The 72089-nt window shown below is 34.5% G+C and overlaps 6 protein-coding genes and 1 long non-coding RNA gene across 7 annotated transcripts in view; 2 read left to right on the top strand and 5 right to left on the bottom strand.

The window, feature by feature from the left end:
* Nucleotides 1-2904: 2904 nt before the first annotated feature.
* LOC130990879 (uncharacterized) lies at nucleotides 2905-3684 on the bottom strand. The gene has a single exon (XM_057915105.1). It carries the CDS (start codon nucleotides 3682-3684, stop codon nucleotides 2905-2907), a length of 780 nt encoding a protein of 259 aa, XP_057771088.1.
* A 14170-nt stretch (nucleotides 3685-17854) lies between these two features.
* Nucleotides 17855-20179, bottom strand: LOC130989435 (peptidyl-prolyl cis-trans isomerase FKBP18, chloroplastic-like). Its single transcript, XM_057913440.1, has 6 exons — nucleotides 19829-20179; nucleotides 18897-18967; nucleotides 18699-18785; nucleotides 18429-18578; nucleotides 18292-18351; nucleotides 17855-18165 (listed from the first exon to the last, which is right to left on the bottom strand). Exons 1-6 carry the CDS (start codon nucleotides 20058-20060, stop codon nucleotides 18103-18105), a joined length of 663 nt encoding a protein of 220 aa, XP_057769423.1. The 5' UTR covers nucleotides 20061-20179; the 3' UTR covers nucleotides 17855-18102.
* Nucleotides 20180-30040: 9861 nt separating this feature from the next.
* Nucleotides 30041-33372, bottom strand: LOC130989465 (uncharacterized). Its single transcript, XR_009090614.1, has 3 exons — nucleotides 32765-33372; nucleotides 30837-30917; nucleotides 30041-30329 (listed from the first exon to the last, which is right to left on the bottom strand). It is a non-coding gene; the product is annotated as an uncharacterized LOC130989465 (long non-coding RNA).
* Nucleotides 33373-44597: 11225 nt separating this feature from the next.
* LOC130989418 (uncharacterized) lies at nucleotides 44598-45971 on the top strand. Its single transcript, XM_057913419.1, has one exon. The coding sequence runs from the start codon at nucleotides 44772-44774 to the stop codon at nucleotides 45813-45815; it is 1044 nt and encodes a 347-aa protein (XP_057769402.1). The 5' UTR covers nucleotides 44598-44771; the 3' UTR covers nucleotides 45816-45971.
* A 3747-nt stretch (nucleotides 45972-49718) lies between these two features.
* Nucleotides 49719-53744, bottom strand: LOC130989437 (uncharacterized). The gene is made up of 2 exons (XM_057913442.1): nucleotides 53460-53744; nucleotides 49719-50317 (listed from the first exon to the last, which is right to left on the bottom strand). The coding sequence occupies exons 1-2, from the start codon at nucleotides 53580-53582 to the stop codon at nucleotides 49835-49837; spliced, it is 606 nt and encodes a 201-aa protein (XP_057769425.1). The 5' UTR covers nucleotides 53583-53744; the 3' UTR covers nucleotides 49719-49834.
* Nucleotides 53745-63462: 9718 nt separating this feature from the next.
* LOC130990877 (uncharacterized) lies at nucleotides 63463-67439 on the top strand. Its single transcript, XM_057915104.1, has 3 exons — nucleotides 63463-64954; nucleotides 65368-65661; nucleotides 65806-67439. The coding sequence occupies exons 1-3, from the start codon at nucleotides 63463-63465 to the stop codon at nucleotides 67437-67439; spliced, it is 3420 nt and encodes a 1139-aa protein (XP_057771087.1).
* Nucleotides 67440-69698: 2259 nt separating this feature from the next.
* LOC130989373 (probable phospholipid-transporting ATPase 8) overlaps nucleotides 69699-72089 on the bottom strand; it is a 6656-nt gene continuing 4265 nt past the window's right edge. Inside the window, exons 7-11 of the mRNA XM_057913334.1 lie at nucleotides 71863-72063; nucleotides 71613-71738; nucleotides 71174-71272; nucleotides 70851-71042; nucleotides 69699-70475 (exon numbers count right to left, since the gene is read on the bottom strand). Coding sequence (XP_057769317.1) covers nucleotides 69918-70475; nucleotides 70851-71042; nucleotides 71174-71272; nucleotides 71613-71738; nucleotides 71863-72063 — 1176 coding nt within the window. The 3' untranslated portion in view covers nucleotides 69699-69917. The remainder of the gene's footprint in view (nucleotides 70476-70850; nucleotides 71043-71173; nucleotides 71273-71612; nucleotides 71739-71862; nucleotides 72064-72089) is intronic.

Below are 72089 nucleotides of genomic sequence, written 5' to 3'. Positions count from 1 at the left end.
GTTTCACACGTCCCGCCTCCGGCGCCGGCGTAGATGTGAGCAAGCAATTATTTCTGCAACTCTATCTCCTCCATGATCGCGTGAGCTACACCGTCGGATGAATCAGACGAAGAACCGTGGTCGGATTCCGCCATTGTCAAAAGAAAAAAGAAGAAAAGGCTTGAAAGGTGTAGATTGAAAGAGGAGATTTGTGGAGTGAAAGTGAGGAAGAAGAAGGAGGAAAAGAGAATATAAAGAGAAGAAAAAAAAATCGAATGGTCAAAATTTGCACGCAAACCGAGGCAGTCAAAACTGCCTTCAAAATTCAAAATTCAATTTTTTTTAAAGGATCATCAACGGTCGATCGGGCTACACGATAGAACGTGTAGCCCTCGTGTAAGTGAGGGCCTTACACGAGTAGGCCGCTATCGTGTAAGCGATGCGGATGCTCCGAATACATTACAACATCAACTTACATAATAATTAATCGATAATTGTTAGATTAAAAAAAAGGATACATGTATTTTTCTTATATATGATTATCATTTTCTAATTTTCACATCCAAATGTTTTATTTTAACCGTTAAAATAAAACTATAGAAAATGAAAGGAAGAATATAATTTTCAAAAATTAAATCAAATACATTGTACAAAACATCTAAAAACAAAAATCTTATTTTTACTAATTTTAAAAAGTTTAGTAATGAAGTTTGAAAATGAAATAGAAAAAATAAAAAATAAAAAATCAATTGATCGTGTCAAACTGTCAATTCACCTATTTATTTTCAAGTCGACTTATTCACCAATTGGGAGCAGGCTATTTTTAGGTTAACATTATCAAATTATAAGGCTATTTAAATTATAATTTTCTAAGCAAAAAAATTCCAATCCTAGCCTTATTAAATTGTCGATTTATTCGAATCAATTCGTGAATTTCATATTAAATTGACATTCCTACTCTTCACATAAAATTGGATATAAACAATGTTTGAAAAAAATAATGCATTATTAGATTTGAATTATGAACTAAACATTCATATTCGTGGGCTCATTTATTATGTTTATACCAAAATTCACCATCCTATTATTCGATCTATTTACCGCGACTACTATGCATGTTAGTGGGGACTATTACACCAAATTTTCGATGTTGCTACCTATTAACTTTTAAATACTCCCTCCGTCCACGAAATGAGTACTCATATTTCCTTTTTGGTCCGTCCACCAAATGAGTACCCATTTCCTTTTTTGGTAAGTGTACCCCACACATCCCACTCACAATAAAAGTGGGTCCCTTATTCCACTCACACACACTTAATCAATTTCTTAAAACCCGTGCCACCCCCAAATGGGTACTCATTTCGTGGACGGAGGGAGTAGCATTAAATAAGGTGTACTATCAGCATTTCCACAAGTCATTAACACTCCCCACCTACGTCAATTTCAATGGCCCCAAAAATTTGTTGAGTAGCTTTAAAAGCTTAATTTATATTTCAGAGCTAATCAATTCTTTATATAGATTTGTGGTAATATTTGGCATCATTTTCCGCTGATGTTATCTCAATATTGCTATTCTGATTATTTCGATATTATTATATACATATTACATAAATTCATCTTATATAGGTAATAGAGGGGCAGAGACGGAACTAAGTCCAGAGCTCGACTCAACGATCATCCGAAAAAAATAAAAATACACCTCCATCCCAACGAAATTAAGTCGTATTTTTTTTGGACTGTCATAACGAAATTAATCGTTTCCCTTTTTGGAATAAATTAAATTTGCTTTTTCATTAATTCTCTTTTTCATTTTATTTTTTCATTCACTTTTTCATTTCACTTTTTCACTAATTACTAGCTCTTTAAATCATGTGCTCCATCTCACCTGCGTTGGAACTGAGGGAGTAGTTATTACTTTGTATTCTTTTTCATCTTTTATATATAAAATCATAATTTTACACATTTAAATATATTTTGAAATATAAAATTATTATTTCGTCCGCCATTTTTAAAATCCTAGCTCCATTTTTATAGATGAAAAAGTTGAAACTAGATGGAAACATTAATTACTTGATTCTATAACGTATTTTTAGCTATTTCTTAGTATTTATTTGTATGATACAATACAAAATATTAAGTTTGTACTTCCTTCGTTTCATCTATCTTGAGACATTTTTTTTAGCGTCCCACCTATCTTGAGATATTTCTTCTTTGATAGGAGTAAAATTTTACCCTTTATTCATCTATTTACTTTTTCATCTACACACATAACACTACTTTTTTAATTTCGTAGCAAAAAATAATTCTCAAGATTGTCGGAATGGAGGCCGTATATTCCACTGTTCATTGCTAATATTACAAAAACTAGTAGCTTATTAAAATACTAAATTAATGTCGAGACCAAAATTAAAAATTAAAATATCGATAATGGAAAACCGGTTCTCTATAAAAACCAACTCAAACGGTAAAGCCCTGCCGGAAAAAGCGGACAGCTGTAGTCGTATGCGTCCCAAATTATTAAATTTATAATTAATATCCTAAATAACATTAATTATAATTAATTAACTTTCACTACCTTGTTTATCCATAATTTACGTAATTTTGTAACTCCAATTGCGAAATTTGGAGATATAATGATATGAAGTTGAATTTTGTAAACAGAATTAACAAGACAAAAATTTAGAATCCACATAATTAGTTAAAACTTCAAACTGTTACAAATCCAAAACAGATGTCTAAATACTACTTCAAAGCTAAAATAATATACAGTTGATAGTATAAAATTAAAAATATACACATTAAAATAGAATAAAAATCTCTGGATCATGTCGCGGCAGTGTATCACAGCTAATCCGTCGTTTTAGATCAAAGTATGATCGATTATCTTAATCGTTGTATTTCGTAAACAAAAACAAAATATATCTTCTAGAAGTGTGGCAAACCTTTACCCAGAGCGTTGACGTTTATGAAGAATCCTACCAGATCTTGCCGGTAAGGTAGATACGATTTCTTCCTATCGACTTCGTTCATCGCCCTGTTCCGTACATACAGCGCTTCGTGCGCCGAACGCGCCGCCGCACCGGAGCTGGAGCCTCCTTTTCCTTTCAATTTTTTAGGAATTTCCGCCGGCAATTTCTCCTCTCTGTTCTTCGGCGTCAGAAAGACCAAACTGTCCTTTCCGTCGCTATTGCTCCGCCGCATCAAATCGCGAAACTTCCACCGCTTCGACGCGGATCCAGTGGACTTGCTCTTCTTACACCGGCTCGGCGACCGAAGATCCGACGCCTTCGGCCGCCAGACGCAGTACGTGCCGGCCGGAACGCTCTCGAGCTCGTCGGCTTCCGACGACGAGCACGACGGCGGATTATCATTGCCGCTGCCGCGATCTTCGAGGAGGAGCTGACTCAGCGGAACCTGAATGCTCGATTCGCTCTGATCGTCTCCGCCGCCGTCGCGCAGCAGGAGATCGCGGTTGAACACCGGAAAGATCGGGCCGAGCTTGCCGTCGTAGACGAAATCCTCGGCTGAAAACTCCTTGAAATCCTCGCGCACCAGAGAGAATTCGAAATCTTCGTCTTCTTCGTTGTCGTCTCCGCTCTTCTCCGCGGAGATTTGAACGGCGAGTTCGGCTAATCTATCGGATGAATAGCTGTTGAAGCTAGGGCTCGTATATGCATCTTCTCTGCTGTTTAGCCTGTTATCCATTGCAGAACTATGTGATTTCTGTGTGTAGTATGTATATGTATGACTGTATCAGATCCTTGTATTGTATTTGTATATGTATGTGAGAGAAGATGACGGAGTCTGGTTGAGCGGTTTCTTTATATATATACGCGGGGTAGGAGTTGCAGAAGGAATCCTCTAATTAATAAATAACGATCGTACTTACCAATTACCAAGCCTACTTTCCTGCGGAAATTTCCTACATTAAAATAGTAATATTTTGGAAAGGAAAAACCAATTACCTTTCTCTAAAATAAAATCAATTAATTCGTCGTGCATGTAAAAAAATTGAGGGTCAATTCAAGTATAGCTAGTGGCAATGTGGCATAGTGCTCTGTATTTAAATTTCTGTTTGGTTTTATTGTTAAAATCGAATTTATATTTAATTTTAAAAAAATCCATATCAAATCAAATAAGCTGAATAAACCAAATCGAGTTAATCAAAAAAATATTTGAATTATAATCGAACTAGATCGAAAATCGAAATAACAAAAAAAAATTGAAAAATTGAAAATAAAAAATGAAATGTGATTAGGGTTAGAAAAGTAATATTGAAATTATATATATATATATATATATATATATATATATATTAACCTTTTGGTTTTGTTTGATTTTAAAGAAATCAAACTAAAAAACCAATTTTTTAAAATATAAAATCGAAGCAAACTTAAAAATTGAAAAAATCGAACCGTATTTTAATATTTTGGTTTGGATTGATTTGATTATAAGTTTTGAATATTTTGCTTACTCCTAAGTTTGGCAATTCTTTAATAATAATTTGATCTTGTGTTAGAGCATCCACAACAGATCTCTCAAAATTTTACTCCTAAAAATACTTCTAAAGTCTTCGCTAAATTATTTTTAACAATTGCATACAACATCTCTCCTATTTTTCATTATCTATTTTATAAACTTAGGATTAGGAGCACTTCCAGCAGATCACCTAAATGCATCACTAACTCTAAATTTAGGCTAAAACAATAGAAAATGAGATAAAAAATGCATTCAGCAGATCCCCTAAATTAGATGGGGCCCACAAAAAATTTTACACCTACCTAAATTCAATCTTAAATTTACATCCACCCTAAATTTATTTTAAGCTTATAATTAGTAGGGCCCACACATAATTATTATTTTTATGTAGAAATAGGAGATCTGGTGTATGCATTTATAAAATAGGGATCCTAAAATTAAATAGGGAAGCTTTAGGGAGGAATATAAGAGCATAATTTTGGGATTTCTGCTGGGAGTGCTCTAAGAGCACTCCCAGCAGATCACCTAAATGCATCACTAACTCTAAATTTAGGCTAAAACAATTGAAAATGAGATAAAAAATGCATCCAGCAGATCCCCTAAATTGGATGGGGCCCACAAAAAAATTTACACCTACCTAAATTCAATCTTAAATTTACACTCACCCTAAATTTATTTTAAGCTTATAATTAGTAGGGCCCACATATAATTATTATTTTTATGTAGAAAATAGGAGATCTGGTGTATGCATTTATAAAATCGAGATCCTAAAATTAGATAGGGAAGCTTTAGGGAGGAATATAGGAGCATAATTTTGGGATTTCTGTTGGGAGTGCTCTAAGGGGGTGTAAATTTAGGATTAAATTTGAGGGGTGTAAATTTTTTTGTGGGCCCAATTTGATAAAGGTGTTCTGTTGGATGATCATTTTATCTCACTTTTTATTATTTTAGCTCAAATTTAAAGTTAGAATTACTTTTGAGAGATATGTTGTGGATGCTCTTAGATTTTTAAAAGCTTTGATTTTTACAATGATTTTTAATTTTGACCGAAAATTTAGTGAAAAAAGAATGAATTAACTCGTTGAATTCTCACGTCGAATATATAATGGTAGGAATGGAAATAATTAAATGTACTTGTCACAAAAAAAAAAGAATGTAAATACACTTATTTTTGGTCGTGGATCAAAATCAATACTTAGGTTGGGGTTTTTAAAATATAAACGAAAATTCAAATATTTTTTTATAAAGACTCGAATTGAGGCCATAGTAAACTATACTCTAGTCAATTTCAAATAGGGTTATTTTAGAATTTTTTATGATGTTATATATTTTTTTAGTTTCTAATTATTTTCCGAGTTGTTATATTGAAAAAACGAAAGAATCTAGAATAATAAGAGAAAAGAAAGGGTAAATAGGAGACGGGTTTGACGGAGACGTTTCCTTGAACAGGCATATAGCGTGTGATTTTATTCTCTTTTTTTTTCCTTTTTTTTTCCTGTTATTTAACGACGTGTTTATATTTGATAGAATCTTCAATATACTACTAAGATTTTTCGTTATATAAGGTCGAGTCATGCCGAGTTGAGGCAGTGAGTTTAGATTTGCACGTGGCCTTCTAGAAGAGTGATTAAATAGTAATTAGGCCACCAAGTCTAAACTTTGGATAATTCCAATCTTAATGAACTCAGATTTACCTCACCAACCAAACTAGTTAACTAACGACGTTTTATATAAGAGTAGTGATATTTGAACACCAGGTGTACGTTACACCTGGTAAAAAACCGGTTTTTTACCTGCTTAGTGTGGGCCGGTTTTATGAATTTAGTATATTTACTGATTTATCCTTGATTTATTCCATTCCTTTTCTTTCTTTTTTTTCTGCCATATTATTTCATTTTTTTCTGCCAGTATCATTAGTTTTTTTCGGCCATTTTTTTCCTTTATTTTCGGTTAGTTTGTTTCCTTTATTTTTGAAGACTTTGTTTCCTTATTTTTATGTTTTTATTTTGGAAAATTTTATTATTTATATAATTCGATTTTTTTTAAATTTTTGTTCGGTTTTGTTTTTGATTTATTTGTTTTTAAATTTAATTATTGATTTGTTACCAATAATTTAGTGTTTCTTGTTATAATATTTATAGGTTTGTTTCTAGCTATTTTTTTTTTCTAAATTAATATTATTATTTTTTTCAAAAATTATTTCTCCTAAATTTTGTGTTTATTTGTTTTTTATTAATTTTTTTCAACTAATTTTGTGTTTCTCCTTAAAATAATAATACTAGATTTGTTTTTGGATATTATTTTTAAATTTTTTCGAAAATTAGAGTTTTTTATAAGATAAAAATAATATTATTTATTTTTATCTAATATAAAATTATGTTATAATTTCGGATATTTATATTGCTAAAATTTTGTTATTTTCTGAAATTAATTTTTGTTATTCGAAATTTATGTTATATTTTATGTCGGAATTTTTTTTATTTGTTTCTAAAATTTTGTTATTATTTTTTATTTCACTAATTTTGAGATTCTAATTCTCCTAAAAATAATCCTAGATTTGTTTCCACTAATTTAGAGATTCTAAATCTCCTAAAAATAATCATAGATTTGTTTTCATTATTTTAAAGATTCTAATTCTCCTAAAAATAATCTTAGATTTGTTCCACTAATTTAGAGATTATAATTCTCCTAAAAATAATCCTTGATTTGTTTCTACATATATTTTATTTTTTGATATTGTTTTTTTTCACCCAAAATAATATTTAGAAGTCGTTTTTGTAAAAAAATTCGAAATGAGGGTAAAGTTATTTTAATTTCGATAATTATTTATTTTTTCTGACTTTCATGTGCAAAAAACATTTTGAAGATTTAAAAAAAAATCAAAATAAGAAAAAAGATGTTTGAGGGATTTGAAATTGAGACCTCTAAAAAATGTGAATGATACTTTGTCACTTTGTCTAGTAGTGGCAACAACATAAGTCTTTAGTTAGAATTGATAATCAAATGATTCATGCGATTGGACATCGAGTGAATAATTTAAATAACATATTCATTATATTATTTCAACTCTTATAATAAAGTATTAATTAATTGAAGTAAATTAGTGAATATGAGAAAAAAAGTGATTGATACGAATGTATTTCGCTCGCAAGACTATTTAACATAGACTTGAATGAAAAACTATGTATTATTGTAAATAATACAATGAGGTGAAATGATTCATATGGTTCATATGAATATATTTCGCTCGCAAGACTATGTAACGAAGTCGATTCAATTCAGTTATTCGTTATAAAATAAAAATTTATTCCCAAAACTATGTTTAACAAGTCGATTCAATTATTCATTATAAAATAAATATTTATTAATTATTTTAAATTAAATTAGTGATTTTGAGGAAAAATATAATAAAAGGAGGTGAAATGGTTGATATGAATGTATTTCGTTTGCAAGACTATGTATAACAAGTCGATTCAACTATTCGTTATAAAATAAACATTTATTAATTATTTTAAGTTAAATTAGTGATTTTGAGGAAAAATATAATAAAATGAGGTGAAATGGTTGATATGAATGTATTTCACTCGCAAGACTATGTATTACAAGTCGATTCAACTATTCGTTATAAAATAAATATTTATTAATTATTTTAAATTAAATTAGTGATTTTGACGAAAAATATAATAAAATGAGGTGAAATGGTTGATATGAATGTATTTCACTTGCAAGACTATGTATAGCAAGTCGATTAAACTATTCGTTATAAAACTATATAACATATACTTGTAGACAATGTATTATAATATAGTATTGAAGTCGATTTGATAATAAAAAAAAATAAACTACTATAGTGTAAATAATGAAGTCGAAATAATTATACTCAATGAAATGAAGTTGAATTAATTAATTGAATTAAATTAGTGAAGTTTTAATAAAAAAACGAATCATAGGATGGGGTTTTTCTCGGAAATCTATATAACGTATACTTTATTAAAAGCGATGTAATAGTAAGAAAATGAACTACTATAGTGTGAGTAATGAAAAAAAAAATTAATTCAAGTGAATCATACAATGGGATTTTGCTCGAAAAACTATATAACATATACTTTATTTGAATATATTATAATGAAGTATTGTAATCGATATGATGATAACAAAATGAACCACTATTGTGTGAGTAACGAAGTCGAAATAGTTATACTTGATGAAATGAAGTTTAATTAATTAGTGAAGTTGTAATAAAAATAAATTTTATAAGATATATATAATGAAGGAAATTTTATTAAAGTATAATCAATCCTACGTAGAGATTTTGCTCAGAATCTATATAACATATACTTGAATACAATGAATTATAATATAGTATTAAACGCGATATAATAATAAGAAATAATTATACTCAATGAAATAGAGATGAATTAATTAATTGAAATAAATTAGTGAATTTGAAAAAAAAAATGAATCATACGATGACATTTTGCTCGGAGAACCATATAACATGTAATATAATACAATACTTTATTATAATATATTACAATAAAGTATATGTAATATTGTTTTTCGAGCAAAATCTCATCGCGTGATTCAGTTGAAAATTTTCTGTTTCGTTACTCACACTATAGTAGTTCATTTTCCTATTATCATATCGCTTTTAATAAAGTATATGTTATATAGTTTTCCGAGTAAAATCTCTACGTAGGATTGATTATATTGTATTTTTGCTTTCAACTTCACTAATTTATTTCTGTTATGTAATTAAACTTGATGAATGTTGAGTTTAATTATTTCGACTTCAATAAAATATTATAATACATTCTCTTAAAGTATATGTTATATAGTTTTCCAACCAAAATTACATTGTATTCACAAATTTTTTTTGAACTTCACTAATTTATTTTAATTAATTAATTAAAATTTATTTCCTATTGTTATATAGCATTTACTGGATTATTATAATACATTTAATCCAAGTATATGTTATTTATTTTTTCAATCGATGCCCCATCATATGATTAATGGCAAAGTATAACTCACATATTATTGGTGTCTCAGGTTCAAATCCACCAAGCACCTTTTTTCTTGTATTTCGCTTTTTTTTTAAATCATCTTCGAATTTTTTTATTAAATATTTGAAAAAAATATAAAAATGAAAACAAATCTAGGAATACTTTGAAAGGAATCTCTAAATTAGTAGAAATAAATAAAATTAACATATAATTCGCAAAATAAAAAATAAAAATCGAAAAATAAAATAAATGTCGAAATAAATCTAGGATTATTTTATAAGAATCTCTAAATTAGTGGAATCAAATCAAAGATTATTTATTGGAGAATAAAAATCTCTAAATTAGTGGAAAAAAATCAAGGATTATTTTAGGATAATATCTAAATTAGTGGAAATAAATCGAAGATTATTTTAGGATAATATCCAAATGAGTGGAAACAAATAAAAAATATATTTAATTTTCGAAAAATACAAAAAATTCATAAAAAAATATTTTCGAAACAATTAAAAAATAATATGTGGAAACAAAAAAAAGAATATATAATTTTTGAAAAATACAAAAAATTCAGAAAAAAATATTTTCGAAACAATAAAAAAATAATATGTGGAAACAAAAAAAAGAATTTTTTTTAAAGAGAATCATAAAATTAGTGGAAACAAAATAAAACACAATTTTAGAATATAAATAAATAATTTAATCATCAATAAAAATAAATAATATTAATTTTTTTTTTAAGTTGGAAAATATAAGGAAACAAAAAAACCGAAAAATTAGGAAACAAAAAAACCATAAATTTCAAAAATCATAACACAGAAAAAAAAAATAATAATAATAAAACAATATATCTAATAAAGGATAAATTAGTAAATCAATAAATCACTAAAAACCGGCCCATTTGGACTAGTAGGAAAACCGGCGGTTTTTTGGAGGTGTATTGCACACCTAGTGTCCAAACATCATTATTGTTTATATAATGCGCTCGTTTTACTTGCTACCGGTTAATGCGGCGGGGTTTCAAGATTTTTACATTAAAAAATTACTATTTATATATTGCGCTCATTTTATACCAACTTTGAGAGTAGTTTAATTTTGCATGTGAACTTTGAGAGGAATAAAAAAATATATGAAGTTTAATATTGTAGCAATTTTACCATAAATTCAATTTATAGACATTCAAACTCAACAGAAACCTTACGATTTCGAGGTTTAATGTTTTGTAAATCATTTTAAAACGACGTCGTTTAGAGATGTTGTATGCGACATTATTTTTTAAGACATTTGATAAGTACATGTTAACATTCCGACTTGTCATGTCAACAAATTGAATTTGTGGTAAAATTGCTATAACATTAAAGTTCATGTATTTTTTTTTACTCATTTCAAAGTTTATGTGCAAAATTAAACTACCCCCAAAATTGGTGTATTTAAACACTAATAACCCTAATTTAATTGATGTTAAAATCAATCTGGTTAAGAGTTGGGTGCGGGTAGGTTGGTGAATAAATTAACTCGATCGTAAATTATTTGGAACTTGGCTCAGAATAAGCTCGTTCAAACTTGTTAGTGAGGCTTGATAAATAAATAAATTAAGCTTAAGTTTGATAGTATTTGATTCATTAGCTCGTGAACAAGCTTATTAAGTGATTTAGCTTGAAAATATTATTATTAAAATCGAGTTTTTATTAAAAGAAAAAAGGAAAAAACCTAGAAACCCTTGAGAGCACAGAGAAGCTCATTAAGGACCGAGCCTCGTTAAAACCCCTTTAAAGAAAACCCAAAGGGAAAAACCTTAAAGGGGAAAAAGAGTACCCGTCTAAAGACAAACAAACGCGAAACCAGAGAACAAAAAAAGTCAAAAAGGAGGGAGAGACTTCGGAAACTCCGGCCTAACCATCGTCCCCAAGCCTCCCCGGACACCTTCCTGACCCTGAAGAGCAAAGCCAACAGCAAACAAACAAAGAATAAAACCAGACGCCAGCAAGAGACCCGCTTCCAAGGGCGAATCCAGCAAGAAAGCACATCACCGACCAAAGCTGCTTTCCGCGAAAGCGATAGCCGACCATATCCCATCAACAAGGGACATGACGTATCCAAAGGGATCCGACCTCCCTGACCCCAGCCTCTAGCGCACCAGAAAACTGAAAAAAGAGTCAGAGAGACACCCCTGCCCATCCACCACAGCACACCAAAACCACCGCACCCAGCAGAACACGAAAAGAAAACTCTAACGAGCAAGTCTAACATGGCTATGAGTAGACATATCACGAGAAACCGCAAGCTTGATTTCATCAATAGCAAACGGCCACCAGCCCTCCTGCCTATTTCCATTAGCCATAATATCCGCAGGCTGATTGCCCTCTCTATAAATATGGGTAACCATCAGCTGGAAGTCCCGTAAAATCCGAAGAATGTGTTTCCAAGAATTCATGAAGCGCCACGGAACATTAGTTGTTCTGGATTCCAAGAGATGAATAACATACATTGAGTCCGACTCAACCCAAAGATAGTGCCAACCACGATCATGGGCAATGTTGATGGCAGTAATGACTGCGAGCAGTTCAGCCTCAAAGGCGAACCCAGTTCCACCCTTAATATGATAGCAGCCTCGCACCCTAGACCACTGATCCCTAAAAACACCACCAGCAGCAATCAAACCTGGTGCCCCATCAGCAGAGCCATCCGTGTTGACCTTGATCCAATGCAAAACCGGAGGCCACCAATGTACCTCTATCATGCGAGGAGGAGGCATAGCGCGACACTTGACACCCAAATTGCGGGTGATTAGATAATCACCCCAAGTATTGCTGACCGTGCCAAGCTTCGGGAAATTGACCTCGAGTTCTATGAAGAAGGATTTGACAAACGTGAGAATAGTTTGAGCTCTAAACTCACGATCCTCAAAAATCACAGCATTCCGACTCTCCCAAATTTTCCACAAAAGAGTGATAATACCAGCTTTCCAGAAGGCCAGAATCTGCGAGCTAAAGTGATTATTCCAAGCCAAGACCAAAAAAGAGAGAATATCAAAAGATTCGATAAAAACCTCTTTGCCAAACCAAGAAAGAAAAGTCACCCACAACGGCTTAGTCATAGAGCAGCTCCACAGAATATGTGAAATGGATTCCGAATCCCTAAGGCACAAAGGGCAACCATTAGGGATCATCAGCCCCTGAAAACGAAGCTTGTCCAGGGTCGGGAGGCGATCATGAAGAACACGCCAACAGAGAATAGAACGTCTAACCGGAATGTAGGGCTCCCAAATCCATTTACCCCATTTGACCCTAGGAAAACGGCTACACTTGCTGGAGAAAGCCAAGGCCGCCGAAACATCCCCGCTGACAGAATGCTTCCAATATCTCGAGTCCAGCTCGCCGCTCATGTGAACAAGTAAGATATCAGCCACAATCTCAGGAAACTTATTAACAAAGGAAGCAGAGAAGTGCCAAAGACCATCGTAATAATAGTCTTGAACCGAAAAACTGAGATACTCATGCATATAATGTGGAATTTTCAGCTTGTCTACAAGTTTGTAGCCAAGCCAATCATCCCGCCAAAAATAAGTTATGATTTAGCTTGAAAATATAAATTATGACTAGATACAATTTATACTTATATACTATATAATTAATAATAATTATATTAAATCTCTAATTAATTTTATTTGTTAAGAGGAAATAATATAATATATTATATTATATTATATTTATGTGAATTAAATAATTAATATTTTAAATATAAATATAAAATTAGAAAGTTTGACTCGATTAAGCTCGTAAACTTTGAAGTATTCAGTAAATAAAGTTTAGAATTTGATTTAATAATAAACAAATCAAACTTAAATATAAGATATTTGATTCGATTTGATTCGGTTCGAGTACATGTGTATTGTGTGACAATATAGTGAATAATTATACATTTGACCTTCACTCATTGGGACGTATTTTCATTTATCTTGTCGACTAAACTCTACGTAAAGATAGTGGGTGTCGATAATTACTTTACTACTCATAATATAATTTGACTTATGTGATGACATAGTGAATAATTAGATTTTCAACTTTTGCTTTTCGAGATATATTCTATAGGGGATTTATCTCGTAGGCTAATTAAGCTCCAACATTAAGGGTCTTAATAGTAAACTAGTACGTCCGTCCGTGCGATGCACGGTGAACATAATTTTGCATCAAAATTAAATGATGTAGCGTATGTATCGGTTAAGCGATTAGGGGTTAATGTCTAAAACCGAAGGTCTTGGGTTCGAGCCCCTGTGGCGCGACCTTTAAATTTCTTTATTTAATCATGTTAATTTATCAAAAATAAATAAATTAAATGATGTATCAAATAAATAAAAAATAAATATTAAATATAGTTAGAATATAAGTAAATGTAAATTATTTTTTCTTAAAAAATAAAATAATCTACATCAATTACTCAATAAAGATCCTTAATTTTATTTTATAATTTTGAAAAGTATCATTTTTAATTTTCCATCTATTTGATGGAAAACTTTATTTTCTTCCTTAAAATTATAGAATAAACACATCATTCAACTTAAAAGAAACGAAGAAACAATAAAAAAAGAGTTTTCACATCACAATATATAGTTTTAAAACATAAGCTAATCATGCATAAAATTAATTTTTTCTAAGTTAGCTCATTACCTATGTCATCTTATTAGAAAAGCTTCAATTGATAAGTAGGAAAATAAATTATATTATTAGAATTTATTAGAATACTAATAAAAGAGTTGAATAATTATTTGATACCAAATCAAAGATCTTGCATTCATCTTTAACTTAAGATATATATAGAATATTTTTTATAAATAAAATTTGATTTTTTTAAAAAATCATCAAAATATAAAAAAGAGAATATGAGAGAGAGAGAGAATAGAAAATTGAAGAAGGCGTATGATGAAAGAGAGGAGAGAGAGGAGAGAAGAGAAAGAAAATATATGGGATATGAGATTTGTTGAGTTTTATAATTTTTTTTTTTGATCGGGCAAAGTCATGTTAGATGTTAGTAATTAGTTCCCCATCCACTCCAAGAACCACCTTATCTCTCCATTCACCAAAATCTACCTTATATCTCCAATCTCCAATTCGCTCCCAAGAGGGATCGAACCCGGGTCACTTCACTTAAGTGAGGACCTGGTGGCCAGTGGGCTAAGCCCCCTGGTAGCCCCCTGTTGAGTTTTATAAATACCCTTTAATTAATTCTTTAATTACAATTTTACCACAAACTTTGTTTTCATATAATAAATAGATTTATCATATATATGCAAAAGAGAAATCATATACTATTAATAGATCAGTTTAACAAAGGCGTCGTTTGTATTATAATTAAAAATAAAACAATTGTTCTTGTAAGAAGTGGAAAATAGAACTTCTTGGAAGCGGAGGCTCTTGACTTTGAAAATAATTATAGTATATAAACACAAAAAAGCATAAAAGTTCTATTTTTTTAAAGTTAATAAACTTGTAAACTTGTAGTTGTAGATATAATTATCCTTTATTTTCCGAAGTCAATGTCACCTATTCAATTCCCATTGACTATTACAAATCCAGCCGCCTTCGAGAATAAAGTTTGGCAAATTGCATGGAGAATTAATCATGATAAAATCCACTGAAATTTTTAGTTTAAGCCGTAATCAAGTAAATACGTAGAATTTAAGATAGAGAAAATAGCACACTTTCTAGAAATATATTTCAATAAATTAAATACACAAATTTATAACAACAGCAACAAGCCATAGCTTTCTTGCACTTACTTCTAGAACTTCTCCACACGTGTTCCCACAAAAAAAAATATTATGCGTTTTAATATTTCAAATTACATTTACGTTTTCACTGTCAATGCACGACAATATGCATTAGATGTTATATAATTGTAATATATATATATATAGGGGAAGGCTAAAATAAGAACGCTTCTTAAAATATAAATTAGGAACTATTTTCAGCCCTTAGATCATCAAGATCTACGGTTGATTCATCACCTTGTTGGATAAATTCATGGTCCTGAGTTCGAATCCCAAAGGTAGCAAAAAATTATTTTTCGCAATTCATGCCTTTATACAATTTATTCATGCGTATTATACATAAAATTCATGCATTTTTGTTGGTTCGTAATTCTTAAAATAAGGGTGGTTTATTGAATAACTGCCCCCTATATATATATATATATATATATATATATATATATATATATATATATATATAGGGTTAGCTTATATTGAGATTTTAAATTTTTTGAGATTTTGAGATAAATGAACATATCAATAAATTCTTTGAACATAACCAATATAACTGATGAACATATGAATCTATTTAATTTATTTAAAAAACACGCCACTTGTAGGGATTGAACCCCAGACCAACGCGCGTTCATAAAAATTAATTGACAAGTTCATCAAAATGTACTTATATGTTCATTTATCTCAAAATCTCAAAATATATATAAATCTCAATTGAACCAATTCCTATATATATATATATATATATATATATATATATATATGGAGAGGTTCAAGGATCGTTAATTTGATTATAGCGAAAATGATTATTAATAAAGAACTAGAACGCATGGAAGACCACTCAATAATTTTTTTTTAATGATGTTTTTTTAATTATTCGATGGGAAGACCACAAACAAAGAAATAAAACGTTAAAGAAAAAGAAAATAAACTTTTTTATAGATTATATAATTGTAAATAAATTAACCTTTGATGAGTTAGTGAGCTTAAATACTTTAATTATTTAATTCCTAACCTTCATATTAAAAATATTTTCAAAATTATTATTGAAATCAATTTGAAATTAAGAACTCCCTTTTTAATATAGTATAAATAATAAATAAGGGTCGTCATTAATGCGTCACTAATAAAGCATAATATTTTAATATTATTTACATATTAACATGTTATGTTGATCAAGAGTTGTTAAATATTAATTTTATTTTTAATTTTCATATTCAATAAAATATCCGTCATTATTGCATCGTGATAAAAAAATATAAGTATATATATTTTTATATAAATTTATTAATTTAATGTGTCATCGTAACTGTGATAATAAATTTATATATATATATATATATTTCTAATTTATTTTTTTTATTAGTTGTAAATGTGTTGTTGAATAAAATTTATTTTTTATTAAATTTATTGAATTGATTTCCGTAGTTGGAGTGCATGTGAATCGTGATGAAAGAAACTTCAGTTCTTATTAAACTAGTACGTCCATTCGTGCGATGCACGATGAATAGCGAAATTAAACGATATATTTAAATAAATACCTATAAATATAAATAAATAAAAAATATATTTTAAAAATAAAATAAAATAAAATAATTCACATCAATTACTAAATAAAATTTCGAATTGAAAAACGTAAATCTTCAATTCTGTACAAAGTGTAATGATAATTATAGTTATTAAATAATTTTAAATCATTTGATAATGAAAGTTAACATTACACATTCCTATTATAGAGTATTTATTACACGTGATAATTTCATACACAAACATAAATAAAAAGTTGTAAAATTTTAACGAAGAGAAAGAAAATAAAGTATTTAAAATTTTCATAACTTATTTGTTTTAAATTTATTTTTGATGATTTTTATGCTATATTAAATATTTTGTCACAAACTTAAATTTAAGATGCATATGAAATACTAGTACTTCATAAATCAAATTTGACGTTGTTTAGAAAAAAATTAAATTATATAAAAAAATAGAGATAAAAATACTAAAATAATTTATGAAAGAAGATGGAGAAAAAAATGAGGGAAAAAACTCCTCTTTGTATTATACTATAAGATTAGATTGTACAGCTGATTTTCATCACGCCTATGCTATACTTGCAGTAGTGGAATGAGTGAAAAACAAACAGTTACGATGTTTAGAAGTTGCAAAAGAGTAGAACTAAATGTGTACAATCACATTCTATAAAGGGGAAATCTAGGAATGGAACAGAACTTGCAGCCTCCATATGAATTAATCAAAATGGAATATAAAAGCTTAATACACCAACTAATATATAAAGTTGAGAGAACATACCTCTTGCATATCACTAACATAAATCCGATCACGGTATGTCTGGATAGATGTAATTGAATTGGGGAACAACTTATTCATTCTCACACTTCCTAAGAGCATCCACAATGGAATACTCGAGTACCCCACTGCAGCTGCTGCTTATTCGAGGGAGTCTCGATTTTTCCCTGATGCCCTTAATATCAGGCGCGTGTGTGACACGCGCTTATTAAAAAAAATCGAAATCAAATTGGCAACGGCTCTTTTGTCGACTTTGAATAAAAACATGTTCAAACATGACTGTTAAATTATCAAATTAAGCGCAAGTGAGCTTTTAACGAACGATCTCAAATTCAACACGAATCGTTTTGGTTTCATTAATTCAGTCGTATATTTCTCTATTCCTACAAGGGATAAAATGATTCACCCAAAAACACATTCATAAGCCGACTATTCTAGTTTCTCAATTGTCGACTAAATGAATACACAAGCTCACCTCAAACGCATTTTGTTCAGCTAATAGCATAAATGAATCAAGTTACTCGTGAAGTTATGGGAACATGAGATTATACACGAAACATTCGATCCAGCCGTGTCTTGTCACTTGCCTTCGGGTGGTACTACTTCCAAAAGCTCGATATTTAGCTCAAATTCAGCCCCCGGCTACAAGGTAAATCACGAGATGAACCGCATCAAATCACACTTGATGATCTATTGACTAATGAATCAATCTAGTTAACTCAAGCCTAAACCAAGTTCATCAAGCAACATAAGGGGTGGAACTGTTACCGGGATTTCATTCATTCCTTTCGGCCCATAACCAGCATCCGGGGGTACAATCACAGTTCTCTACGTTCCACAAAACAACAACACGATGAAATGAAAGAAAAACAAACAAAAAAAGCACAAAAACGAACAAAAATTACCTTCCCTCCAACTCTCATGCCCTCTGTCACCACATACATAGCTTTTGGAGGTTTTGGTGCAGCCTGTGCAGAGAACAAACCATTCGGACTGTCCACAAACTCACGCTTTCGCTCTTTCCCCGGCACAGCTCCAACTTGGAACACATAAGGCTACTTGAAACGCACAAAAAACACGAGCATCAGCTATTCGTGCAGTAGTGGCTATCCAGTCGTTCCTCAACACTGCAAGAGGGGTGAGTTAAGATTAAGACGTGATAAGAATGTAACCACCTGGGCAATGCTTCTATTCCCGGCCAAGAGCTTGGATTCCCGGCTCGACACAGCTGTAATGCCGCGATATAAACAATCAAAATGCACCTGTTTAGACACCAAGAGGGCAAATAAGAGGGGGTTTTATTGGATGAACATAAAGGGGAATGAAGATTTTCATGTAAGCACAGAACAGTATTCGTCTCATTCTAAACGAACCTGCACAGTCGATCCTTTTTCGGCAACTGGACCCTTCCCTTCGACAATATCATAGTACTTAAGCCCATCAGCTGCTCTACAGCTGAACTAATTAGTAAATGGAAATAGCTAGATGCAATTTTTTCTTTTTTCTATTGTATTTTATGTCACATTTTACATCATTACGCGATGCAGCTTGATTGATCTAAATAAACAACTGGTATCTATTACTCCACAGACAAGCTAAAGATATGAAGAGTGAGAGTGTTTATTTATATACATTTATCCAATCGAAGTAGAAACATTCTTAGCAAATAAATAAAGAAAAAAACATAAGGCACTCCAAAAGAATAGCACAAATTGATATTCGATTCCAAACCAAACAAAAGAAAATGTAATTTTACTGATTTTCCATCTGTTATATACTCCCTCCGTCCACTAATTCATGACCTAAGTAGCAAAATACGGGTTTTAAGAAAAAGTGTATTTTTATTAGTTGAGTGGAGAAAGGGACCCACAATTAATGTATTGTTTATTAGTTGAGTGGAGAAAAAGTGTATTGTTTTGGGACCCACCAATTAAATATAAATAAAAACTTACTAAAAATGGATAGGCCTTGAGTTGGTGGACGTCCCAAAAAGGAAAGAAGGCCTTGAATTAGTGGACAGAGGGATTACTAAATTGGCGATCTTCACCTCATAAAAATCCCAATCTTGAAACAGCTCGCAATTTTTTTGAGAATTATCATAAACAAATTAAGTAGAAGCAAATAAAATTAGGCAAAACTTGCATTACTATGGAAATCGGGAAGACAAAGATTCAATAAATGGCAGATGAAGAAATCAGCTAAAATCCACTAAACCACAACCCCTTTAAAGTTCAACATAGACTTGCAGAGAGTCATAGACACAAATTCTAGAGAGAGAGAGAGAGAGAGAGAGAGAGAGACTAACGAGTAACGATATAGTCTTCAATAGGGATGGTCTTCCTACTGCGTCTCTCTCTAGCTAGTAATGTCTGAGGAAGAGCAACAATGCAGAATGGTAGAACGGAGATGAGAATTGCACACCTTCTTGAAACTGGCAATGGCGGAACAGCAGCATTTTGGCATACGTGAATTGTGGGTTCTGAAAATAATTGGGGATTTTTGGGAATAAATTTTTGGAGGGTTCTTGAAGAAGCCATGACCGTTGGAGAGACACCAACTAACCAAAGATAATGCAGTTTTCTTATGTTTATCCAAACAGAAAGAGGTGTCACATCCTAATCTAACTAAACATTTAAATGTAATTTAAATATTTTTTAAAAATAATATTAGATATATTAGGTATAACTACACATAATAATTTTTAAAAAGGTGACTTGATGCGCCCATTCGATCCTCCACGCGCCTCCAACTATAATTACCTGAAAATATTAAATATGAGATGAACATATAAAATATACTCAGCGTGGGAATATGTCATAATTGTCCACGTTAATACAATGATCAACACATACGTACTGCACTAAACATTCATAATTAAAATTCGCATGGTGGCATACCAAGGACTTTAATGTCCTGAACCCATTGAGCAGGGTCCTGGCGAATAGGTTGCAACCTTAACTGTAACATGTAATCGCATTGTGGCATACCCAGGACGGAGAAGTCCTGGACTTATTGAGTGGGCCCCTAGCGATATAATTTAATTCACATATGATAAACACATAATATTAAAATGAAAAACAATTAACCACATCATGTACTTAAATAAATCCAACACCTGAAACTTGAACTTGAAAATTAACTGTGAGAATTTAAAGTTCACGTCCTAGTCGCGCCGCATCTAGTCAAATAAATTCAAATAATAATACATAAGGGCCTAATTGAACTTTAGAAAAATAATTTAAATCCTTGATATTTATTCCATAAGGCCATTAAAATCATTGGTCTAATGAATTAAATAGTAAAATATTTTTTCTTATAAAAATTTGACTTATACTTAATTTAGAAAGGGTAATTTTAAATATAGCCACTAAAACTCTCATTGTAGCCCCTCATTAAAAAATATATATATTTGTACGTATTTACTCCTATAATGCCATTTTAAAAATTTACAATTACTATTTTCAAAAAAATTTACGCAACCCCCCATTTCCTAAAAAAATATATAGCCCCCTCTTTCCCCCCAAAAAAAACTGTGAAGAGAAAAGAATTGGAAGAATAGCAACTTTAATTTAGAATGCAGTTATCAGAGTTCAGGAAGTGGGGGCGGCGCCACTACGTAGGAGAAGAAAGAAGGATAACATGTGGCCTTCAATTTTTTACCCTTGATTTTTGAATCTGTTTTATTCCATGGAGGTTTTGGCACTCCTTTTTTTCCCTTTTTTTTTAATCTTCAATGAGCCATAAGCAACTTGATGCAATGATTTCAAATTAATTCGTCGTGAACATTATAATTAGTTTATCTTTAAATTGTGTGTTAGGCCAATGACGTTCTCTACATTCATTCAAAAAAGTAAATAACATAATTGAGATATTCTTGTAGTTGTTGTTTCAATGGGAGATGGATGTCTTTGGTTCCACTTTGATGATGGTTAACTTCTCGAAACATTAATGCATCTGTTTCATTTGCACTGCTTTCCCATACAAAAGCAATAAAAAAGTTATTGAGAAAATGATGGTCAAAATTTGACAATTTGTAATTACTTAGCATAGTGCAGTCAAGAGAGATGGTGCCATCAGGAAAGATGCTACTATTATTCTCTTGAAAAAAGAGAGAATGTATCCTTGAAACAAACAATTCTGGGTCGCGAATTAATTCTCTTTGTGTGCAGATTTGGGGGTCGAAGGTTTCAAAGAGAGAAGGAGAGGCGCCGGTGGTGATGGTATAATCGGCGGCGACCTTCGCCAGAATAGAAAGAGACGGAGGCGGCTATGGTAGATTTAGGAAGAAGGGGAGGGGGCTCTGTGATGATTTCTTGGGGGTTCTGCAGATTATTTCTTAGGAGGGGCTATACGAATTAGCTTCAAAAAGAAGTGATATTTAATTTAAATGTTATAACTAAGAGGATAAAATAGTAAATCTATAAATATCTTTTAATATTATTTAATATAAAAGGCTATAGTGAGTAAAATGGGGACTGTGAATAAAATTACGAAATCGAGTACAAAGTATTAGAAATTCATTCCATAATGCAAGCCCAAAAGATGTGTTAAATAAAAGGCTAAAAACATTTAGCCCAAAATAAATCTGAAGCCCAATAAATTAAAATTAATCTAGGCCCAAGCCCATTTCACATCCCCCTTCATCCTAATTTATACTCACACACATATCACTCGCAAAACTCACGCACCCAACACACTCCCTCACAGCCCCTGCTTTTCTCTTCTTCCCAACTATTCTATTTTCTTTTCCATGTAATTAATAATATTCATTCTTTTTTTTTTTTTGATCAGGAAAAGGTTAGTGGATTTTATTAATAGAAAAGCAACAGGCACCAGTGATGCCAAAAGAAGTCAAAAAACAAGGTTACCAAAAAATTGAGAAAGACAAAAGGAAGAAAGCCTTCAACAGCAGGAGCAAGGAGGCCAAGTCAAAACTAATCTGCAACACAGGCGGCTCCAAACCACGATCTAAAATCCCTTGAAGGTGGTGACCGGCTGAAAATCTGTTGCCATCCCCAAAGCCTAGTTTTGATCTCAGCAATCACCTTTTCTTTGACCCATGGAACTTGATTAAATCTGCATGCGTTCCTCTGTTTCCACAGACACCAAACCGCACATACCCATGCACCACAGAGAAAACCAAACTCTTTCTTACTCCCCAAATTAGTGAAGACTTCAAAGTGAGCTTTTGCAGATGAAGGGAGTGCAGACTGCTTGCCGACCCAACGAAAGAGGTTGTACCAGATCTCAGAGGACATTTGGCAAGAAAAAAAGAGATGATCTGCATCTTCATTGTGTGTTTTGCAAAAAACGCATAACATCTCCGAATTTGGGATTGGAACGTTTCTCTTCAAAAGGTTGTCGCACGTCGCCATCCTCCCATTTATGATTCGCCATGCAGTTGACTTTGCCTTGTGCATTGCTGGGGTATTCCAGATGGTGGAGAAAACCCCATTCTTGCTTTGGGTGGGAGGTTGCCCCTGATTGAAAATTGATTTGTATGCCGTTTTGACTGTGAAGAGACCCTCTGGCGAGAGTTTCCATCTCCAACAATCCAATTTTCCTTCATTTATCTGAAAGTTGTTGATAAATGAAAGAAGAAGATCTGCTTGTTCTTTCTCTCTATCCAGCAAATCACGGCTCCATTCAAGATTCCACACCCACTGTCCTTCCACCCATCTCCCCATACTCCTAACGCAGCCTTCGGGATTGTTACTGAGGCGGAAAAGTCTCGGAAACCGATCACTTAAACTCTTCTCTTCCGTCCACGCATGGTGCCAAAAGGAGATCGAATCTCCCTCCCCGAGTTGCATCTCAATATTTTCCCTGAACCATCTGCCACTCTCCTCCTTGCTCAAGTCCAACACCTTGTTCCACCAACCATGGCCCTTCCCTCTTCCCCCAACAATGTTGAAACCTCCCTCATCCCATTCAATATCCCCCTTCGCCGCTTTCACCACTCGCGCCCAGAGAGCATCTTTGTTGGTGAGATATCTCCAAAGCCACTTAGACATTAAGGCCCTGTTAAATTTTTCTAAATCTTTGAAGCCCAGGCCCCCTTCTTTATGATCGGCACATAACTTTTCCCACTTCATCCAGTGAATTTTTTTCTCCTCCGTCGCTCCCCGGAGAAATTTACTCATAATCACGCGAATTTCAGACAAGGTACTCTTAGGAAGAATAGAGTAAGAAAGCTGAAAAATCGGGATCGAACTAAGAACCGAGCGGAGCAACGTTACCCTTCCGGCAAATGAAATCTTTCTGTTTTTCCACTTTGAGATCTTTTTCTTGATTTTATCCACAAGGTATTTCCAGTCAGCAACTCTTGAAAGTCTCGTTCCAATCTGGATTCCTAGATAAGTGGTGGGAAGGTCGCCAGCTCTGCACTTGAGATTCACCGCCATCTCCTCAACTCTGGTTCTTGCGATCCTAACTCCGAAGAGAGAACTCTTGTCAAAGTTCACCTTCAAACCTGAAATCAATTCAAAAAGTTTGAGAAGGCATTTGAAAGCCCAAGCATTTTCAATCTTTTCCGACGCAACGAACATAGTGTCGTCCGCATACTGCAAGTGGGAGACATGAAGACCTGGGCGACCGATAGATGCCGGTTCAAGCAAGTTCTTATGAACTGCTCTTTCAATTAGTAGGTTAAGCCCTTCCGCTACAATGAGGAATAAGAATGGCGACATCGGGTCTCCTTGTCTAAGGCCTCTCTGCAAGTGGAATTCACCCGAGGGACTTCCATTGACCAAAACGTTGGCGGTGGCTGAACTAAGGCATCCCGCAATCCACTTCCTCCATCTTGGACCAAAGTTCATTCTCTCAAGCATGATATCCAGGAAGGACCACTCAACTGTATCAAAAGCCTTTGCAAAGTCCACCTTAAACAAAAGAAGCCCTTTATTCCTTTTTTTTGCTTCTTCAATAATCTCATTCAGCGTAATGACGCCGTCAAGAATAAATCTACCCTCCACAAACGCACTTTGACATTCGGATATGATGAGGTGCATAACCTGCTTTTATTGATGCATTAATAAGATAAATCAGATTCAAAATTCAAAAGTATAAACAAATAGTAATACTTAGCTCTTCAAGAATTTGAAAGTAAAATATGTGGTTGCAGAATTGTGAGTGTTTAAAGGGATCCGTGGCTGAAAATGAAAGGTGAAATTAAATGGCTGAAGATGAAAAATAGAATTATTTATGGCCAAGGAAGGAAACACGTAATTGCTCTGAAATTCAAGAACCGGTAAAATGAAAGATGATGGGCTGCTGAGCTCTTATTAAACTCTAGCCCAAAATATACAAGAAATTATGTAAATATTCATTCAAGGCCCAAACTTAGGATGTTTAAGAATAAAATTGAATTTCTAAAAGCATAATACCTAATTCAAAGCCATATTCTTAACTAGGGAGACAATTCATAATCTCAATATATAAATATTTTCAATGACTTTATAATTTAAAATTTTAAATACTTTATAATAATTGAAATAATGATTTCAGATAATATTGTGGTTTCGGATTATTACAAGAGAAGTTGTACTGTCTGCTTTGAATATGACACGTGCGATCTGAAGAGTATAATTTGATAAAAAAGATAGCATACGGAAACTGTAGATTATTTTGATCAATTAATATTCCATTCTTTTCTTACAAAATATCTCCATGCATAGAAGTTGGACAACATAATTGTCGTGTTCTCGGATTCGTTGCTAGCGGTACATGTGGTTCATGAGGATCACCAGGGACTCTGTGATGAGATGTTTGAAGCTTTCCAGCATGCTAATGATTATATTGTTTTTAAAAAAATTCATGTTCGTAGAGAAGCTAATAGACTCATTGTTTGGCGAATTCCACCACTTGATCGGATGGTGTAATGATCTGTAGATTGAACTTTCCAATTTGACTTACGGATATTGTTCATCGTGATTTAATTTAATATCCTACGTTTCCCCCCTAAAAAAATGAGATCCTTCCTCTTAAATGAATATATATATGTCAAGTTAAACAAAGAATGATCCTATGTATAGAGAATAAAGAATTAATCTCTACCATTAAAACCGCTTAATCATGTGGTTGAGATAAATCTGATTTCCAGCTTTTAATTTATTATACCAAATTTCCATTTATTTGTTTTAATTGGAAAAGGGCAATTAAGAAACTTTCAAAATGATAAAAACGGATGGGGCGAAATTTACTCCCCCATTTTAATCTCTCTCTCTCTCTCTCTCTCTCTCTCTCTCTCTCTCTCTTTCAAATCCCTCAGTCGCCTCCCTCATCCCTTCTCCCCATTCGACGGATTTTCCACGATGATTCAGATCCCCCTCGCTGTCAATAGCAGCGGTGAACGGCAATGCCCACCATCTCCTCATCGACGTAGTGCAAAACAGTAGGGTGGATCGTCGCTTCGTTCGCCGGCATCTGCTCCGAAACTAAAACAGTAGGGTGGATCGTCGCTTCGTTCGCCGGTATCTGCTCCGAAACTCGCACGGCGTGAAATCTGAGAATTGCGCGACGCCGTGAACGACTGAGTTGATGTTGCAGTCGCTCGCAAGCGGTGAAAACACGACCATGTTTGCCTCGTTTCTTCTTCTCTTTTCTGAACCAATTGGGTTGGGTGTTTGGTGAAATCTCAGGCTTGAATTCTTTTCATCAAAATTAGGGGAATTATTTGGATTTTTGTCTGAATTTCTAATTTCTGTTCCTTAGAATTATGTTTTGTTCATTAAGAAAGTGTAATATGATCATTTAAAAATTGTTACTTAGAATTATGTTTTGTTCATTAAGAAAGTGTAATCTGTTCATTTAAAAATTGTTATTATTCCTTACATGTTATATTTATGAATTTTCAATAATCTTATTATGATTATCAGAAACATTATTCACCAAATTAACATAAAAATTTTCGAACAAGTGTAATAATATTACGAACGTCTAAACAAAATATTCGAATGTTTCTTGCTGGCATAAAATATTACACATAAAACATTTCGAACAAAGCGTAAAAAATTACGAACAGCTAAATAAAATATTTTGAATTTTTCTTGCTGATCTAAAATATTTTGAACAAGCATAAACAAATTATGAACAGCTAAAAAAAATATATGAATTTTTTCTTACTGACATAAAATATTTAACACAAAATATTTTGAACAGGATTAAAAAAATTACGAACATTATTTTTGAACAAGATTGATAAACAAGTGGGGGAATGGGGTCAAATAGATTGGAGAGAGAAAAAAATTGTTAATTATGATTGTTTTTTATAGTATGCAGAGATTTTAGAGAAAAATATGTTGAAGATTTCAGATATGGACGGAAAAAAGAAAAGAAAAAAGAAGAAGATATGGAAAGATAATATCTTACCAAAATAAAAAAGATAATTAAAGATTTATAATCCTTAATTAGCGGCTGCATAAAATTATTGAATTACATATATAGCCTTTCGGCTATAATTAAGGAAAAGAAACAGAAAAAAAAATCGGCCATTGGATTGATAATTTTGGAAGCTCCAGATTAATTCTTCTTTCTCTACATATTTGTCATTCTCTGTTTAACCTTTCTATATATATATATATATATATATATATATATATATATATATATATATATATGAAGAGGTTCTAATAAAAACCTCTGTTAAAATGAGAACTAGGAACCTAATCTTGACCTTTTAAATATTAGATCTAATGATTAGGATTTAGTCAACAAAAGAAACTGTGCATCTATTATATTTTACTGTGCACTTAAAAAATATGCAATTTATGCAATTGAAACCAACAATGCAAAATATTCAAGCAAATCGAAACTGTGCATCTATGCAATCGAAATTGTGCATCTGTAGTTTAATCTCAGCCATCTATTTTATTTAAATCAATGGCTTTAAATTGGTTCCTAGTTTTCATCTTAAGAGGGGTTTCTATGTTAACCCTACCATATATACATATATATATATATATATATATATATATATATATTATATATAGGGAGAGGTTCAAGAAAGAACCATAATAAATAAAAAAAGAACGGAGAACCATTTTCAGCCATTCGATCATCAAGATCTACGGTGGATGCATCATCTCGTTGGATTAATATAGAACCTGGGTTCAAATCCTGAAGGGAGCATTTTTTTTTTTAATTTTTTAGTGCATTAATTTTAACAGCGAATGCATTAATTTTTACAGTGAATGCATTAGATTTTATGGTTCTCCCGTTCTCACAAATAATGTAGTTCTCTCTAGAACCACACCCTATATATATATATATATATATATATATATATATATATATATATATATATATATGGTCTTATTCAACAAAAACAAACCCCTATATAGAGAAAGGAGACACATTTTAGTGCGTTAGAACAAGTTTGATCAAGGACTGTAATTAGTAGTTAGATTAATTAATATATTTTCTGACTTTTAATTTCTATATAATCTGTTCGTAAGGTTAAATAGGTAAAAGAACAATGAACTGAATTTGGCAAGGTACATAGAATCCCTGAAATTACTCACCTTCCAAATCTGCAGAAAACTGTGGTTCGTTAGAATGAATATCGATTATATGTATACTTTTCATTTGTATTAAGTTAATTATTAATTTAGGTTATTGAGTTTTTGTCTCCTCTACCGCCGTCGACGAACGCTGCTTTCATATCCGCAAACACCGAACAGGGAAGTTGGGTAAATTCTTTTTCACAATTCTTGTTCATATGATTTTTGTTGTCTATTAGAGTATGCATTTAATTTTCAATCGCGTCAAACACAGGTTAGTGAATTCAACTTATTGATGAACACAGTGATAATCAAAAAAATTTAGAGATTAATATGTATTTTAGAATGTATATATTTTTAATTTATGAGATATGTGAGGCTTGAACTATTATAATAGTTGTGTCAGTGTATTGATTAATACTAAAAATGTCTGTAGAAAGGATATGATTTTGTAAATCTACTCATCAACTTATACATTCTAGACTTTCATAACTTATACTGATGCTCGAAACACAGTGATTGATGAACTAGATATCATATATTTCCTATAAGTTATTTTCATATAGTTAAAATGCATAACACAATGTCAAATTTGTTTTTATCACATTATATACACAAGTATTCGACATATTTATGTTGTGGTCACAAATTTATATAATACATTATTGTATGCTTCTGAATATGCTTCCAACAATTCATTGAAAGATTAATTTTTTATTGGTGACAACAATGGATCCTTTGCGGCGAACAGAGATTGTGTATGCAAATTCATTTAGTTTGATGATATGTCTAAGCATTACTCTGGAGATATGATTGGGGTCACAACAAAGAAAAAAAGAATGCAAAAAACTCAAAAATTGAGGTTCCCGTTTGTTCAACGGGAAGTTTGCGCATCAAAGCGGTTAACAAAACAAGAAAAATAAATAGCGCTCTATAACATTTATTCAGCTACATTTAACAGGTATGTTATTTTTGTTGAATCCTATAATATGTTTTCAATTTATTGTTACATTTATTCTTTAAATGATGTAGGCTTGATATACTATATTTTTGCATGAGGGCGTTGAGCTGAATAGATTTGAGTTCGAATCTCTGCGTAAAGGGTGCATTGTTGATCGAAGTATAGTAAATGCTTGGAATATATGTTTGAATAATAATGAAGATTTGCGATCAAATTCTTCACATCTACACTTTTTTGCAAGGACGTAAGTGTTGATTCATTATTATATTACATATTGGTCTATATTTAGAGTGATATTTTTCATTGTTTAATACTCCCTCCGTCCCCAAAATAAGTTTCTCTTTGGGGACGGCACGGATTTTAAGGAAAAATGGTAAAGTGTATTGATAGTGGAGAAAAATATGTTATAATTAGTATTGGGAGTGGTGAAAAGGTGAAAAAGTGTTATAATTAGTATTGGGAGTGGTGAAAAAGTGAAAAATAAGAATAAATAAAGTATTATTAGTGGTGGGGTAGTTGTCCAAAAATGAAAAGAAAAAAAGAGGAACTTATTTGGGGGACGTCCCAAAAAGGAAAAAGATGAACTTATTTCAGGGACAGAGGGAGTATAATGATTATTTTTCTATAGAATCATTGCATTTGTCGAACCGATATTGACTACAGCGAACAAAGCAATGCTTTCAACCTTGCATTTTCTACTGAATTGAAGATGTTCCCTCGTGCTCAGTTGAATCTAATAGATCTTGTATATTATATATTACTAAAGTCATGTGTACGTGGTTTTAAAACTCTTTTTCTTCACACCTAATTTTGTATTTTATTGTATGCAGTTTTTTCCTAGTGTATAGTAACCAACTATACTATGGTGTCGTTTTTGATACGAAGAAAGCACAGATTTTCATTCTGGATAGTATGTTCGATGGGTCTGATTGTAACAGCCCGACTCCCGGGAGAATAAGAAACGGCTACTTAATGGGATTGCTAGACTTTGTTAGAATAAAATGGTTGATATGTTCTTAGACTCGGGTAATACATTGTTAATAAAGGAGTGCCACAATTGAAGGATAATAAGTACAACAATTAGGATAGAAATTTTCCCAACCAGGATCAAAAGTTCGGAGGTCTGAGACAACAAGATAACACTTCATACTAGACGTACATATAAGCGAGGTTCAATTGCTAGTAATGCGATTGTCAAAAGAGTTCATAATAATTAGGTTAAGAATATTTAAAGAGTCATTCTCAAAAGATATCCACGTAAGTGAATATTATGGCAGCGGAAATTATTATACGAAACTACAGCAACATCCTCCCTCAGCCTCGCACGACACCACCTGCCGCTCAACCTGCAAAAGGTTTTGAAAACAATTGCAGGGCTGAGTACTAATATACTCAGTGGGTTTAGCCATTTGAAAACATTTGAAAATTCATTTAAAAGAATAATCCATGCTATGAACAGTATAACATAGAAATATTTGAAAGCATTCCATGCATACTTAAAATAAATTTGTGGATCCATTTCCAGTCTTCTCTCTATTGGTGCTTCACCTATAATGTGAACATGTGGGAGCAGCCCACAGAGGTCCACTACCATGCATGTTTCAGAAATGGGAGCAACCCAAGTCTGACAGTCTGAGGCAAGTGGGAGCAGCCCACAATACCCCCTTGTGTGTACACAATCCTAACCAGGGCGATCCAATCGCTACGCCGGCTAGGACCCGATCGTTAGATAACATAGGAGCACTTTAAACAATAGAGATATAAGAAACATTTTAACATGGACATTCATTTGCATTTGCATAATACAAGTAGAGCTCAATAACTCAAAGCATACTTTGGAAAATAAAACCCACCTTGATAGGACAAGCCTGTAGATAAAATTTGCACAATTATCTTCTTGTAAAACCAGTGCTAAAACCTTCTAACAAGTGGACCTACAAGATAATCTAATCTTAATAGGTCGCAAAATATCGTACGAGCTAACAATTCTACAAAGCTGCTAAATCTTAATATTCTGCGCCCGGATTTTCAAAACTCAATTGAAAATCTTAAAAATCGAAATTATCAAAATATTTTTATTGCATTATTCACTATGCAAATTCATATCATATCTCAAAATCACATAAGGTAAATAATTACACTTAATAAAATAAATAGTCATATTAATATATCAATTGATTAAGATCTTAACTAAATAATTTGAAGTAAAGCATGATTTAACAAAAATTAAATCAGCCCAACATATAAAAATAAATAAAAGCAGCCCAATTCTTTTATTAAATCAGTCCATGTTAAATCATAATATAGGCCCAAAATTTTAATAGCCCAATACTAAAAACCCTAGCCCACAACCCATCTTCTTTATTAAGAGAAACATCACACACACACACAACCCACACCCGCACACACACAGCACAGACGCACGCACACACACACACACCCAGACGCAGTGGCGGATCCAGAATTTTTAAATTGGGGATGCAAAAAATAATCTTATAAACACTAGTGGAGCTAGGATTTTTTTGAGGGAGTTGAACTTCTACGGGGGTTCGGGGGCGATAGCCCCCGAGATTTTTTTTTTTAGGCCTTCGATACATTTTAGACATTTTTTTTTTACTAAAATACAAATATAATAGTAATAACTTTGCATTTCAAATGCAAAATGTATACTTTCAACTTTTTTGTTTAATTAAGAATTGAGGTAATTGATTGATTAAATGATGGGCTTGATCAAAAGAATGAAAAAGAAAGAGACGGTGAGCTCTCTTTTTAGTTGGGTCAATGGAATTTAGGATTTTAAAAACTGAATTTCTCTTTTATTTTGGATTAAAACTTTTAATTGGGGGTGCAAAAACTAAATCTAAAATAATTTATATATGAATATTAATACTAGTAAAAAAAATTTTTTTTTTTTGGGGATGCAACTGCACCCCCATGTTCCATGGTGGATCCGCCCCTGCCCAGACGCACCCCCCCCCCCCTCTCTCTCTTTCATACTGCCGCCGCCACCGCCTGACGGCGGCGCCGCCCGACGGAGGCCGGCAGCCGCCTCCTCCTTCTCTCTCTTCTCCGACTTCTCTCTTTTCTCCTCTCTCTCCCTTTTCTCCCAGCCCTCTCTCTTCTCCTCCATCTCTCCCTCTTCTCCGTCGACGGCAGCGGAAGCCACCGCCGGCGCCGCATCGACCGCAGCACAGCAGCAGCCGCCGCCTCCCCTTCAATCGTCTCCCTCTTGACCGGCAGCAGCAGCTGCCTCCGCCGTCCCTGCACGGAGCAGCGCCGCTGCCTCTCTTTTCTTCCAGATCTGACACCGCCGGCGTCGTGTCGACAGCAGCACGGCAGCAGCTGCCGCCTCCTCTTCTTTCTTCCTCTCGGCCGGGCGAGCAGCAGCACCCCGAAGGACCGCCGCGCCGCCGTCCTCGCCACCACCACCTCCGATTCTCCCTCTCAATCTGCCGCTGCTCCTCTCCTTTCCTCCAGATTCGGCGACGCCGTCGCCCTCGCTTCGTCCGACAACAGCACAGCAGCGCCGCCGCCATGGCAGACGGCCTCCTCCCTCTTGCCACGCCGAGCAGCCGCTCGCCTTCTCCGGCTACCAATCGACGCCCAACACCCCTCCCCAAATCATCTCAAAACCCTCTATCACATTTTAGTCTTCTATTTCATTTGAAATGGTGTTGAGAAATTTTTAATCTTTTCTAAAAAAAAAATTCAATCTTTCTTATGCAAAAATTCAGTCTTTTCTTATGCATTGGAAAAAAAAGCACTTGAGAAATATACTTACAGACTGTGTATTTTCTTGAAGGGATGCTTGTGATTTGAATGAATTTTTGGAGAGGAAAGAAAGCTGATGATAATTGGATTTTCTGTGAATGATCTGATATTTGAGTTTTGGCAAATTTATTTCATGAGAGAAAAATGCATGTAAAGTGATTGGTTCAAAATGTGGTGAGTTGCAGATGCATGTAAAGTGATTGGTTCACAATGTGGTGAAAATGTGGAGTGATGCGTGGATGAATTTTTGATGAATGAGGACAAATGGCTGCTGCCAAAAACCATAACACATAAATCTCTCTACAAAATCAAAAGTCAAAAATCTACAAAATTTAATAAGGCATGTGGGCAGACATGAATGAAAAAAAATTATGGATCAAAATGGGCTTACAAAATACACATAATCTTAACTCAAAAATAAGTAAGACCCAAACTAGATAAGTTAGTATAATAATTCTATTTAGGCCCAATTCAAATTAAAAAGTAAATAAAAAAAATAAAATGTAAGATCATTTCCTTAGAACTCGTCTGATGTTAATATAAAATAAATCCACATAGTCACGTATTTGCATTTAATCTCTGTTGGTAAAATTTAATAAAATCTTTCATTAAAAGAAATACCCTTTTTTTGTATCAACAAAATTTTTATCCGGGCGAGAATTCACCTAAATACTATTCTAAGTTCAAGTATTTTCGGGAAATCCTATTAGGAAAAATCGGGGTGTTACACTGATCCATCTTCCAACACCAAATATGAAGTTGTATACACAAGCCTTGTAAGTGCAATTAAAATATATTATCTTCGCGTAACGAAGATTACATTGGTTCAAATTCATTAAAATTCTATATTTTTGCAGCGTCGTTTGGTATCGAGTTACTTGAATCATATGAGTCACGATCAAAAGGCATGGTTAGTGGGTAGATCTAAGATGCAAATTGTGAAGATGAAGTGGGCAGACAAAACGAATATAGAAGACACTGGGATTTACTTGATGAGGCACTTTGAAACTTTCATGGGTGATGTTTCAGTTGGGTGGAATTGCATGTCATCAGTCTCTCATGTTAAACAACTTCGTGTGATGCACGCACGATATTGTTCAACATTGCTGGTCTGGGAGGGGAATGAGTTTGCTGATCACGTTGTGAAAGGGAGTTCCAAAAATTTCAAAGATTTTTCGAGTAGATCTTCAATGAATGTTAACTCTATGTTATTAGGGTAAGAGTTGATCAGTTTATTTAATGGTTGTCGTTTTTTGGATCTTACTATTTGACTGGTCTGTTCGTCTATGAAACAATTAAATTCCATAGATATTTTTATTGAAGTAACTATTTTTGTTCATTCAAGTAAGTATTTATGTTCGAACATCCTGGACAATTTCAATTTCAAAAAGGAGTTGTTCGTAACGTTTGACACAGATATTCATAACGTAAAATATTTATGTTCGTTATAAAAATGAATTAATGGGAAATAAATGTTGACACATGTTCCAAATTTGTTCATTCATGGATTTCTATCTTGACGTTTAATTTGAGCATGTGAATTTAAAATTGTCCAACCAACATGGTAAAATATGATTTGACAAACATATTGAAACTAGTAATTATGCTCGTAAACCCATTTTAGTAGATGTGTATAGTATGACCGTTTGTACCTGTTCATTTGTTACATAATTGAGGTTCGATACATATGTCTTTCGTCTGCACTCAATTAGGTGTTATTGCTCGGAAGTATACAGTAAAATAAAAATTATTACAAACCTATAGAATAGTTAAATGTGTACGGTATGAAAATGTGGTACGATACATCTGCCGTTCACGTTGTTCCAGGTATGTACTAATGTTCATATGATTGATAAATGATGTTCGTGAAATATACTTTTCATGTTCGTTCGCTTCATTAGTTCAAATGATTTAATGCGCATATTCATTCAAAATACATAAATGGTTATCAAAAGTCATGTTTATAAAAAAAAAAATCAGTGTCATAAAATGTTCCACACATGTTCATTCAGTGTACTTGTTATCTCACTTAAATTGAGCATGAGAATAAAAAGTATTAAATTAATTAAATAAGATAAAGATTCCAGACACATGTTCATTGAGATTTGTAGTCATGTTATAGTGCACATATCAATAAATGTAAATATATCTGCCGTTCAATTTATCCATATTTGAGGTTCGATATATCTGTCGTTCATGTGCAGTAAGCACTCAGCAAGGTGTATTTGTTCGGTATCATATCAAAGTCATTGGAGTTCGTCGTTCAATTTATCCATAGTTGAGGTTCGATACATATGTTGTTCATGTGCACTCCTCCATATTGTTCAGTAGTATATAGTAATATAAAAATGATTACAACACTATAGAATAGTTAAATGTGCGCGGTATGAAAATCTGCTTATGTTTGAACATGTTCACTGAAAAATAAGTATATGTTCTTATTCCCCTTCAATTAATTATAGTATATAAAAAATTAATTAAAATTGATAAATGAGGGACGATACATCTGTCGTTCATGTTGATTCACTTAAGTACTAAAGTCTGTTTGATCGATAAATGATGTTCGTTACATATATATGTTCATCCGGTTGATTATTAATGTTCGGATATGTACAGTAATGTAATATTTTTTTCAGAACTATATAATTGTTACATGGTATAGGGATCAACGTTTATTGATTTTATTCAAAATGCATAGTTCAACTAATTTAATGCTCATATTAATTACTGAACTTGTTCACTTCTACAAATACCTATTAGAAAATGTGTTTTTTTGTTGTTTGGTACATTATGTTAATTGAGTATATGTTCATAATATACAACTATTATGTTCATTCATTTTCTTAGAATATTCACTATTTTAGTAAGTTAGTATGAATATTAAATCAGATATAAACATTAAAAGTCTATATACTGTGTATCATTTCATATACTTCTACTAAATACATTAATCCAAAAAGTCTACGCAAATCACCACTTGAAATCACACATAAATAAATATAAATAAATTATTTCATTATCTTAATAAAATATTAAAAAAATTCAAACTTGTGAACACAAGTGTTTTGTTATATATGATATCAAATCTTCTAAAAAAACGAGATTTGATTAAATCTATTTAAGGTAATTAGCGGATATGATTAAATAACAATTGACTAAAATAGCCTTTGACTTTCTCTACTTATATAATTCCATCAGATTTCTCAACCATCAGATTTCATCAAATCAACGAACGAGATCATGTCTCCTTTCTCTATTTAACTTTGTGTTTCCATATAATTACCCCTTATATATATATATATATATATATATATATATATATATATATATATATATATATATGGAGCGGTTATTCAATAAACCACTCTTATTTTAAGAATTGCGAACCAGCCAAAATGCATGAATTTTATGCATAACATGCATGAATAAACTGTATAAAGGTACGAATTGCGAAAAATAATTTTTTGCTACCTTTGGGATTCGAACTCAGGACCATGAATTTATCCAACAAGGTGATGAATCAACCGTAGATCTTGATGATCTAAGGGCTGAAAATGGTTTCTAATTTATATTTTAAGAAGCGTTCTTATTTTAGCCTTCCCCTATATATATATTACTATAATTAAAGATGTCAATCGGGCCAGCCCACCGGGTTTCGGGCCAGCCCTATCGGGTTTCGGGTTAATCGGGTGTGGGCTAATCGGGCTGGGGATTTTATCGGGTTATAAATTTTCAACCCTAACCCTAAACGTTCGGGTTTCGAGCTAGCCCATCGGGCTAGTCGGCTTAAATGTGTAAAATAAAATAATCATTTGTATTTTGTTATTTTTAATGATCTAATGTATAAGAGCATCTGCATCGGTTATACGATAGCAGCCTACTTATGTAAGGCTGCTATCGTGTAAGCCGATGCAGCCCTCACTTACACGACCGTTGAAAATAGGCGCGTGTTTTACACGCGCCTTTTAAAAAAAATTGAATATTTGAATTTTGAATTTGAAGGTAGCTTTGATTGCCTCGGTTTTCGTGCCAAATTTGACCGTTTGAATTTATTTATTTATTTTAATTTTTTATTCTCTTTATATTCCATCTCACTCCTTCTTCTTCCTCACTTTCAGTCCACAATTCTCCTATTTCAATCTACACTTCAAGCTTTTTCTTCATTTTTCTTCGGATAATGGCGGAATCCGACCACGGTTCTTCGTCTGATTCATCCGACAGTGTAGCTCACGGGATCATGGAGGAGATAGAGTTGCAGAAATAATTTGTCGCAGCCCGCCTTAACTAAGGATAGTTAAGCCGAGTGATCTACGACTAGGGATGGGGTTAAAGAATAAGGGGAAGAAAGGGGCGTCATTTGGAACCGTAAATCTTACTCAACTTAAGAAAACTCGTCATATTTACTCATTAATACTCTTTTAAACAATCTATGAAAGACAACATAAAAACTTAATAAATATCATTAATTAAGTTATACATCATATGAAACCATTCTCTTAAAACTCGAAGTATGACATAACATACTATAACATCAACAATATCTTGCAGCGGACAGTAGCTAGACATATGTATGAAGACATATTCTAGACAGGTTAACTATTTATTAACAACCCTGGAGACTCCGCTCATTGCAGCACCATCATCACATCAGCTCAACCTGCACATTTTTGAAAAAACATATGCAGGGCTGAGTACAAAAAGCACTCAGTGAACACATGCCAAACATCTCATCTCGTCTCATGCTTATAAAGCTATAAATATTGTCATTGCCATTTCATATGCATAATACAAGGAATTTGTAGAAAGGCCCTGTATTAGCTAAACTCATTTTCATTTCCTCAAAGTTGTCTGCGCAGACTTTTCTCATCAGGTAAGTATCATATCTGTTATAACATCAAGTACTGAGAGGGAGGCCTCCCTCTGCAGCACTGTGATCGGCCAACCCGCTCGATGACTCACGACCACCTCAGTGTACACAAATCCTTACTAGTATCTACACTAGCATATGACCGAATTCTTCATCTCAAGCAGATAGATAACATACCAAAACATCAAAAATTTGGCAATGCAATAACTTCAATATAACATCCTTCATATAATAATTCCCTTCATTTCATTTCATAAAGAACCATTCATCATTTGATCATTTTCATAAAATCGAAACTTAACAATTATATCATATCATTCATTTCATTTCATATAAGAGGCCTGTATGCAGGAGATCTCTATATATGTGTTTAAGAAAGCCCACCTCGTTGTGTCTCTGTATCAATGAGTAACGTCACTCTCTCCCTCAAGTCGTTACTTCCCAAAAGGACCTTCATCGTTATGAAGAATCAGTGAGAAGTTATTAAAGAAAACTCGATTAATAATCTAATCTCTTTTATGAAACATTAGTATCTCTAATGTTCATCTCTCTTTTGACTATGCTCAAATCCTAATTTCACTAAGAAATTATAATGATTATTTGATGATATATCAAAGTATTCACTAAAAATTTCGGCATGACCTATTCATACATAATGTCAGCCACGAGATTTCAACGCGTGAATCTCACTACGTGAATTCGTCTCTCAACTCAAAACTTAACATCTTGACATCTCTTCAACGCAAACCAACAATTCAAAATCATCAAAACTCTTTATCAGTAAACTATCATTTATACTCGAAACCAATTGTTCGAGTGTCAGATACCAACATTTATGTGCGTTAATCATAACTCTCACACTCACTCCATTTAGACATATAATCAACAACAAACTCAAATAATAAATCATATCTTAACAATTTATCATGCTCATAATTCTCGATTAAATCTCGGACTTTGTAATTAAATACTAAATTCTAACTTTAATTAATTAACATACTTCTCTAATTTATTTATCTCATTGAAACACAATATATCTAATTCATGCTATCTTCTCATACTTGGTCATTTTATATGCATTTCTCATGCAACTCAAAAAGCTCAATAACTTACTAATCATCATCTCATAAATACTCAAATAATTCATATAGTCTTACTAACATAACATTAACTCATATGCAGTACTAGTTCACTCACATGACTTCACATACTCTACATATTTCAACTTAGTAAATTATCGAATAATTAGAAAATTTGTATTTAATGGAAATAAATTCCCAAAATTTAAATACAAATATTTTTAATTATTCTAAACACATTGGCATGCTCAAATGAACTCAATTAAAATCGAGCATCGCTCGTCTCTGGCCTTATGACTCGCGGCCTTCATCAAATTTGAACCTCGGTGTTCAAATAAATTTAAGTAAATTATACGTGCAATATTTAATAAATATAAACACATATAAACTCAAATCATTCAAATAAAAATCAAATATTCACATCCGGGCATCAAACCTTTCGGTCCTCATGCTTCTCGTTTCTAACATTCCTCGAAAATTCCCAAATTAATCTAGCATGCTCATGTGATATCGTAGAACACATATATGCAATAATATTCATCATGCAACGTCCCAAACTTCACGAATTTAAATAATCATATTCTAAAAACTTATACAATTTTCGTGCTTGGAAAAATACGAATTTAATATATATCGATCCTAGCATACCCCTAAGCACAAATATCATGTCAAAACGATCAAACAAAAATCGAAAGACAAGCTAACGGACGAAAAATGGGGCTGCCCTCATGGGTTTCATAGCTACGGTTCGTTCCGTTCTTACTCCCTTCATTAAACATGCTCAACATCTACCCAAGAACAACATACTAAAATTTCACGACGATCCGACGTCGTTTCAAAATAAAGTCGAGAATCGACGTTTTTCGACGTCGATGAAAATCGAAAAGAAAACCATCAAAACGTAGGTAGAGATGTTACCTACTTAGATACGTGATCGAAAAGATGATCGGGGCTCGTCTCGGCACTCAAATCGGAGCTCAAAAGCTCCAACACCAATGAAATGGTGTTACGTGAAGTGTGTGTGTTTTTCTAATATGTTTTAGTGTGTGTGCAGCACAAATTAGTGTGTGTGTGTTGTGTGCAGCGTGAGTTAAGTGAGATAGAGGGATAGTGGGCGGTTGGGGGGTGGTTAGGCGTAGGGTAGGTTAGATATTTAGTCGTTAAATATCTCGTTTCGTCTCGTCTCGTTTTAACGACTAACTACCCATACTCTTCGTTACTCGCCCTCTCAACTCCTACTCACTTTTATTACACTCATAATTCTATATAAATATAGAAAATACAAGCTCGTTCTCGAAATTCTGATAAACGAGATCTACACGTTTATCGAGAAATCCCGATTCACTATTCACTCGTCGTCCAAAAATAAAAACTTTCATTATTGGACTCGTATCGAAAAACTAAGAATATTTCTCGACGACGTGCACGTAAGATTTTGAAAGTCGACAAAAAGACGAAATAGCAGTATTTTACTATTCATCGTCAAAAAGTCAAAATTTTCAAAAACGTCTTAACGAACTCAGATCTCACTTCCGAGTTCACCGTTCTCATTCAAATAATTATCTCGAATTATTCAAATACTCAAACTCAAATACGGATATAAAATCCCACATCATTTTCACATCATCAAAAGAACATCTCAACATCTTAAAAAAATAACTAGAAAACTTCATATAACTCATCACCTCTTTACAAAGTAAATCAAACAAGGGATCTAAACCCTAATTACTCAAACTCAAGCAATTAAACACGTCATCAAAAGCCCGGGTATTACATAATTGCTTGCTCACATCTACGCCCAGCCGGCGTCGGAGGCGGGACGTGTGAAACGTCCCCGGTCTTACGTCCACCGTGATCGAGAGGAAGCCCATCTACGTTTTATGCAAGACTACTTCAACGACAATCCGACGTACGGACCTACATTTTTCGGATGGCATTTTCGAATGCAGAAGGAGTTGTTTTTGCGCATCGTCGAGGCTGTTCAAGGTGAAGATACTTACTTCCAGATGACCACTGATGCAATAGGTCGAGACTCTCTTTCCCCGTTGCAGAAATGCACGTCGGCTATCTGCCAGTTAGCCACCGGCGTCAATGCGGATACTTTTGACGAGTATCTCAAAGTCGCCGACTCCACCGGGCGTGTATGCCTCAAGAAGTTCTGCAAGGCGGTCATTCGGGCTTTTGGATCCCATTATCTGCACCATCCAACGCCGGAGGACATCACATGCCTTACCCAGATGCACGAGGCGCGGCACGGATTTCCCGGGATGCTCGGGAGTCTTGATTGTATGCATTGGGGGTAGAAGAATTGCCCTAAGGCGTGGCACGACGCATATACACGCGGTGATCAAGGGGAGCCAACCTTGATCTTGGAGGCTGTTGCATCCCACGATCTGTGGATTTGGCATGCCTTCTTCGGTGTCGCTGGTTCGAACAACGACATCAACATTCTCAACCAGTCGCCTCTCTTCGCCGACGTGTTGGATGGAACGGCCCTGCCTGTGCTCTTTCAGGCGAACCATCGCTACTACCAAATGGGCTACTACTTGTGCGACGACGTATATCCGGAGTGGCGTTGCTTCGTCAAGAGTCCACCGATGGCGACAAATCAGAAGGAGGCGAGGTTCAAGAAGATGCAAGAATCAGCATGAAAGGATGTCGAACGTGCCTTTGGAGTCCTTCAAGCTCGGTGGGAAATCATTCGCAGTCCCGCGCGGAATTGGTACCTGGAGCACCCCCGGGACATCATGCTGTGTTGCATCATTCTCCACAACATGATTGTGGAGCACGAAGTGAAGGAGCAACCAATTGGAGAGATGACGACGCGGGACATAGGGCGTCTAGCAGTGACTCGACGGAGAGTGGTCGAGCAACCCCAGTTTTATTCGAGGAATATGTGTAAAGAGATACCCTTCTCCGAGATAGGCAGTTGCACGTCGGGCTCCAATATGATTTGATGGAGCATGTTTGGGCACGTTTCGGACCTCTAGGGCCGGAATAGTTATTTGTAGGATTTGTTTTTATTTTATTAAGTTTTATGTAATTTTTAGGATTTCAAAATTAATGCAATTTAAATTTGAAGTAAATTGTGTGATTTAAATTTATGAAATTAAACTTAAATGAAAAATGGAAAAATCAAAACTAAAACTATCATGTAAGCTATCATGTAACCCCAATGCAGCCTCTTTACACCATGTGGCCCCCTCATAAAGTAAGCTATCATGTAAGTTATCATGCAACACCAATGAGAATGCTCTAATGTATAAAATATACATAGAAATCAAAGATATAAATTATATAGCAAGCATGAAATGCAAAAATATAAGATATTGAAAAAAATATCAAGATTGCATAACATATAAAATAAGTTGGTAACAATAAAATGTTCCAACTTTGTTAACAAAAAAATAATAAAATATCCAACAATAGTTTGAATTCATAGAAGCAAAGCATCTAAATATTTAATATTAAGTATTCGGGTTTCGGGCTAGCCCATCGGGTTAGTTGGGCCGGCCCTATCGGGTGCCGGGCTATTCGGTTACGGGCTAATCGGGTTGTAACTTTTATCGAGTTGAAAATATTCAACCATAACCCTCTCGGGTGGCGGGTTAATCGGGCCAGCCCACGGGTTTCGGGCTAGATTGTACTCCCTCCGTCCCAATAATGTTGTCCCCTTTCTTTTGGGCACGGAGATTAATGAGTGTAAAATTAGTGTTGTAAAATAGAAGGTCTCACATGTTTAAGAAAAAATAAGTATAGTTTAACTCCCTCCCCAAACATGTCTCTCTCTCTCGGCACTCTCTCCCTCATCATACACAATGCAGACGCCGCGCCGCCGGCGACACCATGTTTAACTCCGGAGACGGCAACAGTAGGCGGAGCCACACCTGTGTGCAAGACCTAGTCCGACAGCCCCACCTCTTCGCCTGATTTCTCTCCTCTTCGCTGCCTCATCTCTCCCCCTAGTTCAGCCCCAAGTTCTCATCTTTCAACAATTCCACGAAACCCTCAGCCCCCTAATTTTTCTTCAACAAAATTCTGCGAATGCAAAATTCACCCAACTACAAAACGAAATCAAGAGCACAAAGTAGAAACAACCACGTTAAATTATACGTATCAAATACATACAATAAACCCAATAAACCCTAGAACGCAGATATACTCAGCAAATTTCGGGGAGATGCGAGAGGGCAGAGGTGAGATTTACAAAGAGGGAAGGGGGGAGACGGTACCGGCGGAACAGAGGGGTAAAGGGGGAGGCGACGCCTGTGAAGTTACAGAGAGGGAAGAGGGGAGCGAATTTACAGAGGGGGAAGAGGGAGAAGGCGCCGATAGAACAGAGGTGAAGGGAGATGCGGAACTTGTGAAGTTATAGAGGGGGGAGAGGGCAGCGGATTTACAGAGGGGGAAGAGAGAGGCGACGCCGGCAAAGTAGAGGTGGAGGGAGCGTGCGGCGCCGATGGAGCGAATTCAGAGAGGGGGAAGAAGGGAGGTGGTTAGGGATGGCAATCGGGTACGACGGGTACGGATAGTGACTATTCATACCCATACCCACGAACTAAATGGATAGTGATTTTTAACCACGAAACTATCCATGGATATCAAATGGTATCCAAACCCGCTACCCGCGGATACCCGCTACGCGTCGGGTATCCGCGAACCCGCTATCCGGCGGGTATCCGTCACCCGCTATCCGTCGGATAACCGCAAAATAGAATTTAAATATAAATTTATAACAAATTTAATACAAAAAAAAAAAAATCAATACAAATAACATAGTTCAAATATATTTTAAATCTAAAATGTGGTGGCCCATATCTAATATGTAAATGCAAAGTCCATATTTTAAATATATTTTGTGGGTATTTCACGGATATATGACAGGTAATGGATGGATATTTTTCGCGGGTAATCGGGTTTCGCGGGTATGGATAATAAGTATCCAAATCCATACTCACGAACTAAATGGATAGTGAATTACAACCACGAAATTATCCGTGGATATCAAATGCCTCTCAAACCCACCCTAATAGGTTCGGATTTTCGTGGATATCTGTTACCCGCGGGTAGATTGTCATCCCTAAAGGTGGTAGAGAGAGAGAGAGAGAGAGAGAGAGAGAGAGCCGAATTCAGAGAGGGGGAAGAAGGGAGGTGGTAGAGAGAAGAGAGAGAGAGAGAGAGAGATAGCCGAGTAGGTTGATTTAGAAGGGGGAGGGGGATTAATTAAGGGGTAAATATCATAAAAACCCCTGAAGTATACCCGCTTTATCAAAAATACCCTGAAACTTTCAAAATGTTCTCTAAACCCTCAAACTATCAGATTTTTATCAAATATATCCCGCATTTATTTTCCGATCACCAAAGACGTGATGTGGCTCGCCGGATACCACAATGTAATTTAAAAAAACGACGTCATTTCGTACCATATTATTTTAAAAAAATTCACTCTGAAATTTAAAATTGACTTCTATTGTGTTTGAAATTCATACTAATAACCTAGAATTAAGGATAAACGCGGTAGAATATGGTACGAAACGAAGTCGTTTTTTCCATGCCATTTTAAAAAAATAGAATATAAATTACACTGTGGTATCTGGCGAGCCACATCACGTTTTTGGTAACTGAAAAATAAATGCAGGATATATTTGATAAAAACCTGATAGTTTGAGGGTTTAGAGAACATTTCGAAAGTTTCAGGGTATTTTTGATAAAATGAGTATAGTTCAGGGGTTTTCTGTTTTCATGATATTTACCCTTAATTAAGATAGTGTTTAATTAGAAATTAATTAGTCCCTAAAATTTTCCTAAAAATGAAATGGGACAAACCAAAAAGGAAAGTGGGACAAGATTATTGGGACGGAGGGAGTATAATAGAGTAAATTGAAGCATAAAGAAAAGAAAATAGCAAAATATTATTAAAAGAAAATATCTTATCCGTGAATTACTATTTATTTTCTTTTTGGAATCTTGATTTAAAAATTCCTGAGTTAATCGGAACGTCAACACAACATCCGAATTCAAGCATTAGATTTAGATCCAAACCCTAACCGCAGAATCCATAATTCCTAAACATGTTGAAACAATTGATAGTAATCCATCTCCTACTATTTTTCGCCGCTCCAATCCGCTGCGGCAACCCCCACGCCATCAATTTCCGATGGCCGAATCTCTATCCGCAGTCCTTCGCCTGGGACCCCAAATCCGATCACTTCGTCGTCGGCTCCCTCCGCCACCGCCAGATCATCTCCGTCTCCGACGCCGGCGTCGTCTCCTCACTCCTCTCCGACGCCTCGCTCCCCGCGGACTCCTCCTTCGTCGGAATCTCGCTGGATCCCCGCCACCGCCGCCTCCTCGCCGTCGTCCGCCGCCTCTCCCCTCCCTTCTCCGCCCTGGCCTGCTACGACCTCCGCACCTTCCGCCAGCTCTTCCTCACCCCGCTCGATAACCTCCTCCCATCCGCCGTCGCCGCAAGCGACGTCGCCGTCGATTACTCCGGCGACGCCTACGTCACCGACTCCGCGAACGACGCGATCTTCAAAGTGAGCGAGCAAGGCGAGGCGTCGATACTGTCCAGATCCAAGCACTTCAAATCCGAGGCCGCCGCGGGCGGGCTCAACGGCGTCGTTTACGACACCAAAGGCTATCTGCTGGTGACTCAGTCGAGCACTGGGAAGCTGTTCAAAGTCTTCACCGACGACGGCTCGGCGAGGCGCGTGATTCTGAACAAGGAGCTGACGGCGGCCGAGGGCATCGCCGTTAGGAGGGACGGCGTCGTTTTGGTGGCGTCGAAGCGTAAGGTGTATTTCGTCAAGAGCGACGACAGCTGGAGCCAGGGAGCGGTGTTTGACGAAACTGCCCTCGAGGAGGGGCACGCCAGCGCCGTGACCGTTGGGGCGGATAATAGGGTATACGTGTTGTACGGGAATGTCGATGAGGGCATGATGGGGAATTCGGAGAGAGAGGAGTTTGCCATTGTACAAGTGGAATCCGAAGCGGAGGGTAAAGAAGAGAATGTGTGGATTTTCGTATTGATAGGTTTGGGATTTGCTTATTTCTTGTTTTGGAGATTCCAAATGCGCCAGCTTGTGCAGAACATGGACAAGAAACATGCTTGATTTTTTCTGTTATCTTTTCTTTCAGTAAGTTTGATTGAGTAATAGGTGATTTTGTTTTTTTGTGGAGGAACTAGGAAGTAGTTCATAAGTTACTATGGCATGTTTGTTTGGCACGGATTTTGGCCTGGGAAAGTAATCTAATTCCAAAATATTAAATTCCTGTGTTTGGTTAAATTTTTATCAGTCAAGGAAAATAATAAGAATCCTGAAAACAAGGAAAGTAGTGCAACTTTCCAGGATTCTTATTCCCTAGCTTTTCTTAGGTATTCTTTTTCCTCATTCTGAGGATTCTTACTTATTTGTAAATTATTTTATAAAATGTAAATTATACTCCCTCCTATTCAAAATAAAAGTCGTTTTAATGTTTTTCATTAGTTTCATTATATAAGTCGTTTTAGATTTAGATTCCAAAATTAACCCCATTTATTTACCATTATTAATTGTCTCCTTTAATCGACCGCTTATTTGTTATGTTTTTCATTCTAACATTTATGGTAAAAATAATCATTAAATAAGGTTATTATAGGCCTAAATTTTTATCATTAAAAATTGTGCAAACCCCTAAAACGACTTTTATTTTGAATAGGAGGGAGTACTTTTTATTTAGTAGGTATTTAATATTTTGTATTTAATTATTTCATAATTTATTTTAAGAAAATAATAATTTAATTCTCATAACTATCAATCAAATTTATATTATTAATTTATTATTATTATTATTATTATTATTATTATTATTATTATTATTTTACTTTAAGAAAATCTTTAATTTATTTATTTTTAAACTATAAATCATACTTTATCTTGTACATTATTATTATTATTATGTATGAAAATTTGAATTTAATTTTAGAATTATAAATCATATAATTAACCTTAATAATGTACTTTGTTGTTACTAAAAAAATTAATTAGAGAGATTTATTATAAAGATTAAATTACAATTTAATTCTTATATATATTGATTAATTATATTTATTTAATGATACAACTCCTAACAATTATTTTTGGTATTTCCAAACACTGGATAATGAATCTATTAGGATTCATTTTCCACGGAATCATTTTCCTGAGAATAACAATCCCAATTCACATTACTTTCCTGGCAAACAAACATGCCCATATGTGTTTTCTTACACTTTATCAGTGGACTTGTAATATGTAAAGATACATGCATTTATGCTCACTTCACACTTCTAACTCCGAAAAGAAATTTCTTGGAATCAAGGGAATGAGGCTACAAATGGAAAGTGAGATTCAATCTTGATCGGTTGGAACAAACTCTCTACTTATAAGGTGTGAGCTTAATATCATCTTCACCTTCTTTATTTACAATCACATCTCAGATGACTATCTTTATTTTCGACGAAAATCACGGCGCTTTCATGCGATAAATTCGGAATGGGGATTTTCCAAGTTGATCACTACCAAGAGTTTGACAGAGCCAAGCAATGGATACATTTTAAATGGCAAGTGTATGTTTGGAGCTCAAGTTATTGAAAAGCAACCACCACTCATTGAGAATGTGCTTGTGCTTAGAGCACCTGCAACGCAGCTACTCGAGGGCCTCCTCGAGTAGTGCGTTGCACTCGGGTAGACCGTTGCGGCGAGGAGGTACTCGAGGCATACTCGAGTCTTCGAGTATGCTCGAAGGGGGGAGAGGATGGCGCGTGCAATGCACGCGCCCTAATAAAAAAAAAAAAAGGAAAAATTTGATAAATTCGAATTTTATTCGAATTTTGACTGCATCCCCTCGATTTGCGCACTTTTGACCGACCGTTTTCAATTTTTTTTTTCTTCTTCTCCTCTTTAAAAAACCCCAACTTCTCCCCACCATCTTCTCCTCTAATTTTCATCTCCTCCATTTCTCTTCAAGAATTTTCTCCGTCATGGATCCACACAACCCTTTCTACGATCCAAATTAGTGCCCCGATCTCTCCTCCGATTATCATCCCGATATGGGAGGAATCAACTTGGAGGAGAGCCCGCCCGAGGAGGAACCGATCAGTGCACAACAGAGTGTCTTCCCACCAAAGAAAGGCGGCCGGAGGAAGGAAATGGCCACCAAAATCAAGCACGACAAGGAAGCTAGGTACCGTCATACTTACCTTCCCGAGCATACGGATCTCATCGTCCAAATTTGGGCAGAGGAGACCAACGACGCCATCCGTGGGACGGATCAAAAGGGAGAGGCGTATTGGGGCCGGATCCGCGCACGTGTGAACCCCATCCTCGGCGTCGACCTTAAGATCAAGCAACTTCAAGGCCACTGGTCCCGGGTGAGCGCGGATGTGCGTCTCTGGGAAGCTGTTTGGGTGGAGACGCGCAACAATTGGCCCTCCGGTCATTCGGATGATATGCTTCGTGACAAGGCCCAAATCCTCTTCAGGGCTCGAAGCCCACAGAGGGCCTCCTTCAATTTCTGGAACGCGTGAAAAATTTTCTGGAACAATCCCAAGTTCAAGTCGATGTACCTCGCTGGAGACGTGCATGCCTCCAAGAGGACAAAGACCACGGAAGAGGGCGGCTTCACCACCTCGACGTCGGGCGAGGAGATCTCTTCTGCCCGGCCCATTGGCAACAAGGCGGCGAAGGGGAAAGGGAAGGCATCAACGTCGCATACGAGCTCGGATCCTCCACCGGCAATAGTGGAGAGGTTGGACAGGACCGACGAGCAGATGAGGGCATTCACCGCCCAGTACCAGCGGAGGAACGATATCAGGGAGAGGGAGCTCGATATGCAGCTCCTGAACACGGATACGACGCACATGACGGACGCACAACGTGCATTGCACGCGTCCATGGTCGCCGACGTGCTCAGGCGTCGTGGTCTATCCTAGGCTTTTAATAATGTAAGTTTAATGATGTTTTAGTTGTTTTTAATTTTTATGTAATTTTATTTTATGTTTTAGGTGTTTTTAAATTTTTATGTAATTTTTTTTTTATGTTTTAGGTAATTTTAAATTTTATGTTTAATGGCGTATTTAACTATTACAAAAATATGTTATTTAAATTATGCAATAAAATTTAAATGAAAAACATAAAATCAAAACTAATATTATCAAGTAGGCTATCAAGGAACCTCAATGCAGCACTACCTACTCAATAACACAACCACTATCAAGTAGGCTATCAAGGAACCCCATTGCGGATGCTCTTAGATTGTCAGGTTCACGTCTCCGTGAATGGAGGATTCGAAATTTCTCCAAAGTCGGAAAATTTTGGAACTTTGAAGAGTTCTTTGTTGGAGGATATAATTAAGAATACATGGTGATTTAAGGACTTCGTACAACTTGGTGTTATGCACAATTCCAGAAACGGGTTTCTTGTTTATTACTGCTGCCATTTGGAAATACATTTACGAGAATAAACATATACTATATTCTTTTTGTTATAAAAAACAGAAAATGAAAATCGTAATTTCTTTGGATGTTTAGTTTTCTCAGTTAGGGGAAGTCTTTAGTTTCTGGATTGTGTTAACTTCTTTTACTATGCTATTGTTTGCTAGCTAGATTTGATTGGGATTTAAAAAATGAAAAAAAAAAATGCTCCGTTCTAACTCCAAATAAGGGTGACTATCACCAAGTACAAGTACAACAATATGACCCATTTCTGTTGTAAATACTCCCTCCGTCCCACTCCAATAGGCTCAGTTTCCTTTTTGGGTTGTCCCACTCCAATAGGTTCAGTTTCCTTTTTAGGTAAAAAAATTGTACTTAATTGGTGTGGACCACACCACTTTACTACCACTTTTCTACTAAAAAGTAAGTTTTCTTAATCTCCGTGCCCAAATGAAGTGAGCCTATTGGAGTGGGACGGAGGGAGTAATACTTATTTCATATTTTTATATTACGACCAGTAATTAAAGATCCTGAACAGAATAAGAAGACGAAGCAAAACAAATAATGTCGGAACAGAATGTCGTTATTGGCAATCCATTGGTGAACCAAAATGTCATGATACAGACAATGCGAATACAAGAACGGTAAATCTAGGTTTTCTGAAATGGCAGGATTAGGTCATGGGAAAGTGGTTTCAATAGATTTACCATTTATGATACCTGGAAGTGCTGGAATCACTGGCCCTTCACTTGGAGCTACTTTGGACTCTTGAGTTGTGCTTGGTTGCTCTTTTTCATCTTTTGCCTCCGCCTTCGTTTCCTTGCCACCGTGTTGTACCTTTGGTTTGGCTTCGCTCTCATCTTTTTCTGTTGGCTTTGCTTCTTTTGTGTCGCTTTGTACCTTTGACTTGCCTTCTGTCTCATCTTTTGGTTTCTTTTCTTCACCTTCATCCTTTGGCTTTGACATACCAGCCATTCGCCTCAGCTCTTCTAATTTCTCCAGAATCTTCTGTCTCATTGTCGCATTTCTAGTGCCCGCTTCAGCAGATGCTGGCAGCACAAGAGAGAGAAGACCTACAGACGCAGCTGTTAACTGCATCATTTCTCGTCTAGATGTAGCAGATAAGCTTCCCTGCAATAGTGGTTTTTCCTTTCCTTTCGCCTACAAGCAACCAAGATAGATAAGACAGACAACAGGATTGAACAGTCAAAATGATGGTAATAGAGACAATTCATAAGTATCTTTTATCAAATAAGCCCAAAGTTTTTGGTTAACTTGGTGAATTCAGATGCTGCTCAACAAGACATGCTAAATTATTCTGTAATTAATCCACTCAACTCAAGCAAGTCTACCATTCAAAGGAAAAAAGTAGTTTGTATTGGCTCTATCTCAGATTCTCAATTGACACAAGCATGCTTCAGCCTTAATATGACATCAGATAAGAACACAATAGAGCCAGAAGCAATCAAAGAGATAAAGGATAAATGCTGAGGCCATGAGACTGAAGGAGATCCAAAACACCCTAGTTCAGAGTAGTACTAATTTAGTATCATATAACTTATAGATATACAATTTAGAAGTTGACCCATACTTTTAGCGGCAATGGCAAAGACACATGCAAACTGATAAGTGGATAACATGTACAGACAACAGCCATGGACACACATTAGGTATTTTCTCATAAGTACAAAGACTCGAGAGCCTTGCAAGATAAATTTTCAGTTAGATAGCATACTCTGGCAAAATTAATTGTCTAGTTACTATTTGGATGCCAAACAACTTGCACTCTGGTGGGAGTAAGTGAGCCAAGCTTCTGGGGGGTCTGGTAGAATGACTCCAAAACTCGCTGCAGTGTTATTATAGTAGTTATTATTATTAATTTTTTTTAGGGGATAGTGAAGTGTTTGAATACGGGGTAAATATAGATTGGCAGCAAGCGAAATCTAGAAGCGCTTATGAACTTGAAAAATGTAATTGAAAATTTGCTACAGGCAGATGTGCATCGCATTTTTTTAAATTCAGCACATGTGTATCATATTAGTTTCACTATTATTGTTGGCGTTGAACATCTAAACAAGTTTAAAAATTAAAATTCATTAATTCAACAAAGATGGTACAAACCTGGTGGGGGCAAGCAAAACAATAGAGGAAGATAATCTTGCTGAAACGATCTATAGCCCCAGTAATAATTTATATCCATGCATTAATTTGAGATGATAGATCCATGGATTTCAATCACCTAATCACCACTTTCACGTAAGCATTCAAAAACTTGGTTTACATTTTTTACTTTTGCAAACCTAAGTAGTGATGAACCAGGAAACATAGATGAGATCTCCAGACTTTATAGCATATGTAACTTTTTTACTTTAAAAGTGTTGTAGCTGTAACATGATTCCATATATAACATACACATATTCCATTACGACGAATGCTTAAATAACATAAAACACTAGAAACACATTTTCAATCAAATAACTACTCAATCAAGGAAGTTGGTAAATTGTTGTTACAAACCATAGAATTTGTTCAACTTGTTAAATATCTTCAGAAATGAATACTGTGGATGCGAATAATTTCTGAACTGTGATCAGCATGTCGATTTCCAGCATTGCCTACTCTTTTCTTGTAGGGTACATGATGCAACAAACTTTATACAGACTACGCATGCCAATATACTTCACATTCTCCCACTAGAGCACTGTCATTGATGGGAGCATAAAGCATTTTTTCAATATTATACAAAGGTATAGAATAACTACCGAATACAGATTAATTTATTGTAAAGCAATTGAAGATAGATGGTTGGAAGAGTTTAATTTACCCAATGTATTCCTTAAGGAATAGAAATTAACATAGCGAAAATCTAAGTAAGACATTAAATCTTCATGTACAATGATCATTTGGTGGTGACTATAAAAGCAATGGCCGGACTCAGAGGCACTCTTTAGATGTAGTCTCAATGTGAAACACAACAACAAACATATAATTGTGTAAAGACTAGCAGGTCAAGAGTTATAATAACTCAATTAGAAAAAACATCCGTTTATGGTGTTGGTAAAATGTCTTGCCAGTAAAGAAATGGTCAAAGTATGGATGACCTTTTAGGGCTCTAGAAGATAAGTGACCACAGTTTAAGACCGTGGGTAAGGCAAGTGATATTGAGAATTTCAAATGAGCCTAGGGTGCGCTTACTTTGATGGATGAATTTATCATGGGAAAAGGAGGGATAACAAAAATTTATGCCTTTAAATGTCTCCTTTCTTTTCCCATTTTTGGAAGGATAATATTATCCCTTCTTGAAGTGAAAATAAGGAAGGAAAAATGGTAAACTTCTCTTTTGTATAAAATGTGGGAAAAGAAAGGAGACATTTAAAGGCATAAATTTTTGTTATCCCTCATTTTCCCACGATAAATTCATCCGTCAAAGTAAACGCACCCTTAAGGTAACATATGAAGACTTTACAATTATACCATTCCCCAAAATATAGATGTCCTAGATGGTTGCAGTCTTTAAACATGGTCAAGAACTCAAGACAGAAACATACAAGAAGACCCAAGAGCCATCATCCATTACATTTTGAGTTTTACTTTAGATGCTGTGGATTTATTTTGTTGTAGGGGAAGTTAGTCAATAAGCTCCTGTTACGCGTTTCCACCTTATCCAGCTAATGATATTTACATGATAGCTCCAAAAAACTCAGATTATCCTAGTAGAGCAAAACTCTCAAGCTCAACATTCTCCTCTGTTCCCCACGCAAACTCAAGTTTTCTTCTGTCCGCGATCAAAGTCAAATTTTTTTCCATAGCGGCTAATTCTAAAATCACATAGCGAAACATTCACGTGCACCATATCAAAAAATTTCAGTGATACAATCAAACCATGGTCAAGAACAGTGGCAACAATTCCTCTCAGTACTCTCACAGTCTTTCACGACACTCTCTAATTCAGAAACCACCATATACAATGTCTTTAGAGACCATTCAAGCTCCAGATGTGAAGAATAGCAGAGTTAGTTGTATCAAACAACAATATGAGCTAAAATCGCAGCCACATTATATAAAACGTTTTGCACCGGAAGAAACAAAGTACGAATGCGCAATCTGCAATGGATCCAGTATCCCTAGTATAACAATATATACAGGCATTTAATTACACACACTAACATCCAAAGAAGCGCACACAACACACAAATATGCATACGCACAAAATTAGATGAAGCGATCATGATCCTCAAGTAGAAATAACTTAAAATTAGGAATAAAAAATAGGGAAAGTTAATATAGTAGTAGAAAATAGAACCTGAAGAGGAGGTTGAGCTTGTGTATTCATCATTGCGACTTTAGACACTTTGGAGAGCGACTCATTTGAGCCGGCGGCCGGAGGGATCCGGCAGGCAATTGGTTTCAAGGTGGAAAACGACATTTCCCGGCGTAATCAACAGCTCCGATGGTGGGTAGGTGAACACAATTAAAGAGGCGGTTTCAATAAACTCGCTCGGTTACTATATTAGCTTCTTGAAGTCCGTACGATACTGCATCGAAAATAGTACTCACATTTTTTATTTTTGTTCCATTCCATAAAAAACAATAATGATATTTGAACACAAGGTGTACGTTACACCTGGTAAAAAACCGGTTTTTTTACTTGGTTAGAGTGTGGGCCGGTTTTATGGATTTAGTATATTTACTGATTTATCCTTGATTTATTCTATCCATTTTCTTTCTTTTTTTCTACCATTTGATCTACATTTTTTCGGCCATTTAATTTGTTTCCATTGTTTTCGGTAATTAGTTTGTTTCCTTACGTGTTTTTTAAGCCTTTGTTTCTTTATTTTTATGTTTTTATTTTGGGAAATTTTATAATTTATATAATTCAATTTTTTTTATTTTTGTTTGGTTTTTATTTTGATTTATTTGTTTTTAAATTTAATCATTGATTTGTTACCAATAATTTAGTGTTTCTTGTTATAATAATTCTAGGTTTGTTTCTAGCTATTTTTTTTTCTAAATTAATATTATTATTTTTTTCAAAAATTATTTCTCCTAAATTTTGTGTTTATTTGTTTTTTATTAATTTGTTTCAACTAATTTTGTGTTTCTCCTTAAAATAATACTAGATTTGTTTTTGGATATTATTTTTTAATTTTTTCGAAAATTAGATTTTTTTATAAGATAAAAATAATATTATTTATTTTTATCTAATATAAAATTATGTTATAATTTCGGATATTTATATTGCTAAAATTTGGTTATTTTTATTTGTTTCCACTAATTTGTTTCCTATTATTAATTAATTAATTAATTTTAGGATTTGTTTTAATTAGTTGAAATTATATAACAATATACTTGAAGACCATATATTATAATATAATATTAAAGTCGAAATAATTAAACTCAACATTCATCAAATTTAATTATATAATTGAAATATTATTTAAGTTGGAATAAAAAATAATATAATTATTATAAAAAATTTAATCGATAAGAATTAGTGATTTTGAAAGAAAAGAAAAAAAAAAGCAATACATGAGGAGGTTGCGCGGTAAACTTTATAACATACACTTGAAGACAAAGTAGTATGTTATAGTATTATAATTGATACAATAACAAAAAAATTGACTACCATAGTGTGAATAGCAAAATTCAAATAGTTAATCTAAAAAAATCATATACTTGAATAATAATTTAGTATGAAACGCGATATAATAATAATAAATAATTATGGATAGCGAAATAAAGTTGAATTAATTAATTGAAATAAATTAGTTAATTTGAAAATTAAAAATTAAATAAAATCAATCATGAGTTATGAAAAAAATGAGCTTATATGTCTTGCTTAATCGTAAAAAAAAAAAAATGAACCATGATTGTGTGAGTAAGGAAGTCAAAATAACTAAACTCAATGCAAACAAGTTTAATTGATAGTTGAAATTAATTAGTCAATTTGTAATAAAAAAGAATGAATCATATGATGGGATTTTGCTCGAAAAAAGTACTCCCTCCGTCCCGCGAAGCGTGACCCACTTTCCTTTTTGGGTTGTCCCACGAAGCTTGACCTGTTTCTAAAAATAGCTAAAAATTTACCCTTTATTCACCTTTTCACTTTTTCACCTACCACACTTAACACACAAAATACCAATTTCTTAATTCCCGTGCCGAAAAGAAATGGGTCACGCTTCATGGGACGGAGGGAGTATATAACATATACTTTATTAAAATCCATATAATAATAAGAAAATGAAATGCTATAGGGTGAGTAATGAGAAAAAATTAAATTAGATGAATCATATGCAGGGATTTTGATCGTAAACCTATATAGCATATGCTTTATTTGAATATAATATAAACAAGTATTGTAATCGATGTGGTAATATCAAAATGAACCACAATTGTCAGAGTAACGAAGTCAAAATTATTATATTCAATGAAATCAAATTTAATTGATTAGTTGAAATTATATAACAATATACTAATTTTACCTCATTTTATTATATTCAATGAAATATATTCAAATAAAGTATATGTTATATAGTTTTTCGAGCAAAATCCCATTGTATGATTCACTTGAATTAATTTTTTTTTTCCATTGCTCACACTATAGTAGTTCATTTTCTTACTATTATATCGCTTTTAATAAAGTATATGTTATATAGCTTTCCGAGAAAAACCCCATAATATGATTCGTTTTTTATTAAAACTTCACTAATTTAATTCAATTAATTAATTCAACTTCATTTCATTGAGTATAATTATTTCGACTTCATTATTTACACTATAGTAGTTCATTTTTTTTTATTATCAAATCGACTTCAATACTATATTATAATACATTGTCTACAAGTATATGTTATATAGTTTTATAACGAATAGTTGAATCGACCTGCTATACATAGTCTTGCAAGTGAAATACATTCATATCAACCATTCCACTTCATTTTATTATATTTTTCCTCAAAATCACTAATTTAATTTAAAATAATTAATAAATATTTATTTTATAACGAATAGTTGAATCGACTTGTAATACATAGTTTTGCGAGTGAAATACATTCATATCAACCATTCCACCTCATTTTATTATATTTTTCCTCAAAATCACCAATTTAATTTAAAATAATTAATAAATATTTATTTTATAGCGAATAGTTGAATCGACTTGTTAAACATAGTTTTGGGAGCGAAATATGTTTAACAAGTCGATTCAATTATTCGTTATAAAATAAATATTTATTAATTAATTTAAATTAAATTGGTGATTTTGAGGAAAAATATAATAAAATGAGGTGGAATGATTGATATGAATGTATTTCACTCGCAAAACTATGTATTACAAGTCGATTCAACTATTCGTTATAAAATAAATATTTATTAATTATTTTAAATTAAATTGGTGATTTTGAGGAAAAATATAATAAAATGAGGTGGAATGGTTGATATGAATGTATTTCGCTCCCAAAACTATGTTTAACAAGTTGATTCAATTATTCGTTATAAAATAAATATTTATTAATTAATTTAAATTAAATTGGTGATTTTGAGGAAAAATATAATAAAATGAGGTGGAATGGTTGATATGAATGTATTTCACTCGCAAGACTATGTATTACAAGTCGATTCAACTATTCGTTATAAAATAAATATTTATTAATTATTTTAAATTAAATTAGTGAATTTGAGGATAAATGTAATAAAATGAGGTGAAATGGTTCATATGAATATATTTCGCTCCCAAAACTATGTTTAACAAGTCGATTCAATTATTCGTTATAAAATAAATATTTATTAATTAATTTAAATTAAATTGGTGATTTTGAGGAAAAATATAATAAAATTAGGTGGAATGGTTGATATGAATGTATTTCACTCGCAAAACTATGTATTACAAGTCAATTCAACTATTCGTTATAAAATAAATATTTATTAATTATTTTAAATTAAATTGGTGATTTTGAGGAAAAATATAATAAAATGAGGTGGAATGGTTGATATGAATGTATTTCGCTCCCAAAACTATGTTTAACAAGTCGATTCAATTATTCGTTATAAAATAAATATTTATTAATTAATTTAAATTAAATTGGTGATTTTGAGGAAAAATATAATAAAATGAAGTGGAATGGTTGATATGAATGTATTTCACTTGCAAGACTATGTATAGCAGGTCGATTCAACTATTCGTTATAAAACTATATAACATATACTTGTAGACAATGTATTATAATATAGTATTGAAGTCGATTTGATAATAAAAAAAAATGAACTACTATAGTGTAAATAATGAAGTCGAAATAATTATACTCAATGAAATGAAGTTGAATTAATTAATTGAATTAAATTAGTGAAGTTTTAATAAAAAACGAATCATATTATGGGGTTTTTCTCGGAAAGCTATATAACATATAGTACTTTATTAAAAGCGATATAATAGTAAGAAAATGAACTACTATAGTGTGAGCAATGGAAAAAAAAAATTAATTCAAGTGAATCATACAATGGGATTTTGCTCGAAAAACTATATAACATATACTTTATTTGAATATATTTCATTGAATATAATAAAATGAGGTAAAATTAGTATATTGTTATATAATTTCAACTAATCAATTAAATTTGATTTCATTGAATATAATAATTTTGACTTCGTTACTCTGACAATTATGGTTCATTTTGATATTACCACATCGATTACAATACTTGTTTATATTATATTCAAATAAAGCATATGCTATATAGGTTTACGATCAAAATCCCTGCATATGATTCATCTAATTTAATTTTTTCTCATTACTCACCCTATAGCATTTCATTTTCTTATTATTATATGGATTTTAATAAAGTATATGTTATATACTTTTTTCGAGCAAAATCCCATCATATGATTCATTCTTTTTTATTACAAATTCACTAATTAATTTCAACTATCAATTAAACTTGTTTGCATTGAGTTTAGTTATTTTGACTTCCTTACTCACACAATCATGGTTCATTTTTTTTTTTTTTACGATTAAGCAAGACATATAAGCTCATTTTTTTCATGACTCATGATTGATTTTATTTAATTTTTAATTTTCAAATTAACTAATTTATTTCAATTAATTAATTCAACTTTATTTCGCTATCCATAATTATTTATTATTATTATATCGCGTTTCATACTAAATTATTATTCAAGTATATGATTTTTTTAGATTAACTATTTGAATTTTGCTATTCACACTATGGTAGTCAATTTTTTTGTTATTGTATCAATTATAATACTATAACATACTACTTTGTCTTCAAGTGTATGTTATAAAGTTTACCGCGCAACCTCCTCATGTATTGCTTTTTTTTTTTCTTTTCTTTCAAAATCACTAATTCTTATCGATTAAATTTTTTATAATAATTATATTATTTTTTATTCCAACTTAAATAATATTTCAATTATATAATTAAATTTGATGAATGTTGAGTTTAATTATTTCGACTTTAATATTATATTATAATATATGGTCTTCAAGTATATTGTTATATAATTTCAACTAATTAAAACAAATCCTAAAATTTAATTAATTAATTAATAATAGGAAACAAATTAGTGGAAACAAATAAAAATAACCAAATTTTAGCAATATAAATATCCGAAATTATAACATAATTTTATATTAGATAAAAATAAATAATATTATTTTTATCTTATAAAAAAAATCTAATTTTCAAAAAAATTAAAAAATAATATCCAAAAACAAATCTAGTATTATTTTAAGGAGAAACACAAAATTAGTTGAAACAAATTAATAAAAAACAAATAAACACAAAATTTAGGAGAAATAATTTTTGAAAAAAATAATAATATTAATTTAGAAAAAAAAATAGCTAGAAACAAACCTAGAATTATTATAACAAGAAACACTAAATTATTGGTAACAAATCAATGATTAAATTTAAAAACAAATAAATCAAAATAAAAACCAAAGAAAAATAAAAAAAAATCGAATTATATAAATTATAAAATTTCCCAAAATAAAAACATAAAAATAAAGAAACAAAGGCTTAAAAAACACGTAAGGAAACAAACTAATTACCGAAAACAATGGAAACAAATTAAATGGCCGAAAAAATGTAGATCAAATGGTAGAAAAAAAGAAAGAAAATGGATAGAATAAATCAAGGATAAATCAGTAAATATACTAAATCCATAAAACCGGCCCACACTCTAACCAAGTAAAAAACCGGTTTTTTACCAGGTGTAACGTACACCTGGTGTTCAAATATCACTACTCCATAAAAAAATACTCCTATCACTTTTATTTTAAAATATAACCTCACATATTATGGGATTGGTAATGAGATTCAATGTCTCGTAATAAATTATAGGGGTTATTGCCAGAAAATACATATACTTTGTCAATTTTCTGATTTATATCATGACTTTATAATTTGGCCGAAAATACATCAATTTTCAATTTAATTGCAATTATAACATGACTTTATAGTCATGCCAGAAAATACACCAAATTTCAATTTATTCTCAATTATAACATAACCTTATTTAGATTATTTTTTATCATAGATGTATTAATATTTATTGTATTTATATTAAATTTTTATGTATAAAATATTTTTAATTGATTGATTAATTTTTATAAAAATTAAGTTAGATGATTAATTATTTCATAATATATATATATATATATGTATATATATATATATGATGGCTTAAAAATACATACATATATATACATATATATATATATATCTACATTTTCAACACACAAATGCATATATATATATATATATATATATAAATTTGATTTTAATATTCTATTAATATTATATATATATAATAAGTATTTATTTATTTAAATTGTGAAATTATAAAATATTAGGACCAATTAAAAAAATTACGTACATATATAATAGAAACTATGTTAAAAAGTAAATAATATTATATATTATTTACATATAGATGTATATTTATCAAATATATATGTATTTATATATAGTATATTGTGAGATGAAAATAAAATTAAAAATATTTAATGTATTAAACTTGATATTATTATACTAAATTAATTACAAGGTCATGTTATAATTGAGAATAAATTGAAACTTGGTGTATTTTTTGGCCAAACTATAAAGTCATGTTATAATTGCAATTAAATTGAAAATTGATGTATTTTCTGGCCAAATTATAAGATCATGATATAAACCAGAAAATTGACAAAGTATATGTATTTTTTGGCAATAACCCCTAAATTATATGTACCATTATATTTCACTTTTTATACTCCCTCCGTCCACGATTTAATGCCCACTTTGGTGTGGACACGGAAACTAATAAAGCTGAAAAAGGTGATGTGGATGAAATATAAGGGTAGTTGACTAAAGTGATAAAGGTGTTGTGAATGGGTTCACTAGTGATAAAGTGTAGTAAATATAGAATATAAAAATGATAAAGGTGTTTTGAGGTGGGTCCATAAATGGCAAAGGGTAGTAAATATAGGAAAAGAAAAAGAGTAAAAGTGTACAAAAAGCAGAATAGGGCATTAAATTGTGGACAAATTTTTAAAGGCAAGTAGGGCATTAAATTGTGGACGGAGGGAGTATCTGTCAATGAGACTTTGCTCTAGTGGCAAAGTTGAGACACTCAAAGACTCTTCTTTATGAAAGGTCTTGAGTTCAAGGTGATGATGTATTGTTGTTGTATTATATTGTTTGGTGTTGTGGTCCTACACGCAGGGCGTTCTCGCTTACGACTCGCCTACGTGTAATGATGTTTTCCCACCGTTGAGCGGTGTTGAGGTCCCGTCTACGTGCGAGTTGCATAATTGATTGTATTCAAATACCTCTTGTAACTTAAAAATAAAAATAAAAATATATGAGATAAATTATGATATGTTTATTTTAAAAATATCTATTATTTTAATAATATTTTTTATAAAAATAAAATTTACTATAATACTATGTACATTATACATAATTTTATTTCAAAAAGTTAATTTTTTTAGAAAGTACGACTTTGAATTTATCAATCTAATAAAAATAAAAATTGTAAAAACAATAGTTATATACTCGAAACTAGATGAAATAAACCCTAGTTATTAATCACAAAAATAAACTAAAGTATATAAAATTGAAATTGAAGAGAAAATATATAGAAAAATAAATAAACCTCAAAGTGAGATATAAAATGGGATATCAAGTTAGGTACACTGAATCTCAATCACATTAACTATAGCACATTATCACTTATTCTAAAACAATAGTGATCACAGTTCATGATTACTGAAAAAAGCATGACCTCTCTCCAAAAACCTTTTACACGAAACCCTAACCCTAGTTCCTGATTCGCCGCCGTTCTTTCTTTGCCGGCGATGTCTGCCTCATCAAGTCCGGCCGATAAGGGGGGGCTTAACCTCCCGCAGGTGTCTAATAATTTTCAATCCTCGTCAGTTGCTACTGCTAGCGATTCGCTACGTAAAGAAAACGCCATCCTCTCTCCGAACTCGCCTTCGGAAACTACTGCGGCTGTTGTCACGATTGCTACTGTGCCTAAAGATTCCTATGCAAGGGTCACGGCTCCTCAACGTATCAAAAAACCAGATCTTCCCGCGCATAAATTTCAGGCACTCCGCCCGATCACTCATGGTGATAGCGGAATTCTCAGGGTCCCACGTGATCTGCAACTTTTCCAAGCAAACAAATTTCAGCATGCACTGATTGGAAGATTATTGCTGAATAAAGGAGAGAAACCGCGAACTACGCGTGATCTCAAAGCTGAACTTCAATCTCTTTGGGCGATTAAATCTCCTTGGTTTTTAATGCCTATGGGAAAAGGCTATTATACGTTAAAATTCACCACTCCAGAGGACAAAGCCACAACGAAAGCTCATGTCATATGGGATTTGGCGGCTGGCTCCATACGACTGCGTGACTGGGTTCGTTATTTTAACCCTTATAAGGAATCGTCCTCTCTAGCTCAGGTTTGGGTGAGAATTTATTATCTCCCGGTGGAATTTTGGCATCCGGAAGTTCTTACAGGGATTGGTCATTGGCTTGGGCAACCGCTGAAAATTGATGGCAACTCGTTGAATGATGAGGTTGCCCACTTTGCGCGTATTCTGGTGGAAATTGACTTGGCTAAGACGTTACCGGAGAATTTCATTATTGATGGGGGTGACTATTCTTTTAAGATTGAATTCTGTTATGAATATCTTCCTCTCTTTTGCACTAGGTGCAAAATTACCGAACATTCGGCGGATAAGTGTCGTAAGGGAAGAAAGGAAAAGCAGTCGATCGAGGAGGTGCCAGTCAGTAAAGAGCCGGAATGGCAGCCAATCAAACATGGGGCGAAGAACGTAGAAGCTGTGAAGCAAAATTCTGATGATGAAGGTGCTAAACACAATGAACTCTCTGGTCCTGATTTGCTGGATTTAGTTACTAAAAAGGGAGTCATCAAACTGATAACCGCTTTGAGGTCTTGGAGAATTTGGAGATGCAGGAAAACATAAATACGGAACAGGTGATTGGATCATCATCTAGCAATTCTGGGAAGAGATTGGAGGATAGAATAAGCTCGCCGGAGCAAACTTCGCAGAGGCTGGAGGATGCTGGTAAGTCTAATGAGTGCATGGGCGGCCGTGTCTCTTTAGACAACATTGAAAAGGAAAAACTGACGTTGGAGTTGGATGGAGCCAGAAATTCGAGCCAGCAAGATGCTCCTAACAAACAGCTGACGGAGGAACGGGCGACACCTTCTTTGAATCAGAAAGATGAGACACAGCAGGTGCTCTCGGTTACTGATAAAAAACTCATTGCTCTGGAGAATGACCAGAAAGTGCAGAGGCTGAAACAGCATATAACTAAGGAACAAGCGGTGTCAATGCATGTGACTCAGGAACTTTCCGATTTGCCGAAACGGGGTCGAGGAAGGCCTACCAAACAAGATCAGGCAGCACGCAATCATAATAAAGCCTTGTTACAGCAGCAAGAAAATATCAAAAGCAGGCTTCGAAAGTCGGTGGAGTCGGGGCATAAACCGAGAGACTATATCATATATTATAGCAATACGGATAACTTTTGTACAATGGATAATATTGCTACTAAGAAGTGGGCTGATGAAGTGGAGCTGGGGGAAGCCCAGTCCAGGAATACTCTTTAATTCTATGAATATGCTGGTTTGGAATGTCCGTGGTCTAACGGACGAATCCAAACGGCTTCTTAAGGAGCATTGTAACTCCTTTTCGCCTATCATTGTGGGTTTGATTGAACCGAAGGTCAGATTTCATAAGGTGAGACAGAGTTTATGGCATTCTATTAACATGACTCCTCGTCACCAGAACTCCAAGGCTACTCGTCGTTCAAACATTTGGTTTTTAGCTCATCCTTCTGTTGTTACGAGCATTATCCACTCCTCGGAACAAGTTATTATCGCAGAGTGCATCTGGCAAACCTCTCATTTTCGTGTAGCCGTTATTCATGGAGCCAATGATCAGGTGACTCGCCTGCAGTTGTGGGCGGAGCTGCTTTCTTTTACTAATGGGAACACGGTGTTCATTGGGGATTTTAATGCAATCAAGGGAGCTCATGAGAGATTGAGCACGGCCGTGCCTTCGAGGAGTGCTTGCAAGGAGTTCTGTGATTTTATTGACGCTACTAATTTCATTGAATCTCCCACGTCTGGTCTATACTTTACTTGGTCTGGTCGACGTCTTCTCCCTAGACATGTTGAATCTAGGCTTGATCGAGCTCTTTTTTCTACAAGCTTTGCAGAGAATTGGTCGGACATTGTCACTCATGCTTTGCCTCGCGTGACTTCGGATCATTCCCCTTTGATCTTTAAGTGCAGCTCGAATAATGCTATTACTCGAAGACCTTTCAAATTCCTAAACATGTGGGTGTCCCATCCGAGTTTTCTTGATATGGTGAACGATTCTTGGTCTGCAAGCGTTGATTCTCGATGCCCTATCTATAGAGTTATGTCTAAGCTCCGTAGGCTTCGTGGTGACATTCGAATATGGAATCGGACGACTTTTGGTAATGTTGACACGCAAATCCAGGAGGGACAGAGAACTCTGATGGATGTGCAGCAAAAGATATCTGTTTTGGGTTACACTGATGCTCTTTTCGACGAGGAAATTGCGGCACAAGCTGGTCTTAATATCACTTTGACGAGAAAAAACATGCTCCTTCAGAAAAAAAGTAGAGCCAATTGGTTACTAGATGGTGATAGAAATTCTGCCTTTTTCCACCGTATAATTCGTTCTAGGAAACAGAATCAGCGAATTGCCCATTTGAGAATTAATGGTGTCATGACTTATGATTCGGATGTCATTCAACAGCATATAATTGACTTCTTCTCGAATCTTTTCAACCAAGAGGGTCAGGCCGATGTTGACCGAACCTTGTTGGAAGCAATTATTGATGATTGTGTCACTACGGAGCAGAACAATCATCTTATCTGTACGCCGAATGACGATGAGATTACTGCTGCAGTTTTTGGGATGGATTCTAACAGTGCTCCGGGTCCGGATGGTTTCTCTGGGAGATTCTTTCATAGTTGCTGGCATATTGTTAAAGATGATGTGATTTCCGCGGTTAAGGCTTTCTACCTGAATTCGTATTTGCCGTCTGGATGCAACGCCAGTACGTTAATCCTTATTCCGAAGAAAGAGTCTGTTGATACGGTTGCTGACTTACGCCCGATTATTCTTTCTAATTTCTTCTTTAAGATTATATCGAAGATTCTCGCCACTCGGCTTGGTTTGGTTGCGACGGTCACTGTCTCGGGTAATCAATTCGGTTTCATTGGAGGTCGGTCAATTCATGATTGTATTATGCTCGGGTCCGAGGGATTTAATTGCATGAATCGCACTGGTCGTAAATCCAACATGGCCTGCAAGATTGACATCAGCAAGGCGTTTGACACTATGAGTTGAAATTTCATTACTCAGGTGCTTCGTGTTAACGGTTATCATGAGAAGTTTATTAACTGGATTTCCATTATCTTTCAGTCTGCCCGTATCTCCATCTTTTATAATGGGCAGTTGAGTGGCTACTTCGCTTGCTCGAGAGGTGTGCGACAAGGGGATCCTCTCTCGCCAATTCTTTTTGGCATTGCGGAGGACGTGCTCAGCCATCTTTTTATAAATTATGTCAATTCACGCCACCTTGTTCCTATGGATTTCAGCCGTGGTGCGCACTTCCCACTCATCTGTTTTATGCAGATGACATACTGATTTTCTGCAAAGCTTCGATCAGGAATGCTCGTAAAATTAAGGAAATTTTGGACCTTTATGGTGAGATTTCTGGGCAGAATTGCAATACTTCTAAGTCCAATATTTTCTTTTCTAACGGCGTTGTCAACAACATGCGTATGGGTATTAGGCGTGAGCTTGGGTTTTCCATGGGCACGCTCCCGGTCCTTTACCTTGGTGTTCCGTTGTTTACTGGCCGTATTCGTGCCTCCTATCTTGCTGCTATACATGATAAAATTGTGAATAAATTCTCCCGTTGGAAAGGTATGCATCTCTCTATGGCTGGGCGCATCTGCTTGGTCCGTTCGGTGATACAAAGTTCTGTGACTCATTCCATGATGATTTACCGTTGGTCGAAATCTTTGATTTATAATCTGGATAAATGTTGCCGTAACTTTATTTGGTCAGGTAGTGTGGATACTAAACCTTCATGTTCGGTTAGATGGACGCGGGTTTGTGCTCCTCGTGTTGAGGGTGGTCTTGGAGTTCGCTCCTTCTCTGCTATGAACAACAGTTACCTTATGAAGATGGCCTGGCGGATCATTCATGGTCAGGAGTATGGCCCTTCAATTTTAAAAACTCGATACCTGACCAAATTTGGTTATGCTAAACATCATTCGGCTTCTTCACCGTTCTGGACAAGCATCAGGCAACATGTTGATGATCTGGTGGAAAACTCGTTCGCGTACATTGGGACGGGTAGGAATACGTATTTCTGGAAGGATGATTGGTTGGGTTACAGATTGTTGGATAAGCTTCGTATTCCACCGTTTATGAATGATTATCTGAATCAGGCAGTGGACGATTATTACTATGATGGTATTTGGCATTTCACGGCGGAGTTTGTTATTAATTTTCCGGACGTGGTGGTGGACATTCTTTTACTCCCTATTGGTGAAGAAGAGGATTGTAGGCTATGGAAATCTTCTGTAAATGGTACTGTCACGGCTGCTGCTGCCTACGCTACTCAAGGCCATCATTTTCCTAAGGTTAGCTGGGGAAGTTGGATTTGGGAGAAGTTCATCCCGGAACGGCGTTCGCTGCTTTGTTGGCGTATTATTCACAGACGACTACCCACTTTTGATTGCTTGATGACGAGAGGTTTGATGGGGCCGAATAGATGTGCTATTTGTGGTGTGGCGGAGGAAAGCATTAACCACCTGTTTTGGGAATGTGGTTCTATTCAGCCTATCTGGAAAGAGCTCATGGCTTGGTTTAACAAGGATTATTCTCATTTTATCGACATTCATTGCGTTCTTGTCGCTGCTTGGAATGAGAAGTTCAGCTCACAAGTCCTCTCCTTCTGGAAAGCAGGAATCATTAACTTACTTTGGAGAATCTGGGATTGTCGCAACAATATTATCTTCAATGAGACGATTTTTCATCGTCAGCTGGTTACGGGATTCCTTAAAGTTATGTTCAAGGAAATGGATTTGAACTTTTCAAAACTTGGCAACACGACTAATTCCTGGTCGGACTATCTAGCCATGCGCAGTATTGGGGTGGCGACACGGGCGGCTCCCCCTCCCATCATGATCGAGGTTCACTGGTGGCCGCCCGTTGGCCAATGGATCAAAGTTAATACTGATGGGTCGGCATTGGGAGCTCCGGGAAATATCGCAGTAGGTGGGGTTTTTCGTGACAAATGGGGATGGGTTCGCGGATGCTTTCATTACAAAGGTGGTGTTGGTTTCGCTTTTGAAGCTGAACTCTTGGCGGTCATGTATGCGGTTGCTATTGCCCACAACAGAGGATGGACTCTTCTTTGGATCGAATCTGATTCTTTTTATATTGTTAAACTCCTTCACTCTCGCTCCGAAGATATTCCGTGGCGTTTTTTAGCTTCTTGGAAACGCACCCTTCGGTTGCTTTTGGATTTTCGTTTACAAATTTCTCATATCTATAGGGAAGGAAATTCGGCAGCTGATATCATGGCAAGTCATGCCCGTTCTGAGGGATGGTGGCCGCATGCTATTGACGAGATTAAGTATGCTGTTGCAACTGATATGGCGACTCACAGTCGAGTCAGGATTAAGTATTGAGATGGGCTTTGGTATAACGTTTTGTCGAGCGCCTGGCGGGCGTGTGGTTTTGGAAGAGGGGTCGTGGTTTCCAATTTTGAATGGATGGGTTGGGGTCTTGGCCTGCTTCTGGATTGTCCTTGTTGGGTTCGTTTTGGATGCTGTCACCATTAATTTGAGGAGAAAATGGCGCAGGCATTTTATCAAACATATGGTGTACATTATTTTTTGGAAGCTTTTTTGGTCTCTTTGGCGAGGGAGGGGCGTCATCCGCGAGCATATCTTTCGTCACTTGAGAGGAACAGATCAGAGTGGTGCTAGGACTGACGGTGAGTGGATCACCTGTGCGTTGTATGATTTTGGCATCTGGCGGATTTTTTACATGCTTTGCGACAGCGAGTTATTTTCGCTGAGTTCGCTGGGTTTTAACTCCATGTATCGGAACTTTGATCTGGCTAGATTAGTGTGGCATTTACGGCGACGACGTCTTACCGGTTCTGCCTCCTTCCCTGGGACGTTTTGTGTGTTCTTTTTGGGTTGCTTACGGCGACGGCGTATAACCGACCGTCGAGCTTTCTTCTTTTCATTTAATCTTTGGGTTCGTTTTTGGTTAGCAGATTGGCGACGACGTCTCACCGGCCTTCTGCCTTCCTCTTTATTTTTTACCTTTGTTATTTCTAGGGTGAGAGCCGGGATTGTTTGGGAACGATGGTTAGGCCGGAGTTTCGGAAACTTTCTCTTCCGCTATCTCCCTTTTTTCTTTCTTGTTTTTCTTCATTTTTATCTTCTTTTAGACGAGTACTTTTTTTCCTTTTTACGGTTTTTCCCACTGGGTTTTCCGTAAAAAGGTTTTAATGAGGCTCGGCCCTTAGTCTGCTTTTCTTGTGCTTTCAGGGGTTTTTTTTTCAGGTTTTTCTTTTTAATAAAATGCAGTTTAATAATAATTCTAAAACAATAGTGAGTTCATTTTTCCACTCAACATAGTATCTACCAAACATTTTTTAGAATCCGTGTAATATTCAAATGATATTCTTTTACGAGACGAAGGGAGTATGAAATAAGAGTGTACTTGGTCTTTGAAGTTACTACTTTAGGTCATGTTTGGTATAAAAAAAAGGAAATAAGGGGGGAATCCAATAGAGATGGAGATGAAATGACAAACTTTATTAATTTATAATTTTCTATACTTGGTATGCTTCAAGAATATTATTTCTTCATCTCGGAAGAATATGTTTAGTTTGTTCGACATAATTTTTAATAAATGTTAGGTTTGTGTGTTGTGAATTAAGAAATGAGTCCACTTTTGTGAGTGGAATGAAAAAATAATTATGGACTATATTGGTAAATTTACAAATAAGTGTTGAAAGTGAAGATAAAAATAGTGGGATTGTGTCTAAAAATGGATTGTGAATACTCTTATGAAACAGACGAAAAATGAAAGGGAACATACTCTTCGGAGATGGAAGGAATATAAAATTTCCATTTTATATCATTCTTTTAAAACACTTTTTTAATATGGGGTTAATTGCATACATAAATTACCAACTTTTAATAAATCCTAATTTTGCACACGAACTTTAAAATCTTTATTACAATTACTCAATTATTAGTATTTTTTTTCTCATTTTGCATATTCATTGATTTTTCATCGTGGTGATATAGCATAAATATACTCGCTTTGCATGAATATGCTTATGTTGTATAATTATGATCATTTGAAAAATCGAACTAACGTCATATTGTATGGTTGGATGGTAACAACGTCGTTTCAAGCTCAAAATTTGACCGAAAAATGAGCAAATATGTAATTGAGTAATTTTAAAATTTTCTCTCTCTAAATTTCTCTCCTCCAAATTTTTCTTTATCTATCATTCTCTCTCGATGATTTTCTTTCTAAACATTATCTCACTAAAATTTGTACTTTAAAATTTCATCTTGTAAATTTTCTCTCTAGAAAATTCTACCTCTCGAAAATTTATGATGCACGAGAGGATCCTCAGTCAGATAGTAGAGGAGAACCATTTGTAAATAAGGCGACTATCACCTAAGTACAACAATATGACCAATTTCTGTAATAAATAAATCATATTTTTATATTACGACCAGTAATTAATTATTGGCAATCCATTGGTGAACCTACTTTGGAGTGTTGAGGTGTGCCATCTTTTGGTTTATTTATATCCATGCCTTTGAGATGATATATCCAAGCATTCAAAAACTTGGTTTACATTTTTCAGTTTTGCAAAACTAAGTAGTAATGAAGCAGGAAACATAGATGACTTTATAGCATATGTAAGTTTTTTACTTTAAGAACTCAAGGCAGAAACATCCATTACATTTTGAGTTTTACTATACAATGCCTTGAGAGACCATTCGAGCTCCAGATGTGAAGAATACCAAAATTTTCAAGAAAAACAAATCTCTCTTACAACTTACAATCAGTTGTAACTGTGAATTGGGCTTCACCATTTTGAATCCCAACAAATAGTATATACTTTACTATTTACACAACAATGTATCTTTCTCCCTCAATTTACCATTTCGATCGTCCGAGGTTCCCCTTTGCCATAGTTGGATAATGTCGTGAGGCATAGGGAAGAACCACGTCTGGACCGTCCTGTACAAGAGGTACGGCAGCAGGCAGGATACGACGACGAGCAGCGTCCCCAGCCAGAAAAATGGGCTCGGCCCGCAGGCCTCGATGAAGACCTGGTAGGCCGTCGTCGAGAACAGAGGCGGAAAGGCGCCGTAGATGAGCAGGAACGCGTACCAGACGGCGATGCTGCCCCAGATGACCAAGTGCTGCATCCACGTGAAGTAGTTGATCGAGAGGGCCATCTGGCAGTTGACGGTCCACACGACGCACGAGTACATGTAGACCCCAAGCATTTCGAAGTCGAGCACTTGGCCGTCCCCGCGGAAGGCTTGGTGCACGGCCGAGCTGGTGGTGAAGAAGAAGACGACGACTGAGCAAATGATCCCGTTGAGTATCCAACCGAGAATCCGCGGCCAACTGAAGAGGATGTCTTGTATTCCTTCTTTATATAACTCGGGATTCTGTAACGCATAAAATATCATTCGTTCGGGCAACATCTACTATTGCATCTACTTCCTAAACATGCCTCGTTCGACTAAGTCGGATCCTCTATTGCATCAATTGGATTTACGGATGATTGTCGTTGACAAGCGGCAATCATCCGTTGATACAATGTGCGATAGATCAGAGTCAATTCTAGCATTTCCCATATAACAAAAGGAAATTCTATCTATGTAGATAAAAATCTGAAAATAATAGCCACTTTTGACGTGATCAGGGTACGAATCCAAATCCTCCAACTAAAAACAATTACGTGAAAAGGAAACGAGACTATAATTTTGGGACGGAAGGAGCATCTAGTACGGAACGACGAAATGAAGGGTGGTTCTTATTACCTTGAGACAGAGACGCGGAGAGACGTCCTGATCGAAAACACCAAGAGCTATCACGGGTAGCGAAGTGAAGAACACGTTGTAGCACGACATATACCAATCGTTGTAAGCTGGTTGGCCGGAGAAGGAAGCGTAAGCCTCGAACCAGAAGAGAGTGAACCCGAACGCAATGTTTTTGTAAAAGAAGTAGCACACCTGCATTTTTTAGCAGATGAAGAAAGAGCATCAGATCGTTGCGATAACATATTGTCTAGGACGACATTTCTTGTTTTAACGTGAGTCGTAAATGTCATCAACGAGAAGGGAATAGAGCAACAAAACTATACCATCATAGAGATTCGTCTATAGCACCAGTGTCCGTGAACCAACAAAAGGCGTTCCAGATATCGGAACTGTGCAATGGCAAAGTCACTTGACATTGCAGCCTGAATAAAATCCAAACAGAATGCGTCATGTTTCGAAACACGCGAGTATTACATCTGTAACGAGCATCTGGATCGTGTTATAGAATAATCGGGGAGATATAGGGACAGATATACAAGAGGAAAAGTTATCAACAAAACAATATAGATGAGGCACACTCCGGTACATCCAGATGCACGCTGCATCCGCCCCAATTAAATCCAAATTGTAATTAACAATTCTGATTAAGGATTAATAACACTGAACCTTTAAAGATTGTCTATTACAATTGTAAAAACCGAAATTAAAGGTGAGATTACCTGCAATTACAATTGTAAAAACCGAAATTAAAGGTGAGATTACCTGCATTCCTTCCACGCCGCTGATTCCAACCCCGATATCAGCTTCTTGAATCATGCCGACATCATTTGCCCCATCGCCAATTGCCAGCGTCGTCCGGCCCGTACCCTTCTTAACCAATCTTGTAACCTGAATATCTTCAACAGTGACATTGCATTATTTGATCCTAGCAAATTCTAAACTTACGAGAGTATAGAAAAACGTAATGTGTGTGTGCGTGCGTGCATGTGAGAAGCACGGAGATAAGACATACAAGAGCTTTCTGTTTAGGCGTGGATCGACAGCATATAACAGAGGCACAATTAATTGCAAGATGCAAAAATGGATCCTCCAAATTCTGGCTCAGAACAAATGTCAATGACTTGCCATCAATTATTAAAGCAGAGCGCCCTCCAGACGAACTAAGTAGCCGCGTTCCTCGTCTGATTTGGTTCGCGATGCTTTCACGTGAAGCCTAACGTGGCCAGACAGACAAGACCA

The sequence above is a fragment of the Salvia miltiorrhiza genome, chromosome 6 (genome assembly GCF_028751815.1).
Source record: "Salvia miltiorrhiza cultivar Shanhuang (shh) chromosome 6, IMPLAD_Smil_shh, whole genome shotgun sequence".
NCBI classification, from domain to species: Eukaryota; Viridiplantae; Streptophyta; class Magnoliopsida; order Lamiales; family Lamiaceae; genus Salvia; species Salvia miltiorrhiza.
The sequence above is the reverse complement of the archived record's forward strand: the minus strand, read 5'-3'. Positions and strand labels throughout refer to the sequence as shown.

Excerpts from the sequence above, each read along its gene's own strand:
- LOC130990879 (XM_057915105.1), bottom strand. The coding sequence starts at position 3,684 with ATGGATAACAGGCTAAACAGCAGAGAAGATGCATATACGAGCCCTAGC.
- LOC130989435 (XM_057913440.1), bottom strand. The coding sequence starts at position 20,060 with ATGGCTTCTTCAAGAACCCTCCAAAAATTTATTCCCAAAAATCCCCAA. Across the intron at positions 18,786-18,896 it reads AAAAAGGATCGACTGTGCAG|GTGCATTTTGATTGTTTATA; the intron begins GTTCGTTTAGAA and ends GTGTCTAAACAG. Across the intron at positions 18,166-18,291 it reads AAGGAATGAATGAAATCCCG|CCGGGGGCTGAATTTGAGCT; the intron begins GTAACAGTTCCA and ends TTTACCTTGTAG.
- LOC130989418 (XM_057913419.1), top strand. The coding sequence starts at position 44,772 with ATGTTGAAACAATTGATAGTAATCCATCTCCTACTATTTTTCGCCGCT.
- LOC130989437 (XM_057913442.1), bottom strand. The coding sequence starts at position 53,582 with ATGTCGTTTTCCACCTTGAAACCAATTGCCTGCCGGATCCCTCCGGCC. Across the intron at positions 50,318-53,459 it reads AAGCTCAACCTCCTCTTCAG|GCGAAAGGAAAGGAAAAACC; the intron begins GTTCTATTTTCT and ends GGTTGCTTGTAG.
- LOC130990877 (XM_057915104.1), top strand. The coding sequence starts at position 63,463 with ATGACTCCTCGTCACCAGAACTCCAAGGCTACTCGTCGTTCAAACATT. Across the intron at positions 64,955-65,367 it reads TCAATTCGGTTTCATTGGAG|ATGACATACTGATTTTCTGC; the intron begins GTCGGTCAATTC and ends TGTTTTATGCAG. Across the intron at positions 65,662-65,805 it reads TAAATTCTCCCGTTGGAAAG|GTAGTGTGGATACTAAACCT; the intron begins GTATGCATCTCT and ends TTATTTGGTCAG.